This window comes from Eumetopias jubatus, unplaced genomic scaffold (genome assembly GCF_037043125.1).
Source record: "Eumetopias jubatus isolate StellerSeaLion01/CBP00866 unplaced genomic scaffold, mEumJub1_p1.0 scaffold_2, whole genome shotgun sequence".
NCBI lineage: Eukaryota > Metazoa > Chordata > Mammalia > Carnivora > Otariidae > Eumetopias > Eumetopias jubatus.
Genome location: NW_028274808.1, coordinates 82,586,205 through 82,658,293, shown reverse-complemented (window position 1 = coordinate 82,658,293; position 72,089 = coordinate 82,586,205). Strand labels below are relative to the sequence as shown.

The 72,089-nt window shown below is 38.5% G+C and overlaps 1 protein-coding gene and 1 pseudogene across 1 annotated transcript; both read right to left on the bottom strand.

The window, feature by feature from the left end:
• Positions 1 to 8,672: 8,672 nt before the first annotated feature.
• On the bottom strand, positions 8,673 to 9,645 carry LOC114208171 (protein SEC13 homolog pseudogene; annotated as a pseudogene).
• Positions 9,646 to 28,046: 18,401 nt separating this feature from the next.
• GYPA (glycophorin A (MNS blood group)) lies at positions 28,047 to 66,788 on the bottom strand. Its single transcript, XM_028102243.2, has 9 exons — positions 66,631 to 66,788; positions 65,765 to 65,870; positions 62,103 to 62,235; positions 58,254 to 58,304; positions 37,120 to 37,203; positions 34,557 to 34,595; positions 32,813 to 32,898; positions 31,319 to 31,393; positions 28,047 to 28,281 (listed from the first exon to the last, which is right to left on the bottom strand). The coding sequence occupies exons 1-8, from the start codon at positions 66,786 to 66,788 to the stop codon at positions 31,334 to 31,336; spliced, it is 717 nt and encodes a 238-aa protein (XP_027958044.2). The 3' UTR covers positions 28,047 to 28,281; positions 31,319 to 31,333.
• Positions 66,789 to 72,089: the final 5,301 nt, after the last annotated feature.

Genomic DNA, 72,089 nt, shown 5'->3' with positions numbered 1-72,089 from the left:
TGGGTAACCTGGGGGTCTACTCCTCAAGCCTGGACTGGGTCCTTAACCTGAGGCATCTGACACTATCTTGAGGTAGATAGTGTTAGCACGGAGTTAAATTGTAAGACACCCCGCTGGTGTCACCGAGAATCGCTTGGTGTGGGGAAAAACCTCCACACATCTGGTGTCAGAGTGTTGTGAGTATGGTGGTGAGAGAGAGTAAAGGAGACACACAGGAAAGAAAGACACAGGAGGGAGGGAAAAACTTTTTTTCCTAATCCAATACTATATATGTAATATCTAGTATTATATACTATAATATTATATATAACATATATATGTATCTTTTAATTGTTGGTGTTGTCCACTCAGTGATACATTTTCCATGTGATACATCTATAACATAAATCTATTTTACTTCTCTTAATTGCACATAAAATTCTATTATAAAAATGTACCACATTTTATTTCCTGTTAAACATTTCCAAGTTTTTTTTTTAAGATTTTATTTATTTGACAGAGAGCGAGAGAGAGAGCACAAGCAGGGGGAGCGGGAGAAGGAGAAGCAGACTTCCCACTCAGCAGGGAGCCCGATGTGGGGCTCCATCCCAGGACCCTGGGATCATGACTCAAGCAGAAGGCAAATGCTTAATGACTGAGCCACCGAGGCACCCCCCCCCAAGTTTTTGAAATAAAAAAAAACTGAAATGAAGTTTTTTTGCTTATAAAATCCTGAGTGCTTTTTTTTTTTTTAAACATAGGTATCTACCTGAGTGTTTTGGTTTTATTTGTTAAGCATAGCTATCTAAACCTTGAACTGTTAGTTCATAGAGGAGAGTATTTTCAACTGTACTACTACCAAGTACTACTTGGTACTACTTCCCTAAAACCCTCTCCTCTTTGCTCATCGGTGCTTGATAGATCTGCTTCCCCACCATCTCACCCACCCCTTGATATTTACAAACAAAGTAACTTTTGCAAATATGATCAAATACATGCAAAATGTTACCTGTTTTACACACACATCCATTTTGATGCTCTGGGCATTTAAACCTTCTGTCTTTGTCATCCTATCTTTACCTTGGCAGATTCTGTCACTTAGCTCCTAGGCTCACCTCTGTTGACACGTCACCTACTCTGGAGACTAAGACGTGGCCAGTGCTGGGGGTGAGGAAAAGTTTCCGTAGCATAAAGATTGATTTTTTTTTCTTTCTTTTTCAAAAATGAAATTAACTGGACTTGGTTTAGGGCTGTGAAATATCCCCCAAATCAAAGTGGGCATATCAAAAATGACCCATAAAACAGCTATGTGACATTTTCTACTTTCATCTTGAATTTTTCTTTTATAATAAATATATTTCTCTGAGATAATCTTTAACAGTTGCAGAGTATTTCACTTTATGGGTGTTCCAGAACTTAATAAATTCCTATTTGTTTATTTGTTTGTTTCCAGACAGTTGCATAGACTCTAATTGTAATAAAGTCTCAGGGCACATTCTTAAATTTTAACACCGGACTTACTGGTCGAGTGATTTTTCTGTCAACATCTTTTTTAAAGATTTTATTTATTTATTTATTTATTTATTTATTTATTTGAGAGAGAGAGAGAGAGAATATGAGTGGGGAAGAGGAGCAGAGGGAGAAGCCGGCTCCCCACTGAGCAGGGAGCCGGATGCAGGACTAGATCCCAGGAGCCTGGGATCATGACCTGAGCAGAAGGTAGACGCTTAACTGACTAAGCCACCCAGGTGCCCCTCTGTCAATGTTCTTAACTTTCTCTGAGTTTTCCCTAAATTCGAACAATTCTTTGGATTTTCTATAAAACCTGAACAATCTTACTATGAGGCAAATGGATTTTGAGAAAGATATTCTCAGCTTCATCCTTACAGAATTTCTTACCCAGAGCGTAGGGTTAATTGGACTAATTTACAATATTACTTTAGTTTTGTCCTATTCTGGGTACTACAACCCACTTTGCTTGACTGCAACATGGCATCTATTTCTATGACCTTTATTTCACTCTTTAGGATCTCAGTAACTTTTCCAATTTAGTTTCTTGCTTTAAAAGTAAAATTTTTCATCACCACGATAGTAAAATGCAAGAAGATGCTTTTCTCATTTTTGCTGTCAACCACAACTGGAGGTGATCCCTGGGTTAGCTGGAAAATACACATGTATTGCTATCTCTAGAAACTGCTTTCCAGGTGAAGCCTGACAAAGTGGCATGTTGAAATGTGAGAATAGCAGGGGTTGTGAGTTCCAGAACCCTGGCGCTAGACATTTCTTGCTGATGAGGGCATTTTTTCTGTAAATCATAAAAGGGTAAAAAGAAAAAGATGGATTTCTGCAGTTGAGTTTCATGACGCCAAGAGGAACCAAATCTCAGATTTATTTCTCCAGGATAAGGAACATAGGCATAGTAATCATCTAATGTTTTTTCTCGCTTGACTTGACCTGTGATCTGTTGGACCTTATCTGTTCTTGCAAGCAGTTTTGTTGCCACATTTCTGAAGTTCAAAATTAGAAAAATCATATCCCCAAGCCTCTAATGCTTAGAGCTGTGCAAATTCCATATTCTATTTTCACAAGTGCTTCTACATAAATCTTTATAAGACAAAATAGAATTACAAGAAGTAAAGTATCCCATATGTACATAAGACCTCTTGATGGACTGTCCTTTTATGGGATGGGGACAGGTGGGAGCATGGGTCAGTAGGAGGTCCGTTAGAATAAAAAGTGCAAATTATTATTATTTTTAATTGGTGCCACTCATACACCAAGCTATTATTGCCTTTTCAAGGGATGTGTGCCTCATAGAGCTGCTTTCCTTAAAGAACCCATTTCTATGTCATATCCCACCCACAAAAGTACTGAAAGTCTTAGAGTATGAAGGACATAAAAACAGGGTTTAGCCTATCACCGTTCTTTTATAAACTGGGCCCCTATTCTTCTGTTTTGTTTTTTTTAATCTCCATCCCCCCATATTTTGCAATTTCTGTTTAGAATATTGGCAGATAGTAGAATTTTGTGGTCTGACTTACAGTTTGAATCCTTATCAATCAAATATTTAAGGTAATTCTACAACACAGGAGAACTTTAGCATTTTATGTTATCTCTGTGTTTCTGGAAGACAAGACTCAATTTCTGTACACTGACAGACTACATATGTAAAAGTAAAAGCACCGACCCTCTAATTGGCTTATCTTAGGGAAAAATAGTAAAGAAGACCAGAGTGTTTCAAATTGGTAGTATAAGGCATATAAAGAAAAGGCATGATCATCTAGATAAAAGAAATTGATTTCCTATCCTTGTACTAAAACCCAGACCCCACACAGCAGCTTGATGTAATTCCATTACCATGCTAAATCACTTGGCACTTGCATCGCCTTTTTATTTTTGTGTTACTATTATTCCTGGCAAATGAATAAATTTCACTCAGCAGAAATAAATTAGACAGCTTGTCACTCAAGCTAATCACTATGGAACTTTCCTTTCCCTGCTCAAAAGATAGGTTGACACCTACTGGGCATTAATTTAGTCATTTCTTGATAACAGAGCATCTATTTGCACATGGATATGAGTAGAGTTATAAAGATTTTAAGAGTAATTATCTCTAGGTCTCCATAGCTTTTGAAAGTCTAATTAAAGAAAGTTTGTCTTTAAGAATTAGGTTTATGGCATGCAATCCAATCAGGCTGCCCTTAAACCGGGAACCAGGTATGTTAAAGACTGCAGAAACATTAATCTAAGCCAAGATTTAGTTGCTCACAAAACTGAAGTTTCAGGACGCCTGGGTGGCTCAGTCCTTAAGCGTCTGCCTTCGGCTCACGTCATGGTCCCAGGGTCCTGGGATCGAGCCCCGCCTGAGCAGGGAGCCTGCTTCTCACTCTGCCTGCCAGTGCCCCTGCCTGTGCTCTCTCTCTCTCTGATAAAAATCTTAAAAAACAAAAACAAAAAACTCCCCTGAAGTTTCAATAAAATAGATGAAAAGTGGTAGGTAGAGGGACTCAGGTCTCTAAATATGCTAAACAAAGAGAGTTAAGTCTAGATCCCCTTTTCTAGCTGGGATTAGGAATATGCCCTGGCACACACTTGTGTCAATGACATATGCTGACTTGTGTTATTCTGAGTCGAGAATGGACACAACTGGAAGCAGTCATGGGAGAAGGGCATGGATATGGGTTTGGCTACACCCACTCCTGTGAATGGCATCTATACCTATGTATACAATTCACTCTGTCCCGTTATTCCTACATGCTCACTTTGTCTTGTTTCTTTTAGCCTATACACTTTCTTAAAATACGTGAACAAATCTATTGGTTTCATGTATGCATTAACTTAAGACCTAAAAGATATTAAGATGAAGAGAGTTTTGCTATGTACTGAAAATAGTCCATGTTTTCCTCTTGGGAATGTAAAAGATTTTTTGATCATATGTAAACATCTAAAAACAGGTCCTATCCTAAAATATCAGTAATACAAGTAAATTGGTGTAAGATATGTCTGGGAGAAGATGTCTTAAAACATTCAATAAATTTTATCTTAAAAAATCAGTTTTAGGGGCCTTTTCTGGAAGGTGTGCCTTTGAGATAGCTGAATATATTTCTTTCAAGCAGATGCATTATGACTTCTTGGGTAAAAAAGCTGTAGAAGTCTGTGAAAGCCACCAGGAGGAAGGGTGCTATTCATTACTTCGGCTGGGGCCAGGGTAGGTAAAGAGATCTATTTTAAATTTTGGTGGCAGAAGGACATGTGAAAAGTACTTATAAAGCTACCTGCTTTTCCAAACAATTTTCTTCATGGTGTACCACCTTGGGGAAGCTTAATGGAAAAGAAAAAGCAGTTAATAGACTCTGTATAAGGGGGGAAGATCGGGCTCCTAGCCTACTAATTTACTTTATTACTGATGTTTCAGGAGAGAATTTGCTTATACATGTTTACATATGATCCAAAAAAAAAGTATTTTTCCTTTACCCCTTTCTCTCAATTATTTTTCACCTCTAAAACTTTTATATCCCCGAGAGAAAAATACGGACTATTTTCAGTATACAGCAAAATTCTGCCTTCTTTTTCAAGTCCAGTGTTTCAAGCTTGACCCAAACCACAGCAAAGGAGGTATGCTTTGTCCTACATCCTGTCAGCAGCACTAAAAGATATAACAAAAGTCATGCGGACAAGTTAAGCCTTGTAGAATTTACTTCGATGTCTGAAAAATGCAAAAATGTTCACCAATCAGGAAACAAAAAGACCAAAGGAGAGTTATGATTTCTCCCTCACAGGTAGTTTTTTTAAAAATGTTTTTTTTTAATCAAGCTCAGAATTATTTTGTTTACACTGCAGTACATTGCTCAGTGCCATGGTAATAATCAGATTCAGAGCTTGACAATATGTATGATCCCTTACCCGATATAAGCAAGAGTTTAATATCAGTTCTATCTCTGGGTGAAAATAAATAGCTCTGAAAAGTCGATCATTTTCATTTTCTCTCTCACTTGACCTGTAATAGTTGTTTTGTGTCATTCCTGTCAGAACTCTGATACAAAGTTGGATTGTATGTTACATCTCAGCTCTCAGCCTCTACTGAAAGTTAAATGAAAGATGCCTTTGCCAGCAATTCAGAATTCTGAATTGTCAGTCTTCCTTGATTTTAATTTGCCCCTCATCCACCAGCCTGTGGTAGACTCATGCATGGACTTTGGAGTTAGACAGACTGTGGCTTGAAACTTTGCTCAGCCCCTTACATTTTTATATGGCCAGGTCACTTTTGAAGCAACTTCTTTCCCCCATCAGTAGAATGGGAATAATGAATGTACCAACCTCACAGAGTTTGTGAGACATAAATGGGGTAACATTAGTGGTGAACCTAACTCAGGGTCCGTTACCCAGGAAGGCACTCCGTGGAAAGCTGCCATTTTTTGTGACATTGCTGTTGGTGTGATAAAGGGGGTTTTCAAGTCTCGTCACTGTTACCACCGGTCCTCCTCCTTGAGGAGCCAGAGGACTCTGAAAGCCACTGAGCTCTGGTACTGAGGTGTGCTCAGGAGGTGTGGTCATCATCGTCGGGTTTAATAACCATGAAAAAGAGTGACTCACTTCTTAGAAAAAGTGACATATAGCTCCAAGGCCCTCAAAGACTGTTACCAGTAGACAGTGCCCTCTGATGTGCTTGTTTAATTATATGTTAGCTGTAACTAAACACCTTAAATCTGATCATTTCCACCTAAGAATATATATTACCTAGGCTAATATGCTATAGAAAACCCTGTATCTGGCACAGAACCTGGCAGAGAGTAAGCGAGTATTTAGTATATGTTCATGGCTTGTGGAGTAAAGTCAGATTTTTCCTCGGTGCTGGGTTAGGACTCTGGAGCATACCTTCATGAACTTTAGCTAATCTAGAAGCTATTGAGGTGATCTGAAACAGTTTGTTATTTTTTTATTTCTACCAACATTTATTGAGTTTATGCAGCACTGCTATGGTTGGCAGTCCCATTCACAATTTTGTTTAATCTTTACTCTAGTCCTTCAAGGTAAATATTATTCCTATTTTCAGATAAGGAAACAGAGACTTAAGAGATAAAATGACCTACTGACAGTAGCGATGAATTGACTTGTAGAATACCTTAGCTACTATCTGGATAGTGGCATGCCTTGTCTAGAGAGGATTTGGGGGCACTAAGTGCTGTATATTCAGTTGCCCCCCAAAATCTTTCCTTGAGAGCGTATTATTTAGATCCATTCTTCTTTTTAGGGTTGGGCCATGTTATGGACTGAATGTGTTGGCTCCCAAATTTATATGTTGAAGCTATAACTCCCTATGTGACTGTATTTGGAAATAGAGTCTTTACGGAAATAATTAAGTTTAAATGAGGTCGTAAAGGTGGGACCTTGATCTAAGAGGATTAGTGTCCTTATAAGAAGAGATACCAGAGAACTTGATTTCTGTTTTTACCATATGGGGACACAGAAAGAAGGCAACTATCTACAAGCCAGTGAGCTCTCACCAGAAGCTGAACCCCGTCGGACCTTGATCTTGAACTTTCCAGCCTTCAAAACCCTAAGAAAATAAATTTCTGTTGTTTAAACCATGCAGTCTGTGACATATTGTTATGGCAGCCTGAGCAGACTAAGACAGGCCATCACAAGGTACAGATGCTTGGATATTCTCTTGTATGCTTAGTGGGTATACTGGTTAATAGAAATCAGGTATGCAAAAAAAAACCCAAAGGCATGTTTTCCTTTCCATTTACTGATTTATTAGACTTTTTTTTTTTTAGCATTTTTAGGTTCATAGAAAAATTAAAAAGGAAGTATAGAGATTTTCTCCGCCCCCACACATGCATAGCCTTGTCCTTTATCAATATCTCCTGCAGAGTGGGACCTTTGTTACAATGGGTGAACCTACACTGATGTATCATAATCCTCCAAAATTTCACTCTTGGTGGGGCACATTCCATAGGTTTGGACGAATGTAACCATCATTATAGTATCATACAGAGTAGTTTCATACCCTAAAAATGCTCTGTGCCCTACCTATTCATCTCTCCTTACTCAACCCTGGCAACCACTTGTCTTTTTACTGCCTCCATTGTTTTGCTTTTTCCAGAGTGTCCGTATTATTGGAATTATACAGTATGTAGAATTTTCAGATTGGCTTCTTTCACTTAGTAATATACATTTAAGGTTCCTCTATGCCTTTTCATGGCTGGATAGCACATTTGATTTTAGTGCCAAATAATATTCCGTTGCCTGGATATGCCGCAGTTTTTTATCCATTCACCTAGTGAAAAACATCTTGGTTGCCTCCAAGTTTTGGCAGTTGTGAATAAAACTACTATAAACATCCATGTGCAGGTTTCTTGTGTGGATATAAGTTTCAACACCTTTGGGTAAATACCAAGCAGTGTGATTGCTGGATCGTATGGTAAGACTATGTTTAGCGTTTCATAAGAAACTGCTAAACTATCTTCCAAAATGGTTGTATCTTTTTGCATTTCTACCAGCAATAAATAAGAGTTCCTATTGTTCTACATGCTTGCCAGCATTAGGTGTTGTCAGCACTCTGGATTTTGGCCATTCTGATAGGTGTGTAGTGGTATATCATTGTTGCTTTAATTTGCATTTCCTTGATGACATATGATGCAGAGCATCTTACCATGTGCTTATTTGCCATATGTCTATCTTCTTCAATGCTGGTAAGATGTTTGGCCCATTTTTCAGTTGGGCTATTTGTTTTCTTATTTTTGAGTTTTAGGAGTTCCTTTATATATTTTGGATAACAGTCCTTTATCAGATGAATCTTTTGCAAATATTTTCTCCCAGTCTGTGACATGTCTTCTCATTCTCTCGATACTGTCTTTTCCAGAGAAGCAATATGAGTTTATTTTAACTATTTTAAAAACAAAACCCCCAAATAATGCCTGAACCCAAAAGCTACATAAAAATGGCCAAAAATATTTTAAAACAATAGATTTGAAGATCATTTATAGCTTTTCCCTCCTAATATGAATGCTTTCAGCAGGATTACAAGCCATATCAAATCATGTTATGCAGATAATCAATCTGGTTGCATTTGTAACTACCCCTGGGAAAGTAATCTTGTTGGAGCTGTTCCTCCCAGCTGTTTGGTCAGCTGGTCCAGGAAGAAGCAGTCCTGGAGCCAGCAAGTGGGGAGCTGGGCCTCACCTGTCTTGTTACCATTTGTTCTGTTGGCCCTCTGTGACAGAAGCAGACGGGACCCTGGCCCTTGTTGACATCACCGATGCACACCCACTGCCCATGGATGGACTCCTTCCACAGGGTCACCTTATTGTCTCCACCTGAGACAGCCAGGATGTTGGCTGTGGTGGACTAGCTCACATGCCACAAAATATCATTGAACTTGTGCAGCAGTTTGGGTGACCACGCATTGCCTGAGGTGTCTTCACCTGTCCAAATGAACACACGTCTGTCCTCACACTGAGGAGCTGACAATGGTGCTGGTGGGTAGGCCAATAGAGAGGGCCCAGGCCACATCTCAAACCCAGTCATTGTGCACTTCTAGCTTCTGTTCCTCCTTCTACTGGCTGTCCTCCTCCTCCTTCCACAGCTTTATGAGGTTGTCACAGACACCTGATGCAAACTTCTTGAAGTAGTTGGGTTTCTGCCCCAACGGCTAGTCTATGAGGCTTCTAGGTGCAGTAGGAGGAGCCCAACTGATGGCATTGCAGCCAATAATGGGAGCATCATTGATCTTCTTCACTTCCCACTGGCCTTCTCCAGTGTACACCAGCAGGGAGATGACCCCATCTGAGTTCCCACAGGCCAGGATTAGGCTGTAGGCATGGGGGGCCCAGCACACAGAGTTTATTGAGGATTTGTGGCCTATATGCCTGTGCCTCTTCCCTGAGCTGCTCTTCTCCGCTTTCTAGATAATGACTTTCCAATCATAGGAGCAGGATGCCAGGATGTTCCTATACATGGAGTGGGCCCAGTAGTTTGCCACACAGGACCCTCATGACCCCTGAGGCTGGTGATGAGGATCTGCCCTCCACTGAGCACATTGAAGATTATAACGGACCTGTCTGATGAGCAGGTTGCTAGGCAGGTGCCATAGTAGTCCATCTGGGCATCATGAATCATGTGCTCATGGGAGCTGTCCATAGTGCTAATTACTGACACCGTGGCTGTGATGGCAGCAGCTCCTGGTCTTGAATGTGGCAGCTCCTGGTGGTGCCCCTGAACAGCTCCTCCAGAGCAGATATTTTTAATTTTAGTGAAGTCCAGCTTATCAATTATTTTTTTCATGGATTATGCCTGTGATGTTCTACCTACAAATTTATTGCCATACCCAAGCTCATTTAAGTTTTTAGGAATTTCACAGATTTGCATTACATATATATATATATATATATATATATATATATATATGATTTATTTTGAGTTAATTTTTGTGAAAAGTGTAAGTTCTATATCTAGATTCATTTTTGTTTTTCATGTGTATGTCCAGTTGTTTGAGCACTATTTGTTGAAAAGACTATTTTTTCTCCATCACTGGCTCTTTTGCCAAAGATTAGTTGACTATATTTATGTGGGTCTATTTCTAGGCTCTCTATTCTGTACCATTGATCTATGTGTCTATTCTTTCACCAAAACCACTCTGTATTGTCTACTATAGCTTTATAATAAATCCTGAAATCTGGTACTGTCAGTCTTCCAACCTTTTCTTCTCCTTCAATATTATGTTGGCTATTCTGGGTCTTTTGCCTCTCCATAGAAACTTTAGAATCAGCTTGTCAATATTCACAAAATAACTTGCTGAAACCTTTATTAGGATTGCATTGAATCTTCAGATCAAGTTTGGAAGAACTGACATCTTGACAATATAGTGTCTTCCTATTCATAAATTTGGAATATTTCTCTACTTATTTGGTTCTTAATTTTCATTCGTCAGAGTTTTGTAGTTTTTCTTATATAGATCTTGTAAATATTTTGTTAGATATCCACATAAGTATTTAATTTTCTTAGGTGCTAATGTAATTGGTATTGTGTTTTTAATTTCAAGTTCAACTTGTTCATTGCTGGTATATAGGAAAGCAGTTGACTTTTGTTTTTTTGTTTTTTTTAAATATTTTATTTATTTATTCATAAGAGATAGAGAGAGAGAGAGAGAGGCAGAGGGAGAAGCAGGCTCCCTGCTGCAGGGAACGCTATGCGGGACTGGATCCAGGACCCTGGGATCATGACCTGAGCCAAAGGCAGAAGCTTAACCATCTGAGCCACCCAGGCATCCAGCAATTGACTTTTGTATATTGAACTTGTACCCTGCATCCTTACTATAATTGTTTATTAGTTCCAGGAATATTTTAGTCCATCCTTTTGGATTTTCTACATATATGTTTTCCTTTTATTTTTAGTGTGTAAGTTTCAGGTCATTATTTACTTATTTGCTGTAGATAATCATATTAATTGTATGTGTTAGTGTTGGTAAGAACTTATCTACAAACTTAAAATGCCTTTTAAATCCTAATTGATTTATAGATGTTCAAATGAGAATATATTTCTGTATCATCAGAAAAAATTTATGGAAAAATAAATTAATAAAGTAATAAGTATTATATGACATACATATCATATATAGTATCATATGTATAGTATTAGAAGGATATATACAAAAATATTAATATGATAATGTGATCTCTTTGTAGAAATGCTATATGTAATTTTCTTTGTTTTTGCTTATACGAATTTTTTAAAAGATTTTATATACTTAAAGTAATTTCTACACCCAAAAAGGGACTCAAACTTACAACCCCGAGATCAAGATTCTCGCACACTCCACTAGCTGAGCCAGCCAGGCACCCTTATATGAATTTATTTATAGTTCTATCTTTGAAATATGTAAAAGAGAATAAAAGTCACTATCAATCAAAAGCAAGTCAATTTTACAGATGGGTAAAATACAGTTGACCCTTGAGCAACATAAGGGTTAGGGGCACTGACCCACCATGTGGTTGAAAATCCACATATGACTTTCGATTTTCCAAAAACTTAACTACTAATAACATACTGTTGACTAAAAGCCTTACTGATAACATAAACAGTCGATTAACATATATTTTGTCCATTATATGTATTATATGTTGTATTTGTACAATAAAGTAAGCTAGAGAAAAGAGAATATTATTAAGAAAATCATAAAGAAGAAAAAATACATTTACTGTCCTGTGCGGTAAAAAGAGTCCATGTATAAGTGGACCCACACAGTTTATATCTGTGCTGTTCAAGGGTCAACTGTACATATCTTCTTCCATAGAAAGGCAAAGAATTGTAAATGAATGTTTAGAGATATAAGAAGTAACAAATAGGATGTGTCTTTTGTCCAGAAGATCTATGGCATTAATTCACAAATACAGATATAAAAAATGAAACAAACACACCGTTCAGAATTTCCACAAAATGTTGCTGAAGTAAATATACAATCAAGAGTTAATTAAGGGGCGCCTGGGTGGCTCAGTTGTCAAGCATCTGCCTTCGGCTCAGGTCATGATCCCAGGGTCCTGGGATCAGAGCCCCACATAGGACTCCTTGCTCAGCGGGAAGGCTGCTTCTCCCTCTCTCCCCCTGCTTGGGTTCCCTCTCTCCTTATGTCTCTCTCTGTCAAATAAATAAATAAATAAAATCTTTAAAAAAGTTAATTTAAATAAACTGCAGGTAGGGTGTTTTTTAAATGGGTGGCGAAGGGGGCGCCTGGGTGGCTCAGTCGGTCAAGTGTCCAACTCTTCGTTTCAGCTCAGGTCATGATCTCATGGGTTGTGAGATAGAGAGCTCTGCATTGGGCTCCAGGCTTGGTGCAGAGTCTGCTTGAGATTCTCTCTCTCTCTCTCCCTCTTCCTCTCCCCTTGCTCTCTCTCTCTCAAATAAATAAATCTTTAAAAAAATGGGTGGCTGAGATGTTCACATTTTGCTATTCTGACAGGCATTACACCACAAATTTAGTTTTGTAAAGTGACTCTCTGGGGACTTATTGGGGTGGTGTCGTGAGAGAAAGGGCAGTGGATTTGGAGTCTGTGGACCCAGATTTGACTCAGGTACCAGTTGTGTCATTGAAAAAGTCATTGAAGCTCTCAGAGACTTAGTCTTCTCATCAGTAAACTTGACATCACAATTCAATGTCCTTTGCATGATTTTTGTCAGTATCAAACCAAATGAAATAATATGTGCAATGCTTTGTGACCCATAACCCTCTATGTAAATGCTAGCTATCAATATTCTGAAGATGACTATTTTAAACAAAGTTACACAAATTAGAGAAATATAACAGAAGTCATTGTCCTGGAAATGTTAACTCTTGATGCTGGAGTCCTAATTATGCTAGGGTATACCATTTGCACATTCTTAATTTCTGCTCTGATCTTAATTAATATATGCCAGTGTAGGTACTTTAGATTTCTGGCAGACAGTGAAATTTTAGGTTTAGGAAACTTTTGAGCAATGGCAGTGTAATCAGGGTATAGTTTTGCAAATTCCAACTTTCATTCATTCAATATTTACCACTGAAATCTATTGCTTATGGTGTTCCAAGTCTTATGGTCACAGCAGCAAATAAAACAGAGTATCTGCTGAAGTGGAGCTTACAATTTAATGAGGAGGGAGGCATGGTCCATAATACTGTAGAAAATGAGTATCTAATAGGTCAATAATGGACATATGATAGAGCAGTAAGTGTAAGAAGTGCTGAAGAACAATAAAGCGGAATAAGGGAGGAATGCTACAGGTCAGGTGTTTCAGGAAGCAGAACCTTGGATGGAGATTAAATGCAGAAAGTTTACTGAAAGGATCAAACACTAGTCAGAGAAGGGTATGAAGCAGGATTGTGTGGAGGGAGCACTTGGGCTATAAAGTAGACACAACTAGGCCTCTGCCAACCCTCTGGGAAGGTGTGCATGTTCAAGGTGGGGAGCAAGGGATTGCTCATTTTATAAAAGATGATCAGGGAAGCCTCTCCTAAAACTTTTTTGAGAGTACATTTGAAGGACATGAAAGAAAAACCAACTAGACATCTGGCGGAAGAGGATTCCTAGGGAAGATAATTTTGACCTTCATTTTTAGATTTTTCTCAATGTAATTTCTCTGCTCATCTATTGCTTTTCTACTCACACTCTATCATGGGTAGTAATAATAATGAAAACAACAACAATATCATTTTTCACCATGTAATTGCAAGCTTTACTTTTAGAAGCTGATGTAAATGTCTTTCATAAGATTTTACTAGAGTATTAATAAACCAATCCATTTATTCATTCAGTTACACAGTGAGTATCTATAAGTGCTCAATATATGTCCCTTACTACATGAGGTACTATAGGTACAATGGTGAATCAGTTCCTGATTTCAAAGCTGTTGACTTGGGAGACAACTGAAACAGGCTATTTAAACACAGGATAGAGAGTGGCCTGGTGTGGTTAAGCACAGGGAGGGAAGATTAAAAAACCAAGTCATTAAACTGAACCATGATGAAACTAGCATGTGAATAGATGGGGTAGGATGGATAACTAAAGTAGAGTCAAAATGAAGCTTTCTTTGAATTAGGACAGAACGGTGTGTTCACACCAAAGCTGGGCACTGAAGTTTCCTTGTCAGTGATCTGGTACGGTATTATGGACCATGCTTCCCTCCTCATTAAATTGTAAGCTCCATTTCAGCAGATACTCTGTTTTATTTGCTGCTGTGACCACAAGACTTGGAACACCATAAGCAATAGAATTTGCAAAACTATATCCTGATTACACTGCCATTGCTCAAAAGTTTCCTAAACCTCAAATTTCACTTTCATAGTGACTCTACAAAGGAAAAGCATGCTTTGTTCACTTTTTAAGTTGTAGGATGGGGATGGGTTAAATCCACAAGGGTCTAGAAAGATCAGCCATCTATGCAGAAAACACACATTTCTATGACAAATCAGTTGTGTGAGAAGTTTTCATTGTGAAAGATGGGCTCTGAGCATAAAAGAGACTTGGTAAAACTTGGCTCAAGGAGTAAGCTGACATCTCTTATCAGAGTGGCTGCAAATTTGAATAGAAGTGTATTGATCAGAAGGTAGAATGTGTTTCGAACAAGTTAGTTGTCTTGAAAAAACAACATTGAAAGTGTTAAATATTTTTAGAAGATGGGATCTGCTCACTGCTCTAGCAAATTTTACACATCCTAAGAAAATGTTTGAAACTTTCCTGTCAGTCATTCCTCAACCTATTTATTGAATGATGTCTCTCTTCTACTTACTTTTCTAGGGACATAGAGACCCACACAGTCATTGCTCTCAGGAAACTTACATCCTGGTGTCTGTGGGGCTGTGGGTGGCTTATGATAAAGTAATAAGCCAATGTTAGAAGATGTGAGATTTTCTTATTCTCTCATAATTGGCATCCACGACAAAACAAGAAAGACTGAGAACCACCTCATTCTAAGAACCACTGAGCTGTTGCTCATTGGTGGGGCCCAACGACCTCACAGGGGTTTTTTAGACTTTACAGAACCAGACTTTCTATGGGCCAGGTCCATACAAGGTGAGCAATGTGGAGGGAAGAAACTCACTGAAGGTTCCTTGTCAGTGATCTGGTAGGGAATGCATGGAGGAGGAAAGAAGCGTGTTCTCTATTCCCAGAATCTAAGTGGGGAAGGGAAAGGGAAGCTCTGAAAGAAAAGCTTATAAAGATTTGGATGTCTACAAGGGGCACTAGGAGTAAGAGCCTTGGGATAAGAATTTGGGGATGTGAGTTGAGCAAGAATGGAAGAGGCAGAGCTGGTGTGAATCCCCATGTGATGTCAAGGCCTTCTGAGATTCCCCCATATCTTTGAGAGATCCAGCATTGGACTCCGACTCCCAGAGTCCATTGGTGGGGTTTGTGTAAGCCAGGTCAGCAGCTACAACCATCAAGCAGAGAACCACAACCTGGAACAGTTAAGTACAATGATGCCCCTTCCCTGTTTTTTGTTCTTCACTTCTAACCCTCAGGAAGCTAAAGCTAGAAGGGAAAGGGTAGCCACAGAGCTTTGAATTGGATGTGAGATTAGCATATTGAAATTGAAATAGTTTTAATAACAAAAGAGACTAGAAAGTTTCTCTCTCTCAGATGTATGGAAGTAATAGGAAACACATATTCCATATATCTAAGTGAATAAAAGATTGAATGTTTTTCTACCCTATGAATTGGGACTTGCCAATAACCAGTTATGCAAATAAAGAGGACAGTCCTAGAAACTGGTTGCTATGAGGAAAATAAAGGGAAAAAATGAGATAGAATTTAATGGAGGAAGGAGAGAGAAAGCTGCTTTGCCTTGGGTAGGCAGGGGAGACCTATTTCATTCAACAAAATTTTATTGTTTTTCTGTCCACTCACTATTCCCAGGTTTGGGGATATAGTAATGAACAAAGCAGACAAAAAGTAAAACCATCAATAATCTTCTTTGAAGGTGTGAGACAGGAATGATATGAAGGAGGTAACCAAGCAAAGATATGAGAATAAGGGAGAACAAGAAAGAAAGAAGCATGGGGTGTTGGGGCGTCAAGAGAAAAGGTCAGTGGCTGGAGCCTATGAATAAGGAGAAATATGGAGAAGGTGTGGGGCAGGGAGAGAAGATTGGGCATAAGGACAGGTGAGATCCAGAAGAGCATGCTGAAGAGTGGTGATTTTGCTCTGGTGCAATGGGAAGCTCATTGGAGATCTTTAAATCAGGGAAGTAGATATTTATATTTTAATTTATGTCTTAAGTTTTTAGAAAAATTCCTCTGATTGCTTTGTGGTAGAGGGAGGGTAGGAAATAAGAAGAGGTAGGGAAATAACATGTGGGCTCTCACTGTGTTCCCAACAATCTCATCTCTTCTTTGCAGTAAGAATAAATGATGTTGGTCACTTTTCAGTGCTCCCTTTTCTTCATTTCAAAATACTCAGGGATGGAGTTACTTTGATCTGAGAAAATTAAAATGTTCAGCAATTTTGTGCTTTAGTAGGCCCAGAAAGAATTTAATTGATTTAGGTTAAGTAAGACTTACATTAAACTGATTGCTTTTGAGTTAATATTATCTTTCATCTGAGAATGGAAATTGTTTTCACATGGTTGGCAATATTGGAAATAATTACTCAATTTCAGTTGATAAATAGTCTAAAAATTACTCTATTAGCTTTCCTTAGAGCACATCTTATTACAAATAACTCTACCCGCATGAGAGAAGAGCCATGAGAAGGGTCAAGGACATCCTATGAGTGACTCAAGTAGAGACTGAAATAACATGTTCTTCTAATATATGATGCACTGACGGCCTTTGGCAAAACCATCTGGAAGAGACCCAAACTGAGACAACAATCCCAGTTAATAAGCTTCACTGAGTGATGTTCATCAACTGATAATGTGAACTCAGGTTGAACTCTAGTCATAAAACTTGGAAAGAGGGAAGTTTGAGAAATTGTATGTTCTTCATTGCGAAATGACTGGCTTGAGCATAAGATCAATTCTAAGAATGACTCAAAGGGGCAGATAATTTCAAGGCCAACCTCAAAAAAATAGAAACCACTCAGCGCCTATTGATCATCTCAGATTCTATTCCCAAACCCATCTATACTGAAGAACTTTTTGGATATCCACGGCAGGACTGAAATTTTTGTCTCTAATTTGAACTGACAGCCACAGTTCTCAATAAATCACAATCACACAGTCACTAGAATGTGTTGGGCATGCAAGCAACACAGTGCAGGAACTCATAGATCTGGAGGACTGTTTTTATCATTTATAAGTAAATCCCCATGTAGACTAATACATTCTATACATTAGGGAAATGTGGTATAGCAACTGTCTGGTCATGATTTTTTTTTTTAACTTTGAAAAACTGTGGAAGGAACCAAGATGTCCTTCAACAGATGAATGGATAAAGAAGATGTGGTTCATATATGCAATGGAATATTACTCAGTCATCAGAAAGGATGGATGCCCACCATTTGCATCGACAGGGATGGAACTGGAGGGGATTACGTTAAGTGAAATAAGTCAATCAGAGAAAGACAATTATCATATGGTTTCACTCATATGTGGAATATAAGGAACAGTGCAGAGGACAATAGGGAAAGGGGGGAAAAACTGGGAAGAAATCATAGAGGGAGACAAACCATGAGAGACTCTTGACTCCAGGAAAAAACTGAGGGTTGAAGAAAGGGAGGGGGGTGGGGGGATGGAGTAACAGGGTGTGGGCATTGAGGAAGGCATGTGTGGTGATGAGTACTGGGTGCTATATGCAACTAATGAATCATTGAACATTACATCAAAACTAATAATGTACTATATGTTGGCTAATTAAATTTAAATTTAAAAAATAAAAAGTTAATGATTTTTATTTACTTTTTCTTTGAAGATATAATACAGGCTTATTATAAAAAATTTGGAAGTTAGGCAAATGTAAAAAAGAAAAAAAACTAAAATTCACTATAAATACAATCCCTAAACACACACACACACACACACACACACACACACACACACACACACACACACGATGAGCTCTTACTACAGGACCCATTCGTAATCTTTCAAACATGCAACAAACCCCATTCCTTGTCATTAAATCTAACAGATGTCAGCATAATGTGACTGTTAAGTCATGTCCTGAGATTTCCAAAATACACCGGAACTTAGACATTCCAAGAAGTCACTTTGGGAGTTCACGGTACACATTTATTCCAATGCTGATGCTGAGCAACACAGCTTTGTGACTGTCTTCTTGCCGTCCATCAAGGGAAGGCATGTAACACATGGCCAGGGCCCTGCCGTACCCTGTCTTTTAGGACGGGGAGAAATGAAGCCTCAGACATCCCTTACCCTCACCCCCAGGGCAAGGCTGTCATGGTGCATCTGGTGTGAGGGACAGGGAGGGGAGAACTACATGTGACGCAAGACCCTTTGGTTTTAACTTTGTGTCACAGGCATGAGGGCATCATGCAGCCCCTTAGAGATTTCTGACTCAGGATCTGTCCTGTCCTTGAGATGACAGGAACTCTCCAGAGATCATTTGGAAGTCGGGCCCTCCTCTGTGTGTTCCTACCCTATGCCTGTCCTTCTCTTTCCTGTTGAGAGAAGGCTCCAAACTCCAGGAAGGTGAATTATAATTGAGATCACTTCATACCAATGGAAGCCTCTCAAAAACCCTGCTTTAGAGACAAAAGATTTGAAATACTCTCAGTCCCTGCCTTCAAGAAGCTCACAGAATAATAAACTTGCTCTTGTGCTTTCTTTTTATTCACAGTGCCATTTCAGCAGCCAGGCACCTGGGGGTATTGGCTAAATTTCAGTTTTTCCGGGACATTCCTTTGCCATGCCTCACACGTTATTTCATTTGTGTCTGGACTGCCATGCAGTGAGCATGCAAGCTGAAGTCTCCCTTCTGCTTCTGCAAGTTCTCTGCTCTTGGATTTGTTCACACCTTCATTTATCCTACTGGGCTTAAAATCTTAAAAATGGACTGAAAAGAACAGATCATCAAGGTAATACATGTACATTTCTTTAACAAGTGTTTTTTTCTGAGATTATAATAAAAATCACAATAGCTGACATTAATTGATCACTAACATTGCACTAGGCACTATTCTAAATGTTGCATGTATGAACTCATTCACTCCTCACTACCACCCTTTGAGAAGGTACTACTGTGATTATCAACCCTATTTTGCAAATAAGAGTAATGAGGCACAGAGAGGTTAAATAGCATATTCAAGGCCTCACAACTAGTACATGGTAGAGCTTGGATTCTAACCTACGTGTCCTGGCCATAAGAACTGTGTTTTTAACCACTATGTATTTGGCAACCATTCTTTGTCCCAGCCTCTCCCAACTACTCATTTCAGACCCTAGAAATAAACGCTCACTCAGGCAGTCTTATTATTCTCTAGGTAGCTTATTTGGTTTTTTGGGGGGCGGAAATTCTATTGCACAAATCACATTTCCTCTTCCTTTCTAATTCATCAGTTACCTCTTTCATTTGTTTTCAGTTTTCCAGATCTTTACTGAAATGTTCATCTGTTGTTGTTATTCTTTCTTCTGTTCTTTCAATTTTGTTTCTTACCCTTTACAATTAATAGATGGAGGCTTAGAAAAGAGAAAATATATACTTGTATGTTCATTGTACCATCCTGAATGAAAAGTCTATTTTGACTTGACCTAGAGAGGTGAGATTTGCATTAGGGTTCATCAGGTGTACCTTATGATATACCTCCAGCCTGCTCTCCCAAACTTGACTCCTACTTCTAGTAGGGGTCTACTTCCCATCTCCAACCCCTTCAGTCTTTCTTGAAACCTGCAGCTGAACATGATCTTTCTCCTTCATTTCAGTTCCTGGAATACTTGTGGTACTTCACTGGTGATGTGCATCATGATTTCTCCTTTATTACAATCATTTCAATGCATAATTTCATTTCCATGTTGCACAGAAGCTTTAAAGAGTAATTGAAAAGTCTTTTTTGTAGTGGAAAAACCTGGGCTTGAAATCAGGTGCAGTAGTACTCAAGTAATAATTACAAGAGTAAGAAAGATTTAAATTTACCGATTCTCCATAGCTGCAGGAAAGAAAAAGCATTTGATAGGATTCAATAACTGCTTAGGATGAAACAAAATATCCCCTAGCAACGAGGAAAGAGCTTTCTTTTAGTTTTTTTTTTTAAAGATTTTTATTTATTTATTGAGAGAGAGAGAGAGAATGAGATAGAGAGAGAGCATGAGAGGGAGGAGGGTCAGAGGGAGAAGCAAACTCCCTGCTGAGCAGGGAGCCCAATGTGGGGCTCGATCCTGGGACTCCAGGATCATGACCTGAGCTGAAGGCAGTCGCTCAACCAACTGAGACAACCAGGTGCCCCCGAGCTTTCTTAAACTATAATGGTTATAGACGAAAAACTTACAGGGAACATTATTCTTAATGGACACACCAGTTCAGACATATTCCCTTTAGAAAAAGAGGAAGAAGGATGCCAACTACCACTGCCCCGTGTAACATCTTACTGAAGATAGTGGCTAAAACAAGTCTTACCTTCCATGACCTTTAGTTGTGGTCATGCAACTAACTCTGGCCAATGGCATAGGAGTGAAGGTTACCATTTATCCCACTTGCCAGTCTGGCCCAGAAAACCTCATGTGAGTGTCCCCCATCCTTTCCCCCTGCGAGGTGATTGGGAAAATGACTTTGCAGACCAAGAGGAACTATAAGCCTAGAATCCTGAATGACTGTATGGAGCAGAAATCACCTCCAGTTCCTTCTCAGATTCACACTGGACAGTTAGATGAGCAAACCTACCAACTTTAATTGTGCTGAGCCCTAAAACTTTGGCCTTACTTGTTATAGCATTTAGCCTGTCTAATACAGATATAAGGATGCTACCATAGTGAAACCCTGAAGTAAATGGCATTGGTTTAGTATCTGGTTGTCAGGAGACAAAGAATGAAATAATACTTCAGGAAGGTGGACTCTTTATACTATGTTGATGTAAGTTATTTGGTGAGCGCTGTCTATAGTAACTTGGATGGGATACTATGTGCCTTCTGCATCTGTAGTTTAGGAGAATGGTTAGAAAGAACCTAAGTTTTAGTGTTTGTTAATTGTTACAGCTTTTAACAATAGTATAACAAAAAATGAGTTTAGGAAATAATTGGCTGATTTTCAAGAATAAATAAAGAATCTCAGAGTTTTGGGGAAAGCAAATGCTTCTGGGCTAAAACAGGACAGATAAGACTGAAAAAGACTTAGAGGAAAAAGACTTATCAATGTTTCTCATTAACCAAAAGAACTCAGCCCCAGGGCTGAGATCACATCAAGTATATTGCTTTTCATTATAGCCCATTATTTAAGATGCCTCAAAAAAGCCGTCATTAAGTTAGAGGCAAGGATTAATGCAAGTACAGAATGAAATGAAAAGATTTAAAATTTTGTCTCGGAAATAACTTCGGACGTAGTTACAGGTAAATGGAGCTGATTGAAAGCAAATTGACCAGAAGTCACTTAATTTTCTAAGGGATTTGTGTTGCCAAAGTAAGTGTGAGCCTGGCTTGAAAAAACTTTTACCTATTTCTCTATAAAACAACCCTAGCACCATTAGAAAATGTGTTACCAAATTTGTATAGCTCATAAGCAGGGCTCAACACTCATTTCAAATATGGCCATGGAATTTAATGACCAGGAAGAACTTACAAAGTGCAAAGCCAAGTGCAAAGTGCATTGCCATAGAGAACAACAGACACTTCCATAGCCTGGGCAGGAGTCTTCGCAATGTTTGCCTATCCGATTCTCTCAGTGCCATGGACCAATGACTGATGTGTGTACCATCTTTTTTGCATGGTGATTTTTATTGCAGAAATCCTAGGTCCACCATTGTGTATTGGGTATAGCAGTGGGCAGAAAACTTGTCTTCTTAGTTTATTGATTGTCTGATGAGAAAACCGTACATCACCAAGAGGTCCTGGGCTTTGAGCTACATGCTATAACAGAGGGGAGAAGAGGAGAGTGATATACATGTGGGAATAAGGGCGTACATGAGTTTGTCGTCACCAGAGGCATGGGTTCTGGCAGGGACTTCCAACTGTCTGGTAAAATCCATTCTACCTTTATTCTGGGCACAGGGCTTGACTTTTCCCAGACTGCCTTGCAGTTAACTATGGTGGTGTGACCGAATACTAGTCAATAGAATGTGAGTCAAGAAATGGCCATTCTCCACCCCCCTCCTTTTGGTTGTTGATTTATGGGAGGGATGGATTAAACCTCCCAGGTAGTGCTCCTACTTATTATTTCCTTCTTCTGGAATGGTGATGTCCAGAGAAACTTTGGAAACCATGTTTTGGCAATGGCAAAGATGCCATCAGCTTAGATCCATGAATGACTATGTGAAGGATAATCTCTACTCTCCACTGACCTGGAATATTTCTGTACCATTACCTGAACAAAAAAATAAACTTCTTATGTGTTAGCATCATTATATTTTGGTTCTTAAACTGCTCTAATTAAAGCCACCAGCAATCTACTGGGTGAGATAATGTAGCAGTAATTTCAGGCAGTGACAGTACTCAGACTCAAATGGAGGGAGGCAAACAGCCTGATTAGGTTTGAAATCACGACCACATCAAGTCCTGAGGATACAGAGAAGTACCTCTAACAGGAAGAGGATATCCAAGTGGTCAGCAACCAGATGAAAGAGTTAAGATTCAAGTCCATTTTCCAATCCTAGTAGAGGAGTTGTGGAAAAAGCCATTCTTATAAATCCAAAAATCAGTATTGGTCACTTTAAGAAACCTTTTCAAACTACCAGGAAACACAGTACTATTCTCATTTCCAAGTATGTCTACAGAATATTTGAGAAAAAAGAAAAAAAACATGAACTCTTGGTCTGTCCTAGTTTTTTTTCAATTTTTTTTTTAGAGGGAGAGAGAGACAAACAGCGTGCACATGCACAGGGGAGGGACTTCGGGAGAGAAAGAGAGAGAGAGAATCTTAGGCAGGCTACACACTCAGCATGTGTCTGACACAGGGCTCAATCTCACGACCCCGAGATCATGACCTGAGCTGAAATCAAGAGTCAGATGCTTAACCAACTAAGCCACAGGCCCTCCTCGGTCTATCCTAGTTTTGATTTCAAGAAGAGTTACTAGACATATATGTAATAATGTATCATTGTGGTGGGCTCTATTCTGAGCACAGTGGTAGAGCTATGATGTGAAGATCCTCTGGACTGCCCTTGAGACTCTCGCGGTACACGCTGGAAATAAGAGAAAAGTAAATCACATGATATGAGAGGTCATGCTCTATAACTGTATTAAACAAGAATAAGGGGAGAATGCTGGAAACTTGGACTCCCATATATTGGAAGCTTTGTAAAACTCTGAGGTGAGGAGATCAAAACAAATTATTAAAGATTTAAAAAATTATGACATGGTTATCATTACATAGAGGATTGTATTTAGCTTTAGAAGTGAAAAAGAACTGCTCTATGTCCATGGAAATGGACAACATAACTCCTATACCTTTTGCTCCAATGGTCCAGGTGAGAGAGGTGACAGCTTCTTTTGCTTTCCTTTTGGGTTTTCTTTATAAGCCCCTGTGCGAACCATGGCTGCTGCTGAATGGGGTGGCTATCAGATAACTGGGAATAAACCCTATCTTCTAGCAGACTTAGTGTGAGGCGGGAAAGGATGCATGATTTTCTGCCTCCTGTTGTTGGGCTGGCCCTCTGCTATTGCTTCCTCCGGTTTCTAAGAGGAAGAAGTAGCCTGATTCTTTCACACAAGATTTAAATGATGTAAAATTTTTTGAGCTCATGGAAGATCATATACATACCTACTCTTAATACTGCACCAAACTCATATATGTCTTACTGTGAAAAAAAAACAGCTTTTAAGATGGCAGCACGTTAAAAAAAAAAAGATCAGATTCCTTTTAAAGCATACAGACCAAGTTATTTTATTGATGAATTTTTCTGTTTTGCATGTTCTTTGAAACATTTATCCTTCAACTTTCAAGGATGATTTTTGCCAAGTCATAGCACATTTCGAGCACACCCACAAACGTGTTTCATGAGATATGGACAATGGTGCGATATACCAAGATGTTGCTGGTGTTCAGTTTTAACATAGAGCTCTAGCTTCGAGATATTCAACAGGATCCTGCAATGTTGGTACCACTTCATTTTAAATTAGTGCCTCTTAACAACAAGAAAAAAGAAACTATTGGATATTGCTTTACATTGTTTTCTGAACTTATTAATTTATGCACCTGTATTTTTTTTTTTTTTAGTTAGCAATAAACATACTGTTTTCTACATTTTCAAGAATAAACTTGTACCTATCTCAAGGGTTTTCTGAAGATCACACTAAGCATTTAAAACAATATTTGGCACATGGTAAATGCTCAATAAATGTTAACATATCATTAACCATGAAGTTTGTGTTTAAAATAAATTTAAATGCTTTAAAATATTTCTTTAATGCTTAATTGTACTATGGTGCTATGGTAATAAAAAAGAAAAAAATCAAGCTTGTTTCTGCTAAGACCTTAAAATCTAAGATATATATTGCCAATGTTCTCACTTATGTAGATAGCAAATGAAACAAATCATTGTTATAATCACAACCAGGTCATGTACAGAGAAGAGACAGTTTAAGAAGGTTTATGAATCCAGAAAGCACCCAGAATTTGAAAAGAGAATTCTCTTTTTGAAGAGAATCTGTCTTTTTTTTTTAATGTTCAGTTAGCCAGCATATAGTACATCATAAGTTTTTGTTGTAGTGTTCAACAATTCATTAGTTGCGAAGATAATGCGTCAGCGTGATCCAAACTTCCTGGATTCAAAAGTCAGTAGAATCAGTGATTCCAAAAAGAATGGCTATGCTTCTGTCAGTTTAATAGTTGTTTAATATCTAAAAAATAGTGACTTCTTACTTTGAGGAAAATTTTTCTGGTAAATTATATACACTATGACACTTGAGAGTTATACAATATTTAATTTGTAGGTCGGTTCCATTATTAGCTGTTAAACACAAATGGCAAGAATGTTTTTCCTTAACACTCTGACTCTCAGTAGCATTCCAACTAATTCTCTAAGAGAGGAAAGAAAGCAAGTCAGATGTACTATGAGAGGGGAAGGCTTTTTTTTTTCCAATTACAAAACCCTACAGTGAGTGAATGAGTGTGTTGGATGTTTTAAAAATGATGAAAAGTAGTAGGTTACCTCCCTTTATCACTGAGATCCAATTTTTCTAAACCTATTGTCTTCAAAACAAACCTACTTTTTCAATTTAATCTCAAGTAACATTTTAAAGCTACTAATGACAATTGAAATCTTAAAAGGCAACTGATTTTGTTTTGTACATCTAATCAGTGAAAGCGCATATTGTCATGTTCCAGCAACAAAAGATAAGAAATACTGGCTTTTCTATTTTGCACAGCAAAAAATGAGATGGCGAAAAGAAATGTGGGAACAGCCTTCAAAGGCTCAGTATTTCCACGGGGCATTTAAAATGGGTTGGCTGTAGAACTCTATGCTGTTTTGCTGGTGGAGGGTAAGGAAGTGTTTGTCACAGGTGATGTTAATCAGAGCTGCCATTTACTGAGCACCTCCTGGGTGCTGGGCACACCCTACATACTTCATTTCACACCAGTGTCAAGGCATTTTCGCAAGGCAGTTAGTCTTACCCTCACATTGCTGATAAGGAAACTGATGAAGTTATGTGAATAAGCAAGCAAGTGTTCGAACTCTGGATCCAAAATTGATTCTCTTTCCATACCATGGCAGAATAGCCCTGTGAGTAATGTCATTTTAAATATTAAGAATAGAGCACGTTTTGTGAAGCCTCACAGGAGCCACAAAAATGAATTAACGTCCCTGCTCCCAAGGACTCACGGTTAAGTAGGGGATAGAATTCAGATCACAGTAAATGCAGCACATGATGTGGGGATTCAGACTCCACGTTTCCATCTAGAAGCTGAAACTGGGTTATCGGTTAGTTGTCAGCACACATACTCCAGCTGAAGAGAGCTGAGGGCGTAAGATACTCATTACATAGATACCCACTGACGCAGTGATAGGCCTGTGCATGATCCTGGGTAGAATTTTGTGTTGATTTTTGCTTGGATGATGTTTGGCTCTTAGGAGTTTCTTATGAGTTATGTGCTGCATTTGATAAGACAAATACTTAGAATAAACCAGAAGGCTCTTGATCCATTACTGCATATTAATATACTGAGATACCCCTTCCACCATGTCATTCCTTGGTTCCCCATGTTCTTCCTTCACAAGTTCCTCACCTTTCTCCATTCATTTCCCTTCATGTAGACCCTCTGCTCACACTTACACAAACACACATCCACGCCTGAACGATCAATTTTCTAAACAGCTTCACTCCCACCTCTGACTCTGGTCTCAATTTTAAGAAATTCAACATGAACCATTTACGTTGGCCTCCAAGGTAAGATTTCTTTACTGTAGTCCTAGGCTGACTTAATTATAAAACTATAAAGACCATAAGGGTAATTTCTTCCTATAAACATTAAGTTCAAATGTGAAAAGTCCACAGATAGAAGTACAGAGAAATTAACTGGAAAAGTTCCAGGAGGTTAATGTAATTCATACTTTAATTATTCTCTGAATTCTCTTGCTCTTGTTGAGAAGGGACAGCCACTCTAGTCTATTGCCTTTGATTTGTAAATTACTTTAGAGACAAGCCTAGTCTCCTGTTCTCTCTTGGTTCAACATTTTATTCTTATTGAAAAAAGTACATTTAAAATTGCCTTGGTGCTTGAGTAATTCACTTGATTAAATTAACCCAATAATACTGCTAAACTACTTTAAAAAATATGTAATAACAGAAATGTGCTATTCTTTTTTTATTGTGTTATGTTAATCACCATACATTACATCATTAGTTTTTGATGTAGTGTTCCATAATTCATTGTTTGTGTATAACACCCAGTGCTCCATTCAGCTATTCTTATTTTCAATTAAATAGTCAACTTAACACAAGAACACTCTCAGAACAAACAAGTAGGTTAAGATTTAGATTTTGTAATTTATTTTAAAAAATTTAAGTTGCCAGGTCCAAATATGTACACAATATTGTTAACTTAATTATCACACAATGAAAAGCCACATGGATTTTTAGTAATTTGGAAATAGATTATCACAGGAGAGTACTTCTTTGTTTTTATATTGCTTTTTATGTTTTACTATAAATGAGTGATAGCTGTATGGTTACAAAGACTTTGTCTCATATCTAGAAGTTTCTTTTGGATTATTTAGGCTAATTTTCAAAGCTTTATTAAAGACAAAGTAGGGCTGGATGGATTAAAGAATTCAATTGAGAATATAGAACAACCTATTAAAATATTCACCTGCTTGTCAAGTTTGCACATCTTATTGCATTTATAGAGTTATTAAGTTTCATTATACTGCATTTAGAGAGTTATTAAGTTTGCAAGGAAAAGTCATTAATTCTTTTCTTTGTCAGGACACCATGACCTCTTACATAAATAACTCTGCCAGTGGAACACAATGCATCAGTCAGTGCCCTGGAAGAGTTAACACTCGGCTGTCAGAAAAATTCTTTTAAATAGGTCATTCATACATGTATAACATCTCACTTCTTAAAGTGGGAAAACCTTTCTGTGTTGATTTATGCATTAGAGGATGAATGTGTCATTTTATACATCTATATCTATGTTATCTATAATGTATGTGTTTATGCATGTGTATACGTAAGGCATCTCCAAGCACAAGCTTTATTAGTGCGACTGAAATATCATCATCATCAGTGTAATACCCTATTTGCAGTGGAAGGAAATGTTAGGATCTCAGGTCCTCTTAATATATTTAAAACAATGACAAGTCTCCGAAGTTTGGAATGAGAACTTAGATACCATCCAGACGTTACAAGCCTTTCATTTGACAGCACAATCATTGAACTACAATAAAATAGAATAAGTCATAAAGAACTACAGGTGAAGCCAACTGGAGTTTGGGGATCAGAATTCTAACTCAATTAATTATAAAAATAATGCTAACACACAAAAGCAAGCATGAAAGGAAATAATTGTTCTTCATTTTGAAATGTTAATGAGTAGAGACATTTTCCATCATTGAGTCACTGGACTCCTCATGATGAAATTTTCATCCTGAAGTTGTACTGCCTAGGAAGGTATACAATATATTGGAATACATAATTCACACATTCATTTTTCTTTTGACTGAAGTCTTGTGTCTTTGACCTCTTCCAAAATTTGGCTTGGGGAGCAGATTCTCATGAATTACTTTTCTGTGGAAGGATTATAGAGGGGAAAAAAAAAAGCAATAGTATGAGACACAGTTCTATTTAAGCACAATAGGAAATTAATACATAGAATACACTTTAGAATTCTATATTCTCACAGAGTTGTCCTTGAATATAATTATTAGGAAATGAAAGGAATTTTCTTACAGATCAGCATTATTAGAAAATAATATGTAAAGAAAGAATTTCTTAGAAAATCTATTCTAAAAGCCTTAGATAAGGCACAAACATAATTACTCTGCTCCTAAGTTCTACAGAGATAAGCTAACACAGAACTTGTATGGGGGTTGAATATAGTGAGAAGGCAGCAACTGATAAGTGAGTTGAATTACATATATGTCTCTGAACCTCAGGCAACCTCCCTTGTCTATAATCTTTCCTGGGAATAATTTTGTTTCTTGGACATTAGCAAGGAGCAGTCTGTACAACACCTCACTGCTAAATTCCTCTCTGATACTCGCACATGGGAAAAGGGCACTAGGTTTGTCTCTTTCATCAAATCTGGCCCTCAATCTTTCTTGGCTAGAAAGTTGGATTTATGTTACTCCTGGAGAGTACACTAAAGGGATGAGAAGAGCTTTTGCTCTTGTGAAAATGGAGTGTTTTCCTCCATTTGGGTATCACAGGAACTGTGTATCCCAAACATTTTCCTGTGAGAAATGAGTTGTTGGAATCACCCATGGCCACCAAAACGGACAGCTAGCTCAGATTCACCTATTCTCACTTCCTATCAGGTACAAACTATGCACAAGTTCAAGGGCATTAAAGTAATTCATACCCTAACATTTCCAGTTCTCGTTGAGAAGACACGGTCCCTCTGTCTCTTACTGTCTTTGACTTGCACATTTCTTTACAGCAGTATGCTACAAAAATAGGACTAGAGCATTTTTAAATACTTTTATATATTTCCCAATATTTCCTGTGAGGTGGGATCAGATTTTATAACCCATTTCACTAACTTCCTAAGACACATTTAATAACTTCATTTGCACAAATATGGGGAAATGAAAGAAGCCTGAAATTTGCTTCATCTGACTTTCCCCTGTCTTTCCACATATTTGAGGCATGAACTGGGAACCAAAGCATTCATCTTGCTAATATAGAAATGGACATAATTCCCTGGGGACAGCATAATCTGTTTTCTCCCATGCCTTTTGTCATGTCCTTCTGCCTGGAACTGCCTTGTCTTGCCCTGGGTAATGTTCATGGCTTTGGATGGTAAGCGCTCCATTTTAGAAATAGCATCAAAACATATATTTTTTAAATAATGCATGATGTAGATTAAAAAAACACATATTATCTCCACCTGCAAGTCCTATAACAAGGTAGCCTTTAGTAAATGAAGTGAATCTAGCACATGACTCCAAACTTTGTTAAGTATCAGCAGATTGGGTTTTACTAACCCTTTTCCCTGAGAACTTTGTATACACCATTTACTCTACAGAGCATGACCTTCCTGGGACTAAGTAATTATGTAGCAATCATGGTTAAGCTTCAAGAACAATCCACAAGATAACTTGATGAGGCAAGTCCTGCCTATAGGTTATGTAGCTGGAGTGAATCTTTAAAACTTTCTTTCCTCACTCCAAAGTCTAGGAAACCAAGCAAGTCCTTTGAAGATCAGTGCTTAGTCCCAGGTTAAAACTAGAATCCAAAAATGTATAGGTCTTCAGTTCTATCATGATTTTTTAAAAAGATTTTATTTATTTATTTGAGAGAGAGAGAAAGAGAGCAGGGGGAGGGCAGAGGAAGAGGGAGAGGATCTCCAGCAGGCTCCCCGCTGAGCATAGAGCGCAGGTGGGGTTGGATCCCAAGACCCTGATCATGACCTGAGCCAAAACCAAGGGTCAGATGCTCAACTGATTGAGCCACCTAGGCGCCCCTGTCATGATTTTTTTTTTTTGTAATTATGGAAAAACCCTAGTCGATTTTGTAGGGGGAGTTAGGTCCTTTTTACTTGAGCCTTAAAGCCCATCCTAGAGATTTGTTCTTGGTGGATATCTCCCAAGATAGATATCACTTGGGCTTATGCTTCAGGTGACATCTAGTAGGAACTATATGCTCAATTATCGAGGTTATACAAGGGGCCATAATGAATGAAATAAATGAAATTGGCTTGGTATTTAAGCCAATAGCTGAGGCAGCAACCACTACTCAGCTCTTAGGAATTCCTCTCATGCTGGTACAGAGGCTCCAGAGTTATTAGAGTTTACATTTCTCTCTTTAAGGGAGTACTAATATTTGGGTGTTTTTTAATGTAAAAATCTCCCATTTTTTTAAAATTGGCAATGAATGCCCTTTTTAAAAACCACTCTGTAAGCTAATACTGTTCTGTGTACACAAAATTCACCTGCAGTCTTCCATGTATTGTATATCTACTTAGCACATGCAAGTGGAAATGAAAATAGGGGACCAGATGACTGGCCAGTTGTGCTGAAGAGGTCATTTGGGTGTGGAGCCTACATTACTTATTAGAGCTAACAGGCATGAGCACTTACTATGGCCAAGAACTGTTCTAAATGCTTTACTTGTTGTAGCTCATTCAATGAAACTCCATGAGGTCAACATTATCATTATGTCCATATTAAATTATTTCCGCATTAACTATCATTATCTCCATAGTAGGAGCTTGCTCACAGTTACACAGCTAGTAAGTGTTGGAGTATAGATTCAAATCCAAGTCTGGCTGTAGATCAGGGGCTATTAAACTCTATACACTGTAGGGTCTCCTATATACAGCTTTGCAGTTTGGAAAATAGGAAGTATACAAAAGAACTTAACTCTTGCTTTTACTTATAGTATTTGTTTTACCTTAAAAAAAAAAACAACACTTTCTGCCTAAGGGATAATTTCATTATGCTGAAGACAAACGTTCACATAAAAAAAAATCTTACAGAGGTAGCATTGATGAAATAGAATGTAAATGAATCCTAATTGGGCATACCCCTCCCAACTCAGAAAGAAGGAACTAATTTATTTCCCTCCAAAAAAGGCAAAAGACATTAAGAATATTAGCATCAACCTGGATTTCTTGTTTCTACAAAACTTCAGAGTCTGCATCTTCTGGGGATGAAGATTGGACAGGAAGTGAACTTTTCTATGGATAAAAACCAGACAAATATTAATGCCACAATTTTAGAAACTTAAGACCTTGTAGAGAAAAATGCCTCCAGTTCAAAACCTTTTTTGTGTGTTTTGGTTAACGTTTGTTTTCTTTTGATTAAGATGAGCTTTGTAGAGGGTATTTTCGGAAAAATTCACAATTTCCTAGATATTTACAAACTTTGATTTCAACTTGTATTTGTCTTTTGAAATAGTATTTGATATTTCCATAGGTGAATTATTAACCCCGGACATTGACTTTCATATTTCCCTGCTGTAATGAAAAGCTAAAATGGAAAGTGTTAAAAAAAAGAGGTAAGGTCTCTTAGCATATTGATCATGATCCAGTTTTTCTATATACAAATAGAAGATTTTCTCTGAATTTTGCCAACTAAGTATTTTTTTGACTTTTCTAGATTTTAGATCATCAGCCAAGAGAGAAGACAACTCATTTTGCCATATACGCTCAGTCACAAGGAGATGATTTTCCCACAGTGTTTATAGAGTGGACCAGAGAACTCATCACCTTACATTCAAGTCTTTACAACATCCCTCATATCACAACAAGCACTCTCAATGACTTTTATTAAGAAGTATTCTTTAGAGAAGATACATTTACATGGAGTGATGATAATCATAGGCTTAGATCATTATAGAAGTCACCTAATAGAAGTTGTTGTTATACCCCTGTCATTGCAAAGTTACCCCTCTAAATAAGCCTTTTCATAAGAATATATATAGTGGTTATAGTGTGGAGATCACAAAGATAGATCAAGAACAGAGGATGAACGAGAACTCAACTGTACCATTCTTTGGTGACCAGATACTTAATGATCTAGGATTACAGTTCTAATTATGGCATCAGAACGCATACACAAATGTTATGTCTTAAACATCTTAGATATAAAGTTATAGTAAAGGTTATGTGCTTTGGAATGCTGTGTCATACGGATTTAAAGTTAGCTTTAGTGATGAAAAAAATCACTAAACACATGGAAAACACAGGGGTGGGGTTTGAAAAATTTGTATCAGGAAATATGAGACTAAAAAACAGCAAAAATTTTAAACATATGTAAATGTTTCATATTATTTTAAATATTTTGCACACAAGTTAAAGTACATACTATAGTTAGAAATTTGATTGTTTCATCTATATCCATCAAACTATATTAAATTGAGACCAAAATTTTGGAAAATCTTTCATTGGAAAATGGGGGAGAGTTTTATATTTCGGGTTCTTTTATAGGGCAAATGCAAAAAAAAGTTCCACTGGAATAACCCAGTGACTTTTACGTGTCCAGCTGAAAAAGATGGGAGCTTTATGCAGTTTTGTTTCTCTTTGAGTTTAAATGAACTCAGAGGAATAGAGTTGTTCACACCAGCCTTACAGCAAAATTAATAACTGAATTCTCACCTTTGTCAGTTGGCCAATACAGAAGGCAAATGAGAGGATAGTGATAATGATACCAAGCATTACTGCATAAATAATTCCTATTATCGCTGTGGGAGAAAAAGAGAACAGAAAATTACAAAAGTATGAGATAAGCTACCACATATCAACTAAAAAATAAAACAGGTAAAATCAAAGTAATATCACTTTGCCTTTTTATGGAAAATATACTAATATGCTTTTATGCAATTATATATATATTTTTTAAAAATTAGGTTTTTCACAGTAACCATGTGGGAGAATGGAACTTTGAGCACTAACATCTTTGTCCGAGGTCACACATCTAATGACAACCAAGGCTTCAGAGTTCCAACTCATTCCCATTGTTCTTTACAGGACCCCACAGGCATAATTATGGAGAAGAGCCATGTGGACATTCTACCTCGATATGGAAAAAACCACAAACTCATAGTTTCAAAGTTATGAGAGAAAATGTCTTGATGTACAAAAGGGTATTGGGCAGATCATTGAATCAGCAGTTTTGGAGGAAATAAACTCAATATAAAATACACTAATATGATGTAAAATGTGTACACTAATTAGTATAATTCTAATGTAATATACAAAATACACTACACTGGAAATATACTGAAAATATTTCTCAAATCTTTTACATGTTGAGAATGAAACAAAATTTAAGTTAGAGGTAGTCTTGCTCACTCATGCATATTTGTTGTGCTTTCAAATGAAGTAAGTAGAACTGAAGGCAAGACACAGAAGTAAAATGGCATATTTATTTGGCTAATTGATATTTAAAAGACTTATTATTGATTTTTTAAAAAGTAAAAGTAGTTTTTCCTGCCACTGGTATTGCCCAGCCTTCCTGTCCATGTAGCTTTAATTAATGAGCTAGTGACTCGATTCTACAATCCATTTTTCTTGTGCGAAGAATGGATGTAGGCCAAGTGTGAAAGGAGGCTTAGAAAGGTGGAATAGTAAATGAGTACATAAATCAACCAAAGCCAGAGCCACAGCAGCACCTAAGAAGTGGGGATGACAGTCCTCCAGTCAGAGAGGGTCGGGAGGATAACCCTAAAGTGGTAGCATGGGGCCCCAAACGAATCAGGATTGAGATATAAATGGTCTATATTTATTCCTGATACGTAATCAGATGATTTTAAGCTCCTTGCTTTCTTTACAAGTAGGAAACAAGGAAGTTCAATTGTTTTATAAGCTTCTATGAGACTTCTCTCAAATACCCATGGTTGGTTAGAAAGCTAAAAAATCTAAATTAAAAGAAAAATTATCAAATAATGTACTGCTAGTTCCAAAATATTTAGGAAAATAAGAAATGCATATTTTAATTTTAAAAAGAACATATTTTCCTTGCCTTTACAATTTTGTATCATGAAAGCTAATAATATACCCTCTTTTGTTTTAAAACCTGATACTTCTTGGGGTGCCTCGGTGGCTCAGTCAGTTAGGCCTCTGACTCTTGGTTCTGGTTCAGGTCATGATCTTGAGGTCATCAGATGGAGCCCCACATCAGGCTCTGTGGTTAACATGGAGTCTGCTTGGATTCTTTCGTTCTTCCTCTCCCTCCCCATCTGCTCCTCCCCACTCTCTCTCTTTCTCAAACAAATAAATAAAATCCTTAAAGAAATTAAAAAGATAAAAATTGATGCTTCTTATTTTCTTAGGCATTTGGAACTAGCAATGTGTCATTTAAGATGAAATTATTGTGACTCTACATCAAGTATTAACATACCTGGTTCAGAGAAATTGTGGTTAATTTGTTGCCTTGCTCCTAAAAACACAAAATTTCAGAATACATAGGGTGTATCTTTAAAGTTCAGAGTCAGAATACATAGGGTGTATCTTTAAAGTTCCATTTTGGAATTACATTGTTTAGTGAGTTTCTTTTTATTAACTGTGTTTGGGAAGCTATTGTTCAATTTTAAATAGTTAGCTAGTAAAACTTCTGAGGTAATGTGTCAATTTTAACATTAGTAATTCCACTATCTACTTTCAACTACCCAACGGGTCTTCATGGGTCGAACCTTAGCAAACCATCTCCTTAAATGAAGGAAAGGGTATGAGAAAGTACTGGAAGAAACACTTATGGACTTCTACAAGAAGCAGTGCATTTAAAAATATATGTAAAATTGCGGAGAAGAAGGGCGACCCAATGAGCCATTATCCCACATGAACTTCAGTCCAAACCCAAGAGAGGTCATGTTGGTACCGATTTTCTAGCTTTACACCACAGCCACCATCTGAATCCAAATTCTTATTGTGTCTCATCTGAGCTTTTGACCACTGTTGCACTGGATTCCCTATCTGCAGAAGTTTCTAGTTTGTTGCCTCAAAGCACCTTAAGGCACCACTAGTGTTAACCTGATTATGTTTCTTTCTCTGCAGTCACCAATGCTACTTTATGTCATGAAGTAGTAAGACTACTACAGCCTTACAGTTTTCTTGAATTTAGTTATCACAAATAACATATTGTACCATATGGTGTCATGTAGTCAGGGACTTGGTTATATCGGGTCATTCTTTAGAGGTTATGTTTAAAGGTTAATTGGGGCTTGTCTTCTCTTTCTTCATGGCAGTTGATAGTTGTGGTTAGTGTTTGAGCTCTGGAACAAAACAGGTGGGGTTTCAGTCGCAAGAATCTCTCTTACTAGTTATGTGGCCTTGGACAAGTTCCTTAATTGCTTTGTGCTTTACCAATTTCTTAGGCAAAGGAAGATTGTAATACCTATCTCTTTGGCTTCCTGTGAGGATGAAATTAGGTAATGCATGAAAACACTTACAATGCCCCGCCATGCTAGCCATTATTTCTAGGATTCAGGGCATGTAGCACTGTGTGTCTATATTTGACCTTTAAATGATGTCCAGTTGGACACCCTCCTATTGGCTTCACATTGGAGCCACTTTGAAAATTAGATTGTTTCATGGAACCTAGAAGCCTAATAATTAGTTCCCAGCCTTAGCCTAATTTTCCTCCCCTGGTTTCTGTTCTTAAAATCTGCTGCTTCCGTTTATCCCAGTGCATTTTCTCCATGTTTCTATTAAGTATTGATTCTGCAGCTACTCTAAGTATTTGCTGAGCCTTTTAAAAAAAAATCTGGAGTATCCTGCCTAAACCCCACCTATGAGAGATAATTTTCCTTTCTACTTTCAGCCAGCTCTTGTGAAGTCATCTTCTTTTTCTGAGAAAAATATCCAGGGACAGCAAATGCAGCCTGACCGCCCTTCTCTCATGCCCAGCGTGGCTTAGAGTTATCATTTACTAGGCAGTTATGATGTCAGGCTTGGGGTGAAGCAATTTTGCATACATCTTCTTATTTGATCTCTAGAGAAATATTGTAAGATGAGAACTATGGGCCCATTTGAAAATGAAGGGGACAGAAACCCCCTGGGGACCTCACTCAGGGTCAGCAGGGGGGACAGCTGACCCTGCATGGTTTGACCCCAGCCCTCCTCACCACTGCACGATGGGTCCCTTCCATCTGGCCCACCATTTCATGGTCACAGTCAGCACTTATGTGCTCTGCTAGATTGTTTTAATTTCTTTAGCCCACAGTATTATTTCTGCATGATATTCCAGAAGTGAGAATTCCTCTGGAGTAGGGATTGTGTCTACTTGGCGCTGTTTCTCAGTGTTGGTCACAGTTTTGCCACAGTGATGGGTCCAGTTGAATAGAATTGCATCATAATAATGAAGTCCAAAGCAACTATTTTAAAACATGAACAAACCCTGCTTTTTTTTTGTTTCTCTCTTTTTTCTTTGTTTGTCTCTCAAATTCCACGTATGAGTGAAATCATACAGTTATTTGTTTTTCTCTGACTGACTTATTTCACTCAGCATTATACCCTGTAGATCCATCCATGTTGTTGCAAATGGCAAGATTTCATTCCTTTTTATAGCTGAGTAACATTCCATTGTGTATATGTGCCGCATCTTCCTTATCCATACACCTATGGATGGACACTTGGGCAGTTTCCCTATCTTGGCTACTGTAAGTAATGCTGCAGTAAACGTAGGGATGCATATATATTTTCCAGTTAGTGTTTTCATTTGCTCCTGGTAAATATTCAGTAGTGGAATTATTGGGTCATATTTTTAATTTTTGCAGGAAACGCCATACTGTTTTCCATAGTGGCTGCACCAGCTTGCATTTCTACCAATAGTGAAATAGTTGAAGGGCATTAAGAGTACATTTCCTGTGATCATTTTATTGTACACCTGAAACTAATACCATACTGTATGTTAATTATACTTGAATTACAAAAAAATTAAAAAATGAATAAACTTTGTCCCCTGCCTGGGAATTGTTGGTGTCTAGTAACCAAAGGTTCTTGTCCTGCACCAGAAGTGGTGAGTGATGGTTTCTCTGTGGAAACTAAACCTGTAGAAAACAGAAATTGAGAAAAAGATCAGCAATGAGGTCACTGAGTAGACTCTAGAACATATCATAAAATGCAAATTTATCGCACATCCCTCCCAGTGGCAGCTCCAGAATTTCTACATAGCAGGGGCTTACAGATGAGGAAAGTATATCTTGATTTCCTCATGTGTAAAATGATAAAATCTGCCTCAAAATGTCATTGTAAGGACTAAAGTAGGTTTGTGCATGTGTGTACGTGTACACACCCACATTAGTAGAGTACTTGGCACATAATGAGCATGACATACATGTTGCTTATAATTGTTAACATTCTTATAAAAGGAGGAGAGACTGGAAGCTGCTTTTGCATGGCATTTTCCATAACTTTGGGAAATTATCAATGTTAAAGAAAGGGAGAGGCTCATGATGATGACATAGGACAAAAGTTCTGCCCCTTGCCTCCCTGTCTCTACCTCCTTAGTACAATTCTACTTCGCTGGTAAAAATTAAAACCAAGACATGACTAAATTCAATTTTTTTTGGCTTGATAGAGGATGAGTCAATTCTAAGTTTCCCCATCTATACTTCTTTTGTCTCTTTCTAAAGTAGCATTTCAGAATTTTAATAGAATTGTAGGAAATGCTGGCTCCAGTCTAAGATTACTGGCTGAGGACCCAGATAAACAAGTGATGCAATGAATTCTAGGTTATTCCTTAGAATAAAAACATATAAGCACACAAACACGAATACTAGGTATGTATTCTCACATAGCCTTTTAAAATCTCATTAAATATATTATAAATTGATTTTTATAATTAAATAATTATACTTATATTTCAAAATTTTATAAATATAAAATTTATGAATTATTATATAAGGTTTTTATAAATTAAATGGGATTTTTTTATTACAAAAGTAATCTAGGGGCGTCTGGGTGGCTTAGTAGGTTAAGTATCTGCCTTCGGCTCAGGTCATGATCCCAGGGTCCTGGAATCAAGCCTGCATCGGGTTCCTTGTTCAGCAGGGAGTCTGTTTCTCCCTCTTCCTCTACCCCTTCCCCCCTCCCCCTGCTCATGGTCTCTTGATCTCTCTTTCTCTCTCAAATAAATAAATAAGATCTTTTTTTAAAAAAAGTAATCTAGATTTAATGAAGAAAAGTTGGGAAATACAAGAAAGCACCAAGAACAGTATAAAAATCATCTATTATCAAACCACCCAGAGATGGACACTTTAAACATTTTGGTGTCTAGCCATCTGAAATTTAGCTATTGCATCTAAATATAGGAGCATTGTGTTTAAGTATGTATAAATATGTGCATAGTGTTTAAAATATATATACTACAGACATGTACCCTATGTTGTTGAATATTCTTCTATGATAAGATGTTTAATGGCTGTATAGTATTCCATTGTATGAATGTATCATAGTTTATCAATCTCTGACTTTGAGCATTTATGTTATTTTTATGCTTCTCAGAGTTATAAAACACTCTTAGATAACCATCAGCGTACTAAACTCTGTGCATTTATCTCTGCTTATTGCTTTGAGACACTCTAGTGAGGGAAATTGTGCCCAGGTATGACAAAGATGGGGTGGAAGGGCACCTGCAGACATTCCCCAGAGAGACTGTCACCTTGGCTCCTCAACTAAATGCTCGAGGTTTCCTGGAGAATCCACACAGAATTGAAAAATGTCTTTGACATTTCTGGTCAGTCTACTCAAGGACCAAGTACTAAAACCTGCCTCTTTCTACCAGCTGCCAACGAATGTCCTTACCCCCAAATTGTGTGGCAGGATTCATCGTCCCTTAACTGTCTGCAATGTTTTCTCCTCTCTTATAAATTCAATTTTCATCTTGTTCCTCGACTTGGTTCTACCACCTGATTCATCACATGTATTTAAACAATTGCTACACAAATGAGCTAAATAGCATGGTAAATAACATATCTCTCTAAGTTAATCTTTTTTTTTAAGGATTTTATTTATTTATTTGACAGAAAGAGGAAGGATTGGGAGAGGGAGAAGTAGGCTTCCCGCTGAGCAGGGAGCCCGATGCGGGACTTGATCCCAGGATCCTGGGACCATGACCTGAGCCGAAGGCAGACGCTTAACAACTGAGCCACCCAGGTGCCCCCTAAGTTCATCTTCAACACTCAAGTGTGATTATTTAAAAGATAATTTAAGAAGAAATACCTGATGATAGGAATTTTAACTTTCAACATACATTGAAATCAAAATTATGGAAAGGAAAATTTTTATTAAGAATCAATGAAACTACATAAAAATATAAAAAAGGATAACTAATGAACTAAAATTATCTATATCTCTTAGTTAATGTTACATCTCCTGTACACCTTTCAGTTCAGCATAATTATTTACAGGTAGGGCATACATTTATAATCACTTTAGGACACCAAATGGGTTCTTTTGAAACATAAAACTTGTTTCCAGGGCTGCTAGTTCCCAGGGCTAGCTCATTTTGAATTCCCTCAGCATTAGAACAGTGTTTTGCTCATAATAGGTATTCAGTGAAATACTAATAGTTATAAATTTTTAGCCAATTTCTTATAGAGAAACAACCAGGGGAGTTTGCAGATTGCATCTAAAATGAACATAACAGTGAATTAAACAAGCCATATGGCAAAGTGGCATCCACAGAATGAGGACAAGCGTATTTGAAAAACAGGCATTCACTGAAGACCAACAAAATATTTTCAACATTTCAATAACAAGCACATACTTTTAAGACCAAAAAAAATCTAAAACTGAAAAACAAAACAATCCACACCAAAGTTTTTAAGAGTTAAAAGAGTTAAAATGTTAAAAATTTAACCAAAGCCATTGAGTTTTGACTGTGAACACAAATATGCCCTACTCCAGGCTTCCTAACTCTTCTGCAGGACATCAAGGACCGCCTAAGTGGGGATTTGCAGGGGTCAGATAGGGAGGTGCTCAGTCTATGGGTGGGTGCCCCCTCTTCTTTGTGAACACCTGTAAGACCCTGCATGACCCAGCCCCCCACCTGTCTCCCCGTCTAGTTGCTTGCCCCTCAACCTTCTCTCTCCAGGCTCCAGGCTTGCTAGACACATTTTGGTTCCTCAAATGCACCATACTCTTAACCATGCCCATACCTTTGTGCCTCCTCTTCCCTCTGCCTGATGTATCCCTTCCCAACCCCATCTGGCCTAGCTGTCTGCCTTTCAGGTCTCAGTTCAATGCCATTTCCTTTTTGAGATCCTTTCTTATCTCCCCTACTTGGACCACAAACTCCACCAAGTACCCAGGGCTTGGCATGGTGTGGTAAAGGCTCAATGAAATCTTATGATTGCCTGTTTGGAATCCAGATATGTCTTCCAAGGGCCCCAGTGGTTCCTGGGAACCTTGGGTATTCATTCATTTATTCATTAGGTCACAAAATTGTTTTAGCATGCCTACTTTGTGCTAGGTACAAAGAACACAATAACTAACTAACTAACTAAACTAACTAACTAACTAATTAAATCATGGTCTTCCCAGCAAGGAAATTCCAACTTAGTAAAGAGACACAACGATTTGATCTAAGTCTCATAATGAGTTTTAGGTGGTGGTGACGTGCAGCACAAAGGAGGCTGTGGTCAATTCTATGGGGAGGAGGAGGAGGTCGAAAGAACTCAGGGAGGTGTTTTTGGAACTCATGTTGCAAGAACTCTAGGATTTTGACCGTGTGGATATTTAGGTACTGAGTCAGCAGTGCCAGCCTTGCCCTGGAGTTTGACACATCACTGAGGGATCTGCAAGCATCTATGGGGCTACAGCGCAACATGTGAACAGAGCAACGCCGCGAGCAAGCGAGGGAAACAGCTGAAGAGGTTAGCAGAGCACAGGAGCACCATGTGTTGTGGGCCCTGGTAGGGAATTCGGACTGTATCCTTAAAGCAGTGGAGAGACAATAAAGGGTTTGAGGCCAAATTTTCATTTCAGGGAGATCACTGTGAATAGTAGGTTGGAGGATGTGGGGGAAAAGAGCTTGCCCAGAACTCATCCCAAGAGGACTCTGCCTCTCGTTCAGTAGTGGCCAAGATAAGCAGGCCCTTTGTAACCAGCCATCCCTCCTCACAGAGGGTCCTTATCACTACTTGGCCTTGCTTTTGGTGGAGAAGACCTATAGTCTGAGGGCTTACTGACATAGAAAATGAAAGCATGTTGTAAAAAAAAATATGGCAAAGACCATATTAGGTCTTAGGATCTAACATCTCTTAAAACAGGTACTTTAGTGCTTTAAATTTTAAACAAATGAATAAGCAAAGTATATATAACTCTTTTTTTTTTTTGGTATTGAAACGGGAAGATGTTTAGGGAGACAGACCTCATTAAAATAAGTTTTGAACTTTATCAAAACCATTTTCAGTCTCTAGCAAATAGATGTCTTTCTTCTCCAACAGCTATTTCTCAGAGGAAATGAGCATTTCGTGGAAATTTTTTTCGGAAGAAGCAGAGGCTGAAGAACAAGGCTCTAAACTATAGTCAGAATTCAGGAATATCTAACATTGAAGGCAACACATTGTTTAGAGAAAAAAAGTCCTTGAGGTAATTTCCAAAAATTACATATACTTGACTCAAGTCCCAACTGCGAATGTTGCATTCTACTACATAAAAACTGATTGGTGGTCAAATTGATTTGAGGTTGAAATTTTCTATTTATATCCTTAGAAATGCCTGCTTTAGTTCTCCAGATTTAGTTGCTTTGATGCAATTTCTTATTATAGTCACCTAAAGTCACCAACACAGTAAGTAAATAAATACAGTAAATAAATGCCCTAAGAGCAACTTGATAAAAAATGTTTTTAAACATCATTTCCTCAACAATCAAATATCTGGAACTGATCTATAAAAGGATCTTTGTCATGTTTTCCTTCCATTTTCAGAAAAAAAAATCTTGTATTTCAATAGTAGTTAATACCCATGCTTGCTCAGCAGTATGAGGAGCGCTCAGAATCTCTTACTAAAGTACATAGTTTACAAAAAAATGTCAGCTTGAAGGATCAATAATTTTGCTCACTCACATAAGCTTTTCTATTTTCTAGCACTTAGTTAAATTTTAAAGAACTTGCTGGTTATTCTAAGATAGATTCACATGGGACAATTTGAAGAATTTTATCAATCACTTCAAATTAAATATACTAGCCTCTGGTTGAAAATGTCATCTAGGAGAAACAAAAGAAGTATCTCTTTGTACATCCTCCTGTGCTTAAGCTACTTTCAAAATTCAAGGTAAGGAAAGTAAAATCCCACAACACGTACCCCTAACAACCACCAGGAATGTTTTGATGCTTACATTTGGCAGCAATAGCCCTCAAGTCTGTGTGGTTCTCCCACATTCCTTGGGCCCTAATCAGCTAACGGACATTTGTGGACATATGCAGTTACACAAAGGTGCAAATTTTCTGTGAATAAGGGGATTTTAAGCAGGGCTTTTTACAGTAGAATCTTCAGCTGGGTTGACTAGGTCAAAAGCATCCAAGCAAATTTGTAACCATTAAACAGCAGACATGGTTTGCCTACACCTCTTAGGGACAGGGTTATGAGAAACATCTCTCTCCTTTTTCCCCCTAGATTTCTGTAGCTAAATCAGCTTTCAACAAATCTGATTGCATCGTTCACAAATTAAAGGTCAACTTAAATATTGTCCTCTTTAATTCAGAATGTACTTTTATACTTTATATTACAAGGTCTCTTGGAACATCTATTTTTTTAATTTTTTTATTGTTATGTTAATCACCATATATTACATCATTAGTTTTTGGTGCAGTGTTCCATGATTCATTGTTTGTTCATAACACCCAGTGCTCCATGCAGAACGTGCCCTCCTCAATACCCATCACCAGGCTAACCCATCCCCCTACCCCCCTCCCCTCTAGAACCCTCAGTTTGTTTTTCAGAGTCCATCATCTCTCATGGTTCGTCTCCCCCTCTGACATACTCCCCTTTTCTTCCTCTCCTGTTATCTTCTTCTTTTTCTTTTTTCTTAAAATATGTTGCGTTATTTGTTTCAGAAGTAGAGATCTGTGATTCAACAGTCTTGCACAATTCACAGCACTCACCGTAGCACATACCCTCCCCAATGTCTATCACCCAGCCACCCCATCCCTCCCACCCCCAACCACTCCAGTAACACTCAGTTTGTTTCCTGAGATTAAGAATTCCTCATATCAGTGAGGTCATGTGATACATGTCTTTCTCTGATTGACTTATTTCACTCAGCATAACACCCTCCAGTTCCATCCACGTCGTTGCAAATGGCAAGATCTCCTTCCTTTTGATGGCTGCATAATATTCCATTGTGTATATATACCACATCTTCTTTATCCATTCATCTGTCGATGGGCATCTTGGCTCTTTCCACAGTTTGGCTATTGTGGACACTGCTGCTATAAACATTGGGGTGCACGTACCCCTTCGGGTCCCTACATTTGTATCTTTGTGGTAAATACCCAGTAGTGCAATTGCTGGATCGAACGGTAGCTCTAATTTCAACTGTTTGAGGAACCTCCATACTGTTTTCCAGAGTGGTTGCACCAGCTTGCATTCCCACCAACAGTGTAGGAGGGTTCCCCTTTCGAGGGTCTCTTGGAACATCTAATCCAACTTCCTTACTTTACAGATAAGAAATTTGATATCATAAAAATTAACTGATAAGCTCAGTTTAACACAGCTGGTAAGGAACAGAACCGAGACCTAATTCTGCTGATATCAAATAATATATCCATTTCTAAATCTGTGCCTGGTTGAAATCTTGCCAGCAAGATTTCTTGGATATTTTAGCATATTAGTTGGTGAACATCAGGGTGCACTGAACATACACAAAAAGACAAATTCCTTGCGATTCTGGGATCCTACGGGCTAGGAGTTTTAAAATAGTCATATATTCTTCATTTTGATTTTTTCACACCAATTTATTGCACTAATTACATTATATCTCTTAGCCCTCAGTATCTTCTTGCTATAGCCACGAAGAGAAACCATTTTCTTTTCTAGTAATATTGACATAAGGGTCATTTTTAAAAATCTGTTCACTTCTTCTAGGAAGAACACATCAAAACTATACCCGAAAAATTCCAGTTCTCTAGGAGAAACATATATAGCTTGAGGTATTACAGATGTGTCAGCATCTGGCTACCCAACACTGCACATTTCCTTAGTTCCTCTGAAATATGTACTCTGAAGTCCTTACCCCATGTCTACTTACAATGACTCACCATCTGAACCTTGAAGGATGGGAAGAATTTTAGGTAGAAATGTGGAAGAGGGGAATTAAGGTCAAGAAATAATGTGAGCTAAAATGCGAAGACAGAAGAGTTGCAATGTGCATTCATGTGGAGACCAGGGGGCAGTCAGCAGGTCAAGGCTGGTAAACTTCTCAGACTCACAAGACTTTAAAGTTCAAGTAGCAAATTAGTGCAAAATAAAATACAAGAGTAGCTGCAGCAAGGCCTCAAACTCATTGTTTAAAATTTTGTTTCAGTTGCCAGACACTGAAATGGCATTTGCTATGGTACTTCTTACAAAGTACATTACAGGGACTGGAACTGAATCCCATAATTTTAGGTTTGGGAAGGATGTAAGGAATGAATGAATCTATACCATCCAGAATATTAAAGATTCCAAATGTTCATGATTGTATCATCTCACACTTACATAGTATCTGAATTGTTCCCAAACACTAACCTCTTTTGTCTCTTATCCTCACTGCTCTGACCTCACAGTTGCTCACTAAAACTTTTACCAGCCTGAGACGTCCATGTGTTGAGGCAGGGAGCATGGGAAGGCCCCTGTCTCCGTTCCCAATGCACCAAAAAGGTGGCGCGACTTGTGGGCCCATGACACGTTAGGGATACAATGCGGAATAGGGGTCCAGTCTCCTGACACTCTCCTCTATGCTCTACCCACCAAATCACACGGCTTTCCCAAACAGTTGACATTTCTAACATGAAATGTTATAAGAAAGAATAACAATAAAGTGCAATGTTGGACAAATACCCTACAGTCTTGCTTAATGCGCAAACTTCCAGTAGCTGAGCTCCTGTCTCAATGTGATAAAGCCGGCTCTCACAGATGCTGGTTTGGGTTTGGTTCCCTCCTGACTTGCAGTTGATAGAAGTCTTATCTCGCAAAAGCAAACTCTTACAAGAACACACCCTACATATGAAATGCCTTAGGTAGTTTCCAAGTCAGAAAACTAACTTTTCTAAGTGCTATAGTTTTTTTGTTTTGTTTTGTTTTGTTTTGTTTTTTTGTTTTGGCATTGTGATGACCATGAAAATTGATTGATAAATTTATCTGTGGAAGTTTTACACAGCTAATGTGCGATCAGACAGGGACAAAAACTCACATCTTCTGACTTCCAACTCAGTGTCTCTTTGGCCATACCCTCTTGTTTTATACAGAATGAATGTATAAATGGGGATCTTGCCTGTTCCAAAAAAACTGTTTGGAGGACACTCTTGCTGTGAAGCAGTATTTTAAAGGAAATATTCAGTTTTGCTCTTGAACCACAGGATTGACAAGCTCACTCTGGGTCGAGTTTGTAATAATATAGTCAGATATCCATCCTATCCGTTGTCATTGATTTTTCTTTTTTGGAAGGGTTTTAGAAAGCCAAAATAGCCAATTACAATTTAGAAAAACTGAGCTTCCTAAAGAATGTGATGACACTTGAGCCTAGTGTTTTGAATAGCCCTCAATATTTTGTTTGAACTGTCTGGTCAAGAGCTCTTAAAGACAGGAGCAGCCTGTTAACTGGTGCATTTCGTGAGTGAGGCGTCCAATGCAATGACCCAGTTTCTGCTTATCTACAGAGTGGCATGCTCTGGCAGCTCCCATGCAGCCAAGTGGTCACACTTCTGCCTTCCTTAACTTGAGGGAATAACAGCTCCTCACTGAGTCCTCATTGTGGACTAGGTTGACAACTTCCCTCGAGGAACCTTGAATGTGATAGCCTGATTCTGGACTGCCCAGCTGCTGGCCATCCTCATTGTCCCAAATCATTGTTGAGGCAGAGGGATAGAGAGAAAAATCAGCCTATAATCTCAGCCACTGTACTTTCTTCAGCCCAGACAGAAAGAAAGCAAGGGATATTTTTCTCCCAGTGAGAAAGGAGGTCAGAGTTCCAGTCCTGGCTTTGCCACTAACTAGTTGAGGATCTGAATAGGTCACTGCACTTATCTGGGTGAAAGTTTCTTGCTTCTAAGATGAGAGTAATGGAACAGATATCCCCTGAGGAACTTCACTAGTCCAAAATCACGGACATTTATATGGCTGAAATAATAATCTTCGTATTTGACATGTTGCTTATTCACTACATTCTGGGTATCCTCTCTTGCCATCTTCAAGACAATTACCTGAGTGCATAATATTATATATTAATCATTATTTGTAGAGAAAAATAAAGATCAGAAACATTGCCTAACTTGCCTAAGGTATCCAGTTGATAAATGGCAGAGCTGGGTTTTGAATTCAGATCTAGTTGACTGCAGAATTGTCTGTGAAAGTCTACCATGATCTACGCAGAATAAAAAGAATGAAAGCACCAAATAAGTTGCTTCCAGACTTCAGATTCTCAACAAATTTATGCAACAACTCTCAAGCAAGCCTTCACTTATGGTAAATCAGGGCTAACTGAAAAGATACAAAAATAATAATTCATCTTGTGCATAACCTGAGATGGCAGGGGTGTACCTCTACCATAGAAGTGGAGGGTGTAGAGAATAGATGTAGCCACATTATGGAAAGACAGATGTTTCTGGTTAGTAACAACTTGTTAGCTGAAATTTCACTTTTTTGAGTCAAGCGTCTTCCAATCCAGTTACTACTGCCTACTCCAAATCCTCAGAACCAGAGAGGATTTCACATACTTCAGGTGTGCCAGCTTTTTTTAAGACATTGGCATTTTGGTAGCTGAACTCCCTGCGCACATTAGGTTTGAGCCTAAAGAAGTTAGGCAGGATGAGAAAAATTCTAATTAAAAGTGAAAATTTTATCCCAAAGTTCTCACACCACCGATACTTTCTGCCGCCGGTTGAACAATGACAAACAGCAATAATAGAAACTAGACCAGTATTCTCAATCCTGACTGCATATTGGAATCATCTGGGGTACCCAGGCCTGAGATTCCAATGTGTTGCCAGCAGTGAGAGCCATTGCTCCAGACTAAATTCACACGTAGAAACTTCATTTTCCTGGGTTTTGAGATCTATTCTTGTATTTCCTAAGGTCTTATGTCACCCTTATCTAGAGCTTGAGCAAATCCAGAAAACAATTGGATATTAGCCTGAGTTGCTTGAGAAATAATAACATTCACCATTTGTCATATTAAACGATGGCATTTCTTGTGGTTTTGTCTTAGAAAAGTCCCTCTCCCCCACATCAGATTTAACCTGATGCATTTTCCAAAGGTAAGTTCCTCAGTGTGTGAACATACTGGAATATGAACATAGTGGAATGGCTCGGATGGAAACGTGGGTAGTGGGCCAGGAGCCTCACACCCTGTGTCCACGGCCCCTGGAAGCAGCTCCAAGGAACTCCACAAGAACTTAGTTGGGAAATCCTCAGTCTAAAACTGAGTTTTCAAACTGCAAAATGAGATCCCTTGTGGAGGAGTTGGCAGACTTTCTGTAAAGGGACAAAGAATAAATGTTTTAGGCTTTGTGGGCCACATGGTTGGTTTCTGTTACAACTTTGTCATTACAGTGCAAAACCAGCCATAGACAGTATGTTAGCCAAAGCATAAGTAAATAAGTATGGCTTTGTTTCAATAATTGTTTACGGACAATAACATTTTAATTTTATGTAATATTCACATGTCACAAACTATTATTCTTCTTCTGATTTTTTAAAACACTCAAAAAGTAAAAACCATTGTTAACTTGAAGGTCGTACGAAACCAGGTGGTAGACTGGATTTGGCTCACAGGCTATAGTGTGCTGGTGCCTCTGTTAGTGTATGTAGAATCTCTGGCTATGGAACTCAATCATCACTATTTTTTAGGGAGAGCCCCTCCAACACGTAGTCAGGATAGTGAATTCCTATAGTAATCAGACTTGAAATCAATTCACTGTGTCGTTACTACTGCATTAAAATATTAAATTGTATGAAATAGAAGAGAGTGCATCACATAATAAGGACAGTTATTATTTTGTGGAATTTTGATTCATATATGTTGATGTATTTGTGTAGAGTGAGTTGCAGTGTACATTAACTACGTCTTAATCACATTTGAATGTGTCTTGAGGTTGAGATACCTTGCTATCCCTATCTGAATACCTGACCTCCAGAGGGGCTGAGGGAATCAACAGCCCATGACACAAGTGAGATCCATTCAAGGCACCTATGAGCTGTTGGCTAGTGGGCTCCACCCTAGAACAATCTTACCCAGCTTCTACAGGATCCATAAAAGCAGTTGGAGTTTCTATGTGTACTGTGCCATTAAAACGACTTTGGGGTTCTAAGAGAGAATTCTTTAAAAACATAAAGTTAGCCAACAGGATAATTACAAAGAGGCTATATACCTTCAAAACACGTAAGAGGATAAGGGCAAACTGACCATAGCAGATATGTCAAAACATCAGAAATAAATCATTAAAAAAAGGAAGTATGGAATAAAGATAACAAAAGACACTAAATGTCAGTTGTGAATCCATAAATGCATATAAATGAAATTTCCACATTAAAATACAAAGACCTTTAGATGAGTCAAAATAGACAGGAATAAAAGACCCCAACAAATGTATGCTAGATGACAAGGAACACAAATAAAACAGAAGAATGCAAAATGTGTAAAGAATAAGTGCAAAGGTATATTAGACAAATTAAGATAAAAATAGGAATCAAAATTTTAAAAATAGATAAAGTAGAATTAAAGGCAAAGACATTTAAAAAGACATGGAGGATTAAGTGATATTGTTAAAGGATATATTGCACAATGATTCTTAGGTAAATATGGACCATTATATCCCCAGAACATAGCAACAAGAAATACCAAGCAAAAGAAGAAATTGACAGAATTACAGTAGCAGTGGAACAATTTTAACAGTTTTCTCCAACTGTGATAGAGTGATGAAGCAAAACAATAAACGCTGATAGGACTTGAAAAACATCTGGCTTGCAATCACAAGTGATTGATGTTTACTTTTTTGGAGTAATAAATCAGTGAGAACAAACTTTATCATGTGTTGCTGTCTTCCATACCCTCATTTCGAAGTGACATTGCTGAATTGCCTGACAAGATGCTTTTGGGATCTGCACCCGACAGAACAGTTCAGGGAGGACGCCAAGAGGCATATTTGTGCAGTGTTTCTCCCAGCAGGATGCCACAATTCCTCTTGCCAGTTGCCTTCAACCCATGGACTATTCTCAGGTTTTGTACTTTGGGATTACTTTATTTCATTTGATTTTTAAATATAATCGTGCCTGAGAAATAAGTGGGAATCATCAAAGGGAGATCCCAAGATAAAAAGGCTATCTAGCCCAGATTAAAAGGAACAAAAGGCTAACATCATAGTCACACAATCTGGGCTCACTAACTGCACCAGAAGGAGAAGGCAGACCATCAGCCTTGACTACAGTCTCTGCATTAGAGAAAGCACGAGCAGAGCACTGAGTGACAATGTTGCAAGAGTAAGGAAGAGCCAAGCCTGGAACATCTCTCTGTAAGAGAGAAATCAGGCAATTTAATGTACTGAGTAAGTGCACAGATTCTAGAGCCAGCATGCATGCATTCAAACTAATTTCCCTAACCACTATCTGAGACCTTGGGCAACGTGGCTAATCTCTTTGTACCTTTGTTTCACCTTTTGTGAAATGGGATAATAATTGTCTTTCTCTTACAGGTTCTTGATTGAGTTAAATGAGTTAAAATATGCCTAAGTTTTGCACAAATAGAAAAGCCAATCTTAAATATGGGATTGTTAGGAACCACAAATAACCAAACTAATCTTGAAAAGGAACAGAGGTGGAAGACTTACACTTCAAAATTTCAAAACTTAGTACAAAGCAACAGTAATCAAAACAGCGTGCTGCTGCTCAAAGAATCAATGGAAGAGAATTGAGAGTATGAAAGTAATCCCATACATATATCAATTGATTTTCAACAAGGGTGCCAGACCATGAAATGGTGAAGTAATAGTCTCGTCAACAAATTGTGCTGGGACAACTAGTATCCTAATGCAAAAGAATGAAGTTGGATTCTTATCTCACACTATCCAAAAATATCAAATCAAAACACGGACCAAAGACATAAATATAAGAGTTAAAACTATAAAACCCTTAGTTGGAAACATGGAGTAAGCCTCTATGACCTTGGATTTGCAGTCAGTGGTTTTCTTTTTTAAGATATGATGCCAACGGGGCACCTGGGTGGCTCAGTCGGTTAAGTGTCCGCCTTCGGCTCAGGTCATGATCCCAGGGTCCTGGGATCGAGCCCCACACGGGGCTCCCTGCTCAGCAGGACCTGCTTCTCCCTCTCCCCCTGCCTGCTGCCCCCCTTGCTTGTGCTCTTTCTCTCTGTCAAATAAATAAATAAAATCTTTAAAAAAAAGCTATGGGGCACCTGGGTGGCTCAGATGGTTAAGCATCTGCCTTCGGCTCAGTTCATGATCCCAGGGTCCTGGGATCGAGTCCTGCATCAGGCTCCCTGCTCCTTGGGAGCCTGCTTCTCCCTCTGCCTCTCTCTCTCTGTCTCTCATGAATAAATAAGTAAAATCTTTAAAAAAAAAGATATGAAGCCAAAATACATGTAACAAAATTTTAAAAAATAGATAAATTGGACTTTATCAAGATCAAAACCTTCCGTGTATTAAAGGATGCTCTCAAGAGAGTAAAAAAAAAAAAAAAAAAAAAAAAACAGATGCAAATCATCTGTCTGCTAAGGGTCTAGTATCCAGAATACACAAAGAACTGTTATAATGTAACAAAAACACAAGCAACCCAATTTAAAGATGGGCAAAGAACTCAGGTAGACATTTCTCCAAGAAGATATACAAATGGCCAACAAGCACATGAAAATATGCTTAATACCATCAGTCACTAAGGAAATGCAGATCAAAACCACAATGAGATACGACTTCACACACCTACTAGAAAATAACAAGTGTGGCTGGAGATGTGGAGAGACTGGAGCTCTCATACACTCCTGGAGGGACTGTAGAATAGTTCAGCTTCTGTGGAAAAAGTATGGCATCTCCTCAATAAGTTATATATAAAATACCATATGACCCCAAATTTCTACTCCTAGGTAAACTCAAAAGAGAATCGAAAATAGGTGTTAAAAAAAAAACTTGTACAAAAATCTTTATAACAACACTATTTACAAAAGCTAAACAAGTAGAAATGACCCAACGTTCACCAACTGATGAATGAATAGATAAAATGTGGTATATCCATGCAATGGAATAAATACAACATGGATGAAACTTGAAAACATTATGCTAAGTGAATGAAGCCAGACATAAAAGGCCATGTATTATATAATTACATTCATATGAAATATTCAGAATAGGAAAACTGATAGAGACAGAAAGCAAATTAATGGTTACCAAGGCTGGTGGGAGGGGAAATGAGAATTTAATGTATCAGGTATTTCCTTTTAGGGTTATGAAAATGTTCTGAAACTAGATAGTAGCTATGGGTGTACAACATTGTGAATATACTAAATACCACCAAGTTGCATATGTAAAAATGGTTAAAATGGTGAAATTTGTTACATGTATGTCTCTACAATAAAAAAATTAAATATATGTACCTGACTGAGAGTAGTGCTTGGCACTAAATAAATGCTGTATGAATACTGGTATTATTCTTTGGAATCTAACTGTATGCAGAACCTAGGGTATACTATACCAATCTAGAGATGGATGTGCCAAAGATGATTAAATAACTATTTATAGAACTTTGTACAATAAAAATAAAGATGACATCTTCTTTTCTAGTGCTTACATATAATAATTTGGGTTACAAATAAACTCAACCAAAATCCCAAAGTGGGAATTATATAGGGCATAGTGTCTGACCAAATACAATAAAATGAGAAATTTGTATGGGGAAAAAAGTGAAGGAAATAATAAAATTTAAGGAAATAACCAACTGCAACAAAGTAAAGTATTAATGCAGGAGTTATTGACTAGTTTGAAATTGAAGCAAGAACACCTCTTAACCAAATAATGGCCAAAAGTAAACTTACAAACACACAATCTCAATTGATCATTATTAAACAAAAAATGATAATAAATAAAATGAGCAAAAGAATAGCAAAGTAAAGCTTACCGAAATTAAGGAAGGAGTCAATAAAGATAAGAGCAAAAATGACTAAGTATAAAATACCGAAATTGATTAATACGTCAAAATATTTTTTGAAGACTTAATAAAATAAACAAACCATTACAAGTTTCAACCAAGACATGTTGAGAACATAAAACACAAATATGTAATTATTAGGAATGAGAAAAGATGCATAAAATTCACAGATAGCATTTTTAATTAAAAACCATTAATTAAAATAAAACGTATTTATCAAATTCAACACCCAAAGAACAAATAATCCAATCAAGAAATGGTCAGAAGACATAAACAGACATTTCTCCAAAGAAGACATCCAAATGGCCAACAGACACATGAAAACATGCTCAATGTCACTTGGCATCATGGAAATACAAATCAAAACCATAATGAGATATGACCCAGCAAATGCACTACTGGATATTTACCCCAAAGATACAAATGTAGTGATCCGAAGGGGTACGTGCACCCCGATGTTTATAGCAGCAATGTCCACAATAGCCAAACTATGGAAAGAGCCAAGATGTCCATCGACAGATGAATGGATAAAGAAGATGTGGTGTGTGTGCATACACACACACACACACACACACACACACACACACACACACACATATATAATGGAATATTATGCAGCCATCAAAAGGAATGAAATCTTGCCATTTGCAATGACATGGATGGAACTGGAGGGTATTGTGCTGAGCGAAATAAGTCAATCAGAGAAAGACATGTATCATATGACCTCACTGATATGAGGAATTCTTAATCTCAGGAAACAAACTGAGGGTTGTTGGAGTGGTGGGGGGTGGGAGGCATGGAGTGGGTGGGTGATAGACATTGGGGAGGGGATGTGCTATGATGAGTGCTGTGAATTTTGTAAGACTATTGAATCACAGACCTGTACCTCTGAAACAAATAATACATTGTATGTTAAAAAAAAAAAGAAGATAGTAGGAAGGGAAAAATGAAGGGGGGGAAATCAGAGGGGGAGACAAACCATGAGAGACTATGGACTCTGAGAAACAAACTGAGGGTTCTAGAGGGGAGGGAGGTGGGGTGATGGGTTAGCCTGGTGATGGGTATTAAAGAGGGCACATATTGAATGGAGCACTGGGTGTTATATGCAAACAATGAATCATGGAACACTACATCAAAAACTAATGATGTAATGTATGGTGATTAACATAACATAATAAAATAAAAATAAAATAAAAAAAAAACCCATAATGAGATACCTCCTCACACCAGTCAGAATGATTAAAATTAACCACTCAGGAAACGACAGATGTTGGCAAGGATTTGGAGAAAGGGGAACTCTCTTACACTGTTGGTGGGAATGCAAGCCACTCTGGAAAACAGTACGGAAAACAGTATGGAATTTCCTCAAAAAGTTGAAAATAGATCTACCCTATGACCCAGCAATTGCACTACTGGGTATTTACCCCAAAGATACAAATGTAGTGATCCGAAGGGGCACACGCACCCCAATGTTTATAGCAGCAATGTCTACAATAGCCAAACTATGGAAACAGCCAAGATGTCCATCCACAGATGAATCAACAAAGAAGATGTGGTATATATATATATATATATATATATATATATATATATATATATATGATGGAATATTACTCAGGCATCAAAAAATGAAATCTTGTTATTTGCAATGACGTTTGTATGGAACTAGAGGGTGTTATGCTAAACGAAATAAGCCAATCAGAGAAAGACAATTATCATATGATCTCGCTGAATTGTGGAATTTGAAGAAACAAAACAGAAGATCATAGGGGAAGAGAGGAAAAAAATAAAACAAGATGAAATCAGAGTGGGAGACAAACCATAAGAGATTCTTAAGCATAGGAAACAAACTGAGGGTTGCTGGAGGGGGGAGTGATGGAAGGCTAGACTAACTGAGTGATGGACATTGAGGAGGGCACGTGATGTAATGAGCACTGGGTGTTATATAAGACTGATGAATCACTGACCTCTACCTCTGAAACTAATAATACATTATATGTTAATTGAATTTAAGTAAAAAATTAAAAGATAAACTAAACTAAAATAAACTAAAATAAAAAGCGTCTTGGAAAAATATATATGATTGAACACCTAATGAAAAAAAGCCTGAGAAATAAATAGCCGTAAAAAAGGAACACGGTCAAAAATTTCCCTCAAGAGATACATTCAATGAGGAAATAACTAGGCAAATCAAACAAAACAACTCTTTTGGAGCCTTCAAAAAAATCAATGCCATTAAAAAAAAAGTTGGGTAATTATTCTAAACTAAAATAGATGCAGCAACCAAAATCAATGAACGAATGTAGGTTAAAATTTGATTTTAAATAAAAACAGCTATAAAAGACATTCATGGGACAATTGGAAAAATGTGAATATAAAGATTATATTATGGTATTACTATTAATATTGTTAAATTTGAAATAATGTGATTACTTAGGAGAATATCCTTTTTCTTAGGAGATGAATGTGAAAATGATTATAGGTGAAGTGTCATAATGTCTGTAACTTAACGTTCAAATGACATGACAAAAGTATATGTATATTTATACACTTATAGACAGATAAAGCAAATATGGTCAATTATTCACAATTATTGAATCAAGAAAGATAATATATGAATATTTCTGCTAGTCTTCTTTGAGTTTTTCCATGTGTTTGGAATTTTTCAAAATAAAAATTTAGAGAAAAGAAATGGGATAATATAATTTACCATATTCGCGTACACATGAAGAAAATATATTGTTTGCCTAATCTTGTAAAAAAATCTTTCTACTATGATTGGAAGAGATGACTCTTCTCCAAAATATCTTTAAAACTGGCATATAGTGATTAATAAATTATTTTTGAATAAAAGGGCAAAAATTCATTTACCTTTTTGATAGCAAATGCATGTGTGCCCACAAATGAATTGCAGAAAAAATTGATATATAACAAATATAGGTAAAATAATCCTAAAACAAATATTAAATGCAGCACAATATTAAAAGAATACAAGAGCCAAGGAACTGATACGAGGATGGGAAGCATAGGGCAATATCATAATATCCATTGATATAATTCATTGTTTCAACACACTGAAGAATAAAAATACAGGAAAAAACAAACTAGTAAGATGAACAGACATTCTTAAAGAAAAGCAAAAAATGTTTGAAAAATATTCCTGTTATACTTAGTGTAATAGATATTTTCTCTCTCATGATAACTGTCAGGAAATTTATTATTATACCATTAAGATATGGAAGTCAGCTTTCCCAAAGTTTCAACTATGATTCATAAAAGGTATTTTATAGAATTTTAGATCTTTTCTTGATCAAATCTCTTCATTTAAGGTTAGCGGGAAATTTCTTAACATGATAAGGATAATTTACTGAAAGCAACAGACATTATAATTAATGGTGTGACATTCATATTATGGACAGTCTCAAAACAAGGATGACTACTATCATGACCATTATAGAACATTAACATATATAACATTGAGAAGTTCTAACAAATGCAAAAGAATAGGAAAGGAGCAGCTATAAGTATTTATTTCAAGTGAAGAAACAAAATTTCTTTTTATAGGGAATACAATTGCTTAATTTTGAAAATTGAAGAGAATCAACTATCTTAACAACAACAACAAAAAAGGTTAGTGATGTCACTTACAAAACGAACATACAGAAAGTAATAAATTCATGTTAGGCTATCGACCAACAATTTGAAAATACAAGGAAACATTTTTTTTTAAAGATTTTATCTTTCATTTATTTGAGACAGAGAGTGCGCGTGAGAGTGCATGAGGAGTGGGAAGGACAGAGGGAGAAGTGGGGTCCCGGCTGAGCAGGGAGCCCGATGTGGGACTCGATCCCAGGACCCTGGGACCATGACCTGAGCCGAAGGCAGACGCTTAACTGACTGAGCCACCCAGGCGCCTCAGAAACGTGTTTTAATTAAGATAATAACAGAACATGTAAAATACCTCTTCAAAGAGGAAACTTATAAATTTATCTAAAGTTTCTTTCAGAATTTTTTTCAACTCTTCGGAGGTTGTAAGAGAGGACTCAGTAGAAAAACATGATGTATTCCCAATTCAGAGATTTACTATTATAAAATTTTTTATTTGCTACGAGGTAATTTACTCATTTAATTCCATCATTCATTCTATACTAACCAAATAACATGGGAATACTTTTATGTTGCATAAAGGATAACTTTCCCAAATGATTCTGGAACTCATCTGGAGGCATAAACAAAAACTTCTGGCTTCCGGTCAAGGCAAACCAGCTTGTTGCAGACCAAGCCTCCTGCCCATGGTGAGTAGAAGAGCTGAGCAAATGGAAAGCATCTGGGGAGGGCATCAGAGCTGACCAGGACAGCAGGCTCTGGAGGTGGAGGGGAGGTGCAGATGGGTGAGCTTGACGTTGGCCAGCAGCTCTCCTCTGAAGACATTTGTCTATTTGCAAGTGATGCCTGAGAGGCTGTGAAACTTGTGAGAGATTTTAATGGTCTCACAGAAGTAGGGGTTCAGGGCCCACTGAAGATGAGAAGCTACAACAAACGCCTGGAATTTTAAGTTGGGGCCCCCAAAACGCTACTCCCTAGAAGTAGGGGTGAATAGAAAGAGAGCTTTCCAGAAGACTGAATGCTGGCTGCAGCTCTCAGAGGCTTGGTTGCTGAGTGGATGAAGATGTTTCTTCTCCAGGAACTGCCCACCAGAAGCCAGGGTCTCAGCTGGCTCTGCTCTCCCTGCCCTCACTCCACCCCCAGATCTGACTCGGAGGGATCCCGGCTGTATTTTGAATTATGATATTTTATTCACCATTGATTTTTTTGAATTAATCTTGAGTTTTAAAAAATATTTCATTAAAGTATTTATCTTGATGACTTAAGGTTTTGGTGCCCCCTTAAATTTGGTCCTGAGACCTCTCCTCTTACACCTTTGCTTTGGGGGGCTGGTATCATGCTCGGGAACGGAGAGAAGAATGTACAATGTTTTATGATTTGGGGCTTATGATGTTTTTAGAGTCACTTACTTTTCTGAGACAGGCCTGGGCCAGAACACTCCCTGACTCCCATGATGTGGTAGAAGTGTTTCAGTGAATAAAGCATCCTAAGATTCTATATGCTGCCACTTTTCTGATACTCTTAGCTGCTAGAATGTGGCAGTTGGCAGCTTGGGGCTGTGCATCATAACAGAGTTGTGCATCATAACAGATGTGTATGAGTTGTGTATCATAACAGAAACAAACCCTATAAAAATGGAAAATGGGAAAATTATTAATGATGGTTTATCTCATCTGTTCACCAACAATTCTTGCTTTTTTTTTTCCTCTACCAGATCCCTGAAATCAGTTTCACCAGACATTGTAACCAAGTTTATTTGAGTAGTAATAACCACAATGAAATGCATCTACCAGGATCTTGGTTTTCCTGTTAATATTTGTCAGCATTGCTTCATGATAGAGCCTTCTTAGAAAGCAGAGATTTGTTCAGTTTGCTTTTACATTTTTTTAACTTTTCCTAATTACATCTTACTGATTCTCCTTGCAGAAAATTTAAAAAGCATCAAAAAACAAGAAAAAAGGTCACCTACAATGCCAACACCTGGAGATAACCCTGGGATGTTTCTTCTCAGGACTGTTGCTTTAGTTTCCATCTAGGTCGTGTATCACGGAAGACCACACAGACAGGTACTTATTAAATATGCAGAAATGATGACAATGGCTGGAAATCTATTACCCATCTGCTTTTGTTGGTAACTTACTTGGTAATTCATGAGCTGTGGTTTCAGAGACATTTTGAGTAGAAATATAACCTATAAAGACAAGTTGGGGAAATCACTTAAAATGTGCCTCCTAAATTGGTTCATAGGTGTATTCAATAATCCTCTAGAAACCAAAGTAAAAAAAATTCATCAAAAGAATGTTAAGTCTGGCTTCCCAATTTAAAATTAATATGTCAGGTTTTTTTAGATTTATTTTTTGATAAATAAATAAGCCAAAACCAAGAGTTGGACACCTAACGAACTATGCCACACAGGCACCCCGAATGTGTGTCAGTTTTCAAATACCATCTCTCCTTCCCCCTCTCTTGGGGATCCTTCCCCAGGCATTCATAGCGGGTGTCCATTTCTTCCTAAAAACCCAATTTCACTCCAAGCTAATGAGATTCATAAGTTTGGGGACTACACTACAGGTCATCTCAGACTGAGCTTTGAGAAGTCACTGAAGTTTAGAGATGGAAGGGATTCTAGGTACTATTTATTCCGTGTTTTATTCAATAGACACAAGGAAACGGAGGATGGATAGAGTCTCCACAGTTAAATTAGTCTGCAGCAAAATTTGGGTCATTTGTCATTTCTGCAGCTACTATTTATTAAGTGCTTACTTTGCCCCTCGCAATGTGTGGGATGCGTAAGTAAAGACGCAGGTTTTACTTTGAAGAAATTGAAGTGGTCCCTGAAACCCAGCTCGGAACGCTTTCCTATAACTTCTACATGGGCGGAAAGACTCTCTGGGATCACCGAAGAAGAAGGAGATGCCTTGTTTCTTCACTTAGTCATTCTAAGCATGTGCTTTTCAAACTGATATACCTACAGATGTATGTAGTAAGATGCTCAGGGTATCAGGGTTTATCTACACGGAGCTCTCATTTTGTCTCAACAACCGAAAACAAATATTCCTTCTTTTCTTCTCCCACCTCCCTCCCTTTACTTGCTTCCTTGTTGATTCAACCAATATCCTACTACATGTGAAGAGCTGTGCTCGATTCTGGAGATACACTAAGGAATAAAACAGCCATAATACCTGAGCCTTTGGTTCTTCCAATGAAATCGGTATATTGTGGCCTAGAATACAAATTTTGCATAAATTTTAAAGTAAAATCAGGAGATTTTAAGAGGGTCGTGGTTTATGACATCATTTGCTGGTCGGAGTGTTGCAATACTCTATTCTCAAATTCCTTCTTAGCATCCGAATCAGATTTTCAAAGAAAAGCTTTGAACACACTAAGTTTTCTCCTGTGTCAGAGCTTCTGCCCTTGCTCTTCCCCCTACCTTCAATGCCTTGCCCCAAGATTTCTCAAGCTGGCTTTTTTTCGTGGTTCACTTCTCGGCATAAATGTTACTTACTCAGAGAAAAATTTCCTGCTACTCTTTTGTAAATCAGCCCGCTGCATTATGTTCATCACCTTTCCTGGTTTAATTTTCTTTGTGTTATTTGCCACTGTTCTTTCGTTAGTAGTTCACTTATTCGGTTTAATGTTGGTGTTCCCTCCCACTGTCTGCCCCCACCCACCCCGAGTGGCTCCTCCCCAGGAGCTCACTGATCTTACTGCTGTGGCCTCAGTGTCCAGCCCCTGGCACGTAAGTGCCGAAAGACCACATGAATTCCGGGGCCAGGAATCAGATAATTTCAAGAGAACTTACTCTCTATTTAGAGGATGACATCTGATAAATTTAGAATTAGAAATATTGGTTTTACCCTTAAGATTTCTAGGGAAAGAAAAATAATCTTTTTGTTCTCCCTAGCCAAAGATGTTTAACCAGCCTCACACTTTCCAGATTTCTCCACTTCAACTGCTGAGGGGTGGCGGGGGTGGGGGGCAGGATCCTGCTCAGACACCTTTCTATTATTCTGTAAAGTAGTCATGTCCACAGAGTTTCTTCAGAGGGTTTCAGAAAAGGTCAAGATGGTAGCAGCATTGGCACTGAGGGCCCAGGGGGCCTTTGGAGTCACGTGGCCTTGATCTCTCATGAAGTTTTCATTGAAGGCCTTAGTACACTATTGCTTGAGCAGGTGTAGATACAAAGAATTTATTTCTTTTCCAGGAACCTTTTCCAAATATCCCACACCACCCCCACTGCAAAAAAAAAAAAAAAAAAAAAAAAAAATGGGTAATGCGTCTAGTTGGATTGAGTAGGCCCCCTTCCGCCTCTGAATAACACAAAGAATACCTTTTCTCCCTTCTGTGTAATAACTGTAGAAGTACTGGAATATATTTAAATGTTATACCACATCCCCTCTGCTTGTTTTCTCTTCTTCAAGCTGTCTTTATACTTTGCTACTTGAAAAAAATTAGAGCAATTCTGTTAGTGTTCTGTTTTCCTGTAATTTTCCCGTATTCCGACTTCTCAGAAATCATCGTCACATATCCAGGTTTGCTCCCTAGTCAATAATTACTATCATAGCTAAATTATTTATTAATTTGCTATTCCTTTGTTTAGTCCTTATTTCATTCCTGGGAGGCAGGTACCAACATTGTAGACATTTTAAAGATGAAGACACCGAGGCAAAGAGAGGGTACGTTGCCTTGATATTCCCCAGCCTTTCTGATGTGGAAGCAGGTTTGAGCCTAGTTCTGTTTCTCATGCCTGCATTTTAACCATTACACTATCTTATCTCCTAATATATGTTATAAAATGCTGGATCCCTTCCCTCTCTCCTACAGAGTGCCCAGTAGCTCCTTGAGCTGTGCTCCAATTTGAGTCAGAGTAATGTCTGGGGGTTAAATACATTTCAGGTAACTGCCTGCTTCTTTTTCTGTGCTGGGCACTAGTATTTCTAACACATAGACACTGCACTTGAGAAGGCATTAACCATACCACTCTCAGGAAGAGGCCAAAAATATTGCTAATTTAATACAACTTAATAATACTCCATCTTATGGTCATGAGATCGAGCCCTGCATTGGGCTCAGCGCTGAGCATGGAGCATGCTTGGGATTCTCTCTCCCTCTCCCCCTGCCCCTCCCTGCTCTCTCTCTCTCTCAAAATAAAAAAATTAAAAAAAAAAAAAGGGGATGCCTGTGTGGATCAGTCAGTTATGCACCTGCCTTCCACCCAGATCATGATCCCAGGGTCCTGGGATCGAGCCCCGTGTTGGGCTCCCTGCTCAGGGGGGGTCCTGCTTCTCCCTCTCCTCCCCTCTCGTTCTCTCTCTCACTATTTCTCTCTTTGAAATAAATAAATAAAATCTTTAAAAATCATAAAATAAATAAAAATAAATAATACTCCATGTTATTTCTTTATCTTAATGAATTGATTTTGACATTTTCATTTCTCTACAAACCACATAATACCTAAGCCAGATTTTCTTCTTCCTCCATCGTACCTCAGTAACAGACCACAGAGAGGGAAACAACTCCTCCATGAATTCAGAGTTCATGCTGTAGCTTATACTCTATTGGCGGCAGAAGGAGGAAATTAGAATTTTTTCAGAAAGCTTTTTTGAAAACTGAGGACCGAATATCCACCTTCATTCGTGGTTCTTTAATTTAGAAGTTAAACACAAAGAAGGCAACAAATTTATTCACATGGAGATATTTCTTATAGTATTTGATACAATTCTTTTCACTGTAGCTAGGCTTAGAACTGAAGCATGCTTCTCATACTGGAAAATTGTGATCCCGCCACAACTACCGAGCACCTGAGCACCTTAATCCAATTCCTTCCGCCTTGCCAGCTCAGTTCCAATAAAAATCCACCCACCATCTGAGATACTATTCATTCATTTATTCGTTTAAGTAAGATAGAACTTAGAGCAGGCAGTTTATATTTTAATCTATGAAATTTAATATCCAATATAACAGCATCATGCTAAAAAAATCCACTTACCCGAGAGTAGTAATATAATTACTATTTTTTCGTACATCCTGAGATCATGAGCTGGCTCTCGATAGTCAGTGCTGGGAAACCACCAAAGACGGACTGGTGTGGCGGACCGTGGCTCCCGCCCGGGTGCTGTTATCTTTCAGACACACTTTTTGAGGCACCAGTTGATAGGCCTGGGAGGCATTTTAAATTATGCAAATTTGTCAAACATCTGTCAGTAAAGATGCATGGATAGCTGCTCAACTGGCATTATTAGAGTGTTAAGTAAAATCTTCACTGCAGGGAACTGGCTGCTACATGTTAAATTTACTTGGCATAAATTAAGTGGGCATTGCAAGGCAGTGATGGTCTTCAGGAGCTGCCTAATTGGGCCTTGAAGGCCTGAGATGGGGGCCCTGAGCTAGTCTGGGGTTGCTCTTAGGGAGCTAGAGACCTTCTCAGGTTTCATGTAGAGATCTTTGCGGGCCCAGATAAAAGTGACTTCTTACATGTGAACTGAATGTATTGGAGCACTTACATTGCCATTGAGTGCTCTGAGGTTTTGAAAGAACTCTCACACTCATGACAAGTCACACAGTGATCTGAGAATACATGAGATACAAGAAAATTTCAGTTCAAACCAGAGTTTCAATGCAACAGCTAGAGCCCACATGGTGGCAGTCAGGGTGTCGTTCCTCTCCAAAACATGCCTCGCCTAAGCAAGCACAAGTGTGTGCCAGGACAATCATGCAAACACGCAAAAACAAAAGCAGATGACCCCAAAACCTTGTTGTAAAGCAGGTTAAAGTGAGGGGTATGGCCATCTGAGGAAGGTCCATTTTAAAGGGAGGCAGAAAATGAAACAATAAGAATTAGATCTGAAACAGCTCAAAAGAAGGCGATTTGGGTATTCTACTTAAATCTTCCTGTTAGAGCCGTGAGTATCTTTCCTGCTTGCCCCAGAAAATCAACTTGCTAAGTCAGGAATTTGTCAAATAAATTATATGTAAATTTTTACCCAAAATGTGGTTTAAAAAGCTATTCATGAAACTAATGGTTTGCACCTTCAGGGAATGGAGCCACAGAGAGAAAAAAAAATCTTTTACTGGGGAAAAGATGGAGATAAAGGTCAGCTAACATCCCAGACAGGGGGTTCTGAGGGACAGAGCGGGCACTGAGATGTAAGCTTGAAGGGGGACTAAGACTGAGGGACACAGAGGGGGACTCTGAGGGACAGCGCAAGAACGATAAAGCCTCAGAATCCTAGAGCCCCTCTGAAGGTCCTACCAATTCATGCAAAGCAGTTATAGCAAAATTTACACATAGTTAAATGTAATCAATATTTAGGAAACCAATAGCTTGCTTAAATTTAGTATTTGCTATGGCTGGGTATCAGGTTGGGTTGCAGAAATTGTTTTTAGCAGACAGTCGAGTAAAGGAGATTTATTTTGGATATTAATATGAGCAATAAGATTATTCCACACGATTTCATATTTCTAAGGTGAGAACAATTAGCATGAGCCTTAAAAATGCAATTTCCCTTTGAAAATAAGTAAATAGTCACTATCCTCACACTGGATTACTAGGCAGCTATTAAAATGACATTTTCAGAAAATCAAATCAAATCATGTTTTCAAAAACAGTACATATGGAGACTCAAGATAAAAATGGAAAATGGCAAGATCCAAAACTGTATATACAAGAATAAAATCCTGTTTTTTTTTTCTTCTGTGTTTGTTACCTCTGCCTGGAACATACTTACTCTCTTCTTACATGATCGACTTCTATTCTGCTTAAGATCTCAATTTAAGAGTACTTCCTCCAGGAAGCCTTCCCTGACTTCCTAAGTCTTCATCAGGGGTTCCTGTTCTGTACTTGTACCCCGTTCTCCTCTTATCAGAGGGCTTACCCTATTGCACTGCACATTGCATCTTTGTGTCCTCGCTGGACTACGAGTTCTAAGTGTGCATGCCCTGCCTGTGGCCATCTTCCCACTGAGTGCTTGGGGCACAACTGACAATAAATATTTGTCAAATCAATGAAGGACAAATGAATATTGCACTGCAGAGGAAAGCAATTTCTCTTAGGCAATGTTGGGGAGTAGAGGTGGGTCTAGCTATCTATCCACCCGTCTCCCATGTCACATCGTAGCTTCAGGTTACTTAACCTGCTGCATGGAAGTCTCTCGCTAAGGCAGAAGGAGAAAAGGAAAATCAGTCTAAAATCTATACCATCTTCAGCCTGGATTGACTGGCCTCTGAGAACACTCTTCTTAATGTGACCTCCTGCTTTCCTGGCGAATCACTTCATTAACCACTCTTGGAACTCCTGCAACACTTAAGCTAGTTCATTTGTTTTCCTGCATGATTATTTCGTTGTATTGGTAAGTCTTGTCTCCCTTGTTCTACCTCCAGCATCTGGCAGAATACCCTACCGACGCTGAGGGGCAGTCAGTAAATTGTCGTCAGTGTTGGCCACCAGACCACATAGGCAACTGCCACAGCAAAGAACATCAGGCCACAGGAAAGAAATGGATGCTTTGCTCTTGGTCACCGGGAAGGGCTAGTTAGTTCTTACTAAGGTGGGGAGCGGGAATTGACCTTGGGTCAAGTATGGCTCTGTAGTTTCCTTCAGGCAAGACATGTTGACCCTACCTGGCCTGATGAAAGACAGGCAAAACCTGTAGGGTTCTCAGCGTAGAAACTGGAGGTGAGCCCCCGCATTACACACAGGGTGCGTGGAAGTAGAACTGCACAGTGACCTCTAGTGGCACGTCTGCATAATGGAAGGAAAAATGTGAGCCCTGAAAACACAGCAGAAAAAAATGTACATCAGATTTCACTTCTCCCTTCCACGCATCTCCCCCAACTTCTTTATATTCTTACTGAAACATATATTCCAGATCACCATAAAACCCCACCTGTGAGATGCATCGTGCACATGTGTCAGACAAATTTGTATACCTTTTGAGAATTTTGGGTCTATGCCTAAAGTAAAACAAGTACTTTTGAGACGTTTCATCAAACATAGAAACCTTATCTCAATTTCGTGGTCTTTGGGCTATTTTTTCTTGATTGTCACTAGTCCAGAAGAAGGATGAATTACAATGTGGCAGAGGAGGAAAGTCTATTTGGATCTACCAACCTAGTTCCAACTTGTTTCCCCAAGGGGAAGTGTCCCTTTTTGCCAATTACTAATGTCCCAACTGTTTCAAGACCAGACTATGCCTCGAGATGGTTGCATGCTAGTCTGATCCACCTGTGGAGAAGTCTACTGTGGGTGCTTTGCGCGGAGAACCCAAGAGGAGGGGAGACGTGGGGAAGTTGATACAGTGGCTTCACCCTAGGAAGCCGCAGCCTGCTTTGCCTTGACTTTCTTTTGTTATCTTAGCATTTCAAAATTAAAATAAACACAAATATGACAAATCTGGTGCTCAAAATAACCCTATTAGAGAGACAGAACAGATACAGGTTTCCCCTGCTAACCAAAAGTAGAACTTTCTCGTGCAACTTTTCATAGGCCAAATGGCATAAAGCAAAGAAGTGGTTACTGTTAATTTATATAGAAACATATCCGAGCGTTTCCAGAACCCTTCCAAAAACCCTCTCTTCGGCTTTTCTAATACCTTAGGACACATCTTACTAAAGGAGGCACAAAATAAATGGAGATAAAGCACAGGTGCTCACAGACAAGCTCGAGGCTGTGAAGGCTTGACGCTGAGATGCTGAGTGTAGTTCCCGAGGAAGGAGCTTGTGGACGCTCTCGCAGCTCCGGTTTGTGCAGCCGTCACAGCTGTCAGCCGCCAAACACACTGAACGCTATTTTCACTTCTCGTCTTTTTTTCCTAAAAGCGAAAATCCTCTTCGGATTTCTTTTGATTACTGGAAACAGGTTTTAATGTAGGTCCTTCGTTAAAGCAGAGTGGTGCAACACGAACTTTCAAAAAGCGAGGGATACCTGTGTTATCCTTATTTTATACATGAGAAAATGGAGGGGTCGATAAGAGATCGCAAATGTATCCCTTAATTTGATTGGGCTCCAAGTATCTTTTTTTTTTTTTTAAGATTCTATTTATTTATTTGACAGAGAGAGACACAGCGAGAGAGGGAACACAAGTAGGGGGAATAGAAGAGGCAGAGGCAGTCTTCCCGCGGAGCAGGGAGCCCCATGCGGGGCTTGATTCCAGGACCCTGGGACCATGACCTGAGCCGAGGGCCGACGCTTAATGACTGAGCCACCCAGGTGCCCCTCTAAGTGTCTTTTTAAGCATGTTGATCTAGTTGCCAATATCTAGAAGGAGGTGTATTTTAATTAAAAATCAGGAAATGATTTACTTATATTTTTAATATTTTAATAAAAATGAGGTATGTATTGTCCATATCAGGCATTTATTACGAGGGGATTTAATTAAAAGTTTGGCCCCTCTTAAAGGTCAGGAGGATTCAGCAAGAGTGAGCTTTGCATTCCCACATAGCCAGGATCCCCTGGAGCTGAGGGAGGATTGGCTGTCCTTGGGTCAGGTAGCCTTTCTGGAGTTAGCCAAGTCCTGCACCTGATGCTTGCAGCAGTCAGCTCAGACTGCGTTATAATCGGGAGGAACCTCAAAGCCTCAGTGTCTTCAACAGCACTGGTTCCTTTCCCGCTCACGTTACGTTTTGTCTGTGGAAAGGCTAGGGCTTCTAGGATCCAGACTGAGGGAGCAGCCCCCATTTAGAATCTGCTGTTCTTGTTGCAGGTGAAAGAGAAAAATGGCCCAACAGGGCAATGGCTTTTAACGCTTCTGCTCAGACACGGGACATGCCATTTTTGCTCACAGTTTATTGGCCAAAGCAAATTACAAGTCAAGCTGACATCAGTGGGGCGAGGAAGTATACTTCCTCCAAAGGGAAGTCCTGCAAGTCATACGATAATGGTGAGGCTATATAACTCACTTTCAGGAAGAGCAGTGGATAATAGAGAGCAATGATATAATCGACTGCATCCATTTATACTCTCTGCCCAGCTCCGTTCTGCATTTGAATTTGTAAATCCAATTTAGATAGTGGGAGACCTGTTTGAGGCCTTTTAGGGCTGAGATTTAACCCAGGTCCCCATTTCCTTTCTTTACAATCATACAGTGATGTGCTGCATGTTGGAGGCGTGCTGAGTAAACGTGCAAGAAGTCAGAAATTCACATGCCAACATGAAGAGTCATCAGTGAAAGAGTGCTCCAGGTTGGCTCGAATTCCACTGTGCTATCCTACTGGACTCAGGTATCAGGCATGACCTTTCCATGAAAGCTCAAATGTCCGGTTTGTTCTGCACCCTTTTGATCATTCAACAAATGATTAGAGAATACCCATCAGGCATTGTATCGAGTGCCAGAGATCCAACCTTTAGTAACTCATGTTCCTCTTCAGGAACTTGCAGCTTAATGTGGGGGACAAACAAGTAAGAAGGCAATTGCATTCTGGAGTGCCAGAGTTATATAATTGTAGGCAAAGGGCACCATGGGAGCACAAAGAGAGGCTCCAAACTCAAAATGAAGGTTTTCGATGGGCAAACATCCAGTTATAGAATAAGTAAGTCACAGAGATGAAAAGTACAACATAGGAAATAGAGTCAATAATACTGTAATGACAGGGGCGCCTGGGTGGCTCAGTCTAAGTATCCGACTCTTGATTTCAACTCAGGTCATGATCTCAGGGTTGTGGGATCAAGCCCTGAGTCGGGCTCAGTGCTCAGCAGGGAGTTGGCTTGTCCCTCTGCCCCTCCCCCAACACGTGCACTCTCTCTCTCTCTCCCTCTCTCTCTCAAATAAATAAATAAGACCTAAAAAATGTATTGTATTAACGTATGGTGACAGATGGTGACTATACTTATTATGGTGAGCACTGGGTAATGTATAGAGTTGTCAAATCAATATGTTGTGCACCTGAAACTAATAGAGCATTGTATGTAAATTATACTTCAATAATAAATTATTTTAAACTGGAGGCTCCTAACTCAAACATCAGGTTCTGGAAAGACTTTCCAGAGCAAGCAAATAGACAAAGAGGATGAATAACCAGGTCAAGGGAGAAGAAAGCACATTTTAGGCAAAGAAAACAGCATAAATAAGGGTCTGGAATTGACAGCACTGCGGTGGTTTGCAAAACTGAAATTCTAAGGACACACACACAAATGTTCACATCTGCGCTTTTCAATGTCTAGGATGTCAATTCACTCTGCCCTTTACCTTTGGGTACATGAATTTGGCCCTCATTCTCTACATAAAGAAATACTGGGGGAAGTGCATCAACAAAAGATGAAAGACAAATATATAGTAATTCCTTATTTTTTTATTGAGATGTAGCATACACAAATTTTAAGTGTGCAATTGGATAGATCAGTTATATATACACACACATACATACATACATACACATGTATGTGTATGTGAAACCACCTCTCAGATGAGGATATAGAACATTCCCAGTGATTTCTCTCTTTCTCCTTCCCAGTCTCTATCCTGCCGCACTGAGGTAGACACTACTCTGACTTCTAACACCATTGATGGGTTTTGTCAATTCTTGAACTTCATATAAATCAAACGACATATTTTGAACTCTCTCCTGTCTGGATTTTTCCCTGCTTAGCATAAAGTCCAAGAGATTCAGTCAGGTTGCTGAGGAGACCTTTCTTTTCTATCACTGTGATTATCCAACTGACTCCTCACCCCTTATGGAAAAGATCACCTATTCCCAATTTATCGTTCCTTCATTGAGGGTAATGTGTGCTTTTGTCTTCCGGCTGCTTTGAAGATTTTCCCTTTGTCTTAGATTTTTAGGACTGTGGTTATGATATGTCTGCGTGTAATTGGGGCAAGGGGAATCTGAGCTTCTTAAATTTGTGAATTGATATTTTTAACAGTTTTGGAACATCTCGACCATTATCCCTTCAAATATTTTCTTGTTTGTTTGTTTATTTGTTTGTTTTATTACGTTAATCACCATACACTACATCATTAGTTTTTGATGTAGTGTTCCATGATTCATTGTTTGTGTATCCATTCAAATATTGTCTCTCACTTTCCCCTCTGGGATTTTGGATACATATACATTAGATTTTTTAACTATTACTCATTTTACATATTTTTTCCTTTGCTTTTTTTCTTACTGTGCTTTAGTTTGGATATTATCTGATGAACTTTAATAATCCTGTCATCTGCTACGTCTAGCCTGCTGTTAAGTCTATATCATGAGAGGTGCCTGGGTGGCTCAGTCAGTTAAGCATCTGAGTCTTGATTTTGGCTCAGGTCATGGTCTCAGGCTTGTGAGATCGAGCCCCAAGACCAGCTCCACGCTCAGCAGGAAGTCTGCTTGGGATTCTCTCTCCTGCCCCCTCTGCCCTTCTCCCCACTTGTGGCTTCTCACCCTCTCTCTAAAATGAATAAATAAGATCTTTTAAAAAATAACCTATATCATGAGTTCTTTGATTCTGATATTGCATTTTTAATTCAGAATGTGCATTTGATTCTTTCTATAGGCCCCAATTCACAGTTAAAATTCTACCTGTTTCATTTATTCTATGCACCTTTTACTTTGATTTCTTGAACATAACTACTCATAGTTATTCTAATGTTCTTGTCTGCTGACTCTAAAATTGGGACAGCGGTAGTTCAGCTCTTATCTTAGTTATTAATTATTATGGCAAAACACGTGTAACATAAAATTTATCATTTTAACAATTTTTTTAAGATTTTTTTTTAAAGATTTTATTTATTTGACAGAGAGAGCACAAGCAGAGGGAGAGGGAGGGAGAAGCAGGCTCCCTGCTGAGCAAGAAGCCCGATGTGGGACTCGATCCCAGGACCCTGGGATTATGACCTGGACCGAAGGCAGCCGCTTAACCGACTGAGCCACTCAGGTGTCCCTCATTTTAACAATTTTTAAGCTTACACTTGAACTTAAGTGCATTCACTTTGTTGTACGGCCATCAGCTTTTGCTTTTAAAAATAATGATTTTGGGGTACATTTTCCTACCTCTTTGCATGCCTAATACATTTTTGTTTTTTCTGTAGGACATTGACCTTAGCTTTCTAGCTTCCCATCCATACAGGTTTAATGAAGATGTCCTGAGGAAGAGATTCCCTATGGTTTGTTGGAGGCTCTGCCCTCTGGCAGGAGTTTGTTCTGTTTTTCCAGTTTAGTTCCCAGACTACTGTGCCATTCTGGAATTCAGCAAGTGTCCTACGGGAGAAACAGGCTTTGAGGTGGGGCTCCTCTAGTTCCCAATCTGTTATGCCAGCCCTGATTAACCACCAAAGGGTCTGACAGTTTTCCCCCTTATAGTGTCTTTCTGCTTTCAACCTACTAATGTTCCCCTGGAAGAAATCAACAGATAGGCGAATTCCCCCAGGGAAAGAAAAGATTCCCTCTCTGTGACTGTGTAACTCCCTGTTACCTCTCATATCTGCAGAGGATTATGATGCCAACAGCAGAATGTTCCTGATGCTGTTCTCACCTTTTTCCCCAGTGCGCCGAATTTGGAGGAGTAGTTGGATCACGTGTTTCAAATGTCAATGAGCAAATAGCCAAGAGTCATTTTTAGTGCTAGACTTCCAATGTTTTCAAAACTTAAAAACTGGGGTGCCTGGATGGCTCAGTCGTTAAGCGTCTGCCTCCGGCTCGGGTCATGATCCCAGGGTCCTGGGATCGAGCCCTGAATCGGGCTCCCTGCTCGGCGGGAAGCCTGCTTCTCCCTCTCCCACTCCCCCTGCTTGTGTTCCCTCTCTCCTGTCTCTCTCTCTGTCAAATAAATAAATTAAAAAAATATTTAAAACTTAAAAACTAACCCAAAGAAACTGGTGGTATTTTATAAAAGTCTGGGATTATTCATCCCCATATCCCTTGTATTTTGTCTTTCTTGGCTGCACTCTTGGAGTCAGAGGACAGAAACTATGGGTCTTGCTGTAGTAATAAATATAAGTGAGGTTCTATAGGCCCTCAGAGCCAGCCAAACCCAAAAAAGTGCATTTATTTTCAGGTTATAAAACCATAGGATACCTATTACACTGTTAATCTGTTGGCTTTGTCTGACAAATCCATGACATTAATGAAAAGCTATTGAATACTCACCAAGGATCAGGCATTGTCTTAATTACTTCTTGTGAGTAATATATTAATCCTCATCATGAGTCTATGAATTAACTACCATTCCCCTAGCATGTGGTAGAGTCAGGTTTCGAATCCAAGCAGTCTGTCACCAAGGCCCAAGTTTATATTCTGTAAACTGTATTCCCTCCTGTTATACTAGACCATACAATGAAAGGTCAGTTAGCATGGTCTGGAAGGACAGGGACAGATCAAATACTAAAATTAGGACATTGTTCCCTAGTTACATGCAGGGGTAGGTAAAGACACTTTAAATAGAGACTTCTCTGTGCCCTGAGACAGGTGCATACTGTTCGGAGGAGTGAACCTGGCTCATTATGGCTGGGGAACAGAGAGTGAGAGGTGAGAATGGCAAGAGATATGGCTGGAGACTGTGGTCAGGGAGATCTGGGGTTAGGGTTTGGAGTTTCATAGCATGGACAATTGGTAAGCCCTGGCAGGCTGTGCAGCGGCTCAGGGTCGTACTGTCCCCGGATGGAGAACAGCTGCTAGGGAGCTAACTCTGCTGACAAGAAGAGTAAGAAGGCCTTTAGCAGAAATTGAAGAACAGAAAAGCCAGGTGTTTGAATAAGGGAGCTATTGAGGAGTTAGTTGAACTAACTATTCAACTGTTTAGAACTCAATATTGAACGGTCTTGTGTTTAACTGGATAAGGGGAATGAGAGGCATGCCACACATTGCTTCTGAACTCTCCAGCATGCATGGCTGGGTAAAGTGTGGTCCCGCTTACAGAGATAGGGGATTCTGCAGGCAAACCAGGTTTGTGAAGGATGATCATGAGTTTCATTTGGATATGTGGAGTTTGTGGTTTCTGTAGAAGATCCCAGGGGAGAGGTCAAGTAGGAAATGGACGGTTCAGTTTGGCACTCAGAAGAGG

Bases quoted from the DNA above. Each gene is read 5' to 3' on its own strand.
- GYPA (XM_028102243.2), bottom strand. From the start codon at position 66,788: ATGGGGGCTGCTCCCTCAGTCTGGATCCTAGAAGCCCTAGCCTTTCCA. The intron at 58,305-62,102 runs GTAAGTGGATTT...TTGTCTTTATAG, and splicing joins AATTATATTACTACTCTCGG to GTTATATTTCTACTCAAAAT. The intron at 31,394-32,812 runs GTGAGAATTCAG...TTTTATCCATAG, and splicing joins GTATTGGCCAACTGACAAAG to AAAAGTTCACTTCCTGTCCA.